This window comes from Sciurus carolinensis, chromosome 16, assembly GCF_902686445.1.
Source record: "Sciurus carolinensis chromosome 16, mSciCar1.2, whole genome shotgun sequence".
NCBI lineage: Eukaryota > Metazoa > Chordata > Mammalia > Rodentia > Sciuridae > Sciurus > Sciurus carolinensis.
Window position 1 is genome coordinate 13,652,245 of NC_062228.1, and position 72,089 is coordinate 13,724,333.

Genomic DNA, 72,089 nt, shown 5'->3' on the forward strand with positions numbered 1-72,089 from the left:
CTTCAAAGGAATCACACAAGCAAATATTGACAAATATCATGAACAATAGGAGAAAGATGCAGATTTTATTTATTTTTCCCTAAAAAAACTATTTTTATTAATTATGTTTTTCATTATAACCTAGCACAGGAGGATTTAAGAACCAGCATGGGCCTTCCATTCTCTGGGTCAATATTAAATTTATTTCTATAGTAAAATACTCCTTTCACATTCTGGGTGTTACCATATAAATCAAACAAAAGAGAACTGCATTCCAATTCTCTCCATTACTACAAAAGCATACAAGTTACTAAACAGAACATCCTTTCATTTTTAGTTTGAAGTGTTTTTCAACCTCATGTATGCTTAGAAACATTTTTAAGCCAAGGCTACTGCAATTATACTGTTAGACTTTTATTTTATATAAATTATATAAGCCAAATGGAGTCCAAAATACTGACCCTTAACTGCCAATTCAAATAGTCCCTAATCCACCATCATGTACTAAAAGAGACAAATGTGCTATATTTGAGTTCCGAAACTAACACCTCTGGATAAAAAGGGTGGGAAGCAAAGCTTAATTTGCACCTGGGAAAGACACAGTTAATATGAATGGTAGAGAAATGGAGAGTGCTATTAACTTGCTTATGTTCATTGCTTCCCAAGTTCGGACACCTGCATGAAAATACACAGACATTTATTGGCCGACACACATGGACTGAAGCAACTGAACATTTTAAAACCAGTGTGTGCTTAGTGCCTAGCATGGGAGAAGCTATAGTTTCTATCTTCAAGACTACCAGCAAACAAACAAAATTGGAAGACGCAAAATCCAAAGAACTCTCTCCACCTCCTACACAGTGCATACACACCCATTACCACCAACATAAGATCTAGAAGTACTTACACAATTTTGTAGGTATAAATTAATGGAACCTGCTTAAAACAGACACACAAAGACATACCATTCAAGGTACAAGCACTCGAGCAAGGCAGACACCTGATAAAAATACTCAGAAGTTTCCAAAGTGAAAAAATTGCATCCTGAACACCAAAGTAGATGATGAATTTAGAGGTAAACAGATTGGTATCCTATACCCAATGCAGATGTTGGGTTTAAGGAGCAAAGTGAAAGAGAATCATGTCTGTTCACCCTACCGCCTAAATTTCAACCCAACTTCCTAAAAATTAAAGCTGAATGATTCCAATCTTTCCTAAGGTTGTCCTTTCAATGGACAAAGCTTTGATCAACAGTCTCAGTCTTGCCAGATGGCTTCAGGTGCTCTGCCCACCAATAGTCCCCCAATAGCATCCTTTCTTTTTCCATTCTCTTGGGTGAGGAAGGTTCTGTTTACTTCATGGGTGTCTAAATTTATGAGGTGCTGAGAAATAGGAGTGGGAGGCCCTTCAAGTTGTTCTCCTAGATTTAATATAGCAAAGCAAGCCAAAGCAGGGTCTCGGTGCGGGTGAACACTTTTGCACCGCATAGCCTGTTTGTTACAGGATCCAAACTGATGCCCAGATAAAAGCAAAATCAAAGTAATCACTAAAAAGTCTTCCCTCTATACCCCCAAAATAATAACCCATTCCTTTCTGAGTCCAGGATCCTGAATGCATAAGAAACTGTATACCCTTGGCCAGAGAGGCACTCCCTCCACAGCTGGAGGCAGCATTCAGAAAGAATGGATTTTTTCCAGCTTCTGATAGTCTGAGACATTGTGCCTGTCACTCAGGGTGAGCAAAATAGGGTTCAAAACAGAGAACAGAGATGTGTAAAAGGTGTAAGAGAGCGAGAAGCGTACACAAAGTAGAGAGACGGAAGAGATTGATACCAAACCTAAACCTGGGATGGGCCATTCTCCTTGTGCCTATAAGAGGCTTCTCAGCTATTTTAATTATAAATATTTATATCCACGGAAGCAAATTCAGAAGGATTTATATCCCAGGGGAGCGCAGATCAATAGATCTGAGCAAACCTCATCTCTAGGCTGACCACTTAACACTGTTATCACCGATTAGGGCTGCCTGGCCCTCCGGGAGGGTGTCAGTTCCCCTCTTGTCCTCCATAGGTCCACCCCATTCTTGGCCCCAAGAGGAAATCAATATCAGGATGTGAGGATCGATGTGCAGGACATCTGCTTGGCTGCAGTGGCTCACCTTAGGATCGCAGTTTGGTTAGCCCCTTGTCAATCGGGCAACCCACCCTCCCCAACACATCCTCCTGGATCTGCGGGTTTCCCGATTTTGATCTTTAGTTCATTAACTGAAATCAGCCAAAATGCTGCCGACTCTTTTGCGTCAGAAAAAATAGACTTGGTTATTATTTGCTTCACTTTCCAAAAGTGAAGAAACTTACCAGACCTCAAGGGTTGGGTCAGAGTCGATTTCTTGCCTCGTGGCCAGGGCTCGCTTCCTGCTGCCGACCGGCAGCGACTGGAGCTGGCTGGGTTACTGTTCCAGGTTTGTCTGCGGCTCCCTACGCTTGGTCTGCAGTTGATAGATCCTCTGCTCCTGAAGCATCCAGCTATTGACCCGCCCAGAAAGAAAGAAAAAAATGGGAAAAAAAATCAATTAATACTAAACAGCTTAACAAAACCCTGCGTAGCACAGGCCTGAAGCTCACAGGGCAGGAGTTGGGGTGGTCTCAGTGGCAACAGTGGTTATGGGGACAGGCTCAGCCAGCTAGAAAAGCTGATGTTCCAGGGACAGGAAGCCAATATGGTAGGCGTGAACACTCTCTCTCTCTCTCTCTCTCTCTCTCTCTCTCTCTCTCTCTCTGTCTCTCTCACATAGCAGCTCTAGTCTGGGAGTAAAGAGGACAGTTTGCAGGTACATATTCATTGTGAACTGGTAGAGGATGACACACTCATCAAAACAGAAGGGCTGTGATCAAACTCATAGAGCAAATGGATGTTTTTCTGTTTTCTGGGTTTTTTTATTCCTCCTCTTTTTGGAGGGAGTGGAAGGGGAGGAGACACGGTTTTGTTCTGAAAAGGTACTACTGTTTTACGTGTTCCAGGAGAGTGACCCCCAGGCATTTCTTCGTGCGTCTCCCTAATCACACCACCACATGCAGGCACACATGAAGCATTTTTCAGGGGTGGGGGGCAAAGAAATGGGGGAGCACCATACCTCAGCTGCCAGGCCCTCTGTCTTCTGCAGGAGCTGGCTTTGAAGGCTTGGGATTTTTGCATCACGCTGTTCCAGCTGTAAAGAGTTTACATAGGGAGGGAGCAAGGAAGGATCATGAATGTCAACCAATGAGCAATTAGCATGACAAGACTAAAGTATTGATCCACTAAAGCTCACTGCTCTGCTGTAGCCCCAGAGCTAGGCAGCTCCCCTGTCACTAACTCGACAGTGCATTTCGGAAGCCTGTGCTATAGGGCTACTTTTTTGTAGCCCTGATTCCCTTCTTGGGGCAGGAGAAGGTGGAACCCTCACGCTGCCCGTCAGGGTCAACTCGATCCCTGGTACAAAACTGACAAGAAGAGAATAAAGAATGTAAGGATTTTGGCTGTCCTGCTTCATTCATTTTTTAAAAATGCAGCTCCCTCCTGATGGCACCAGGCATTTCTGTGTATTGATTGGAGAAAGGCTAGGGCGAAATCCTGGCCTGACAACTGGGGCTGGAACTTGGGTGGCTTTCCACTCTGCGTGGTCAGAGGCAAAGTGCCTTCTATAGAACCAACTTCTGTTCAATCCAAACACATACTTCATGTGCCTATTTCACTCACTGTAAACTCTGTGGGCCCAGATGGGAGGAGGGAAGGTGCTGTTTCGCTGAAGAGACCCCCTTATTTCGAGGTGTAAGGCTACAAGACATCAAAAGAAAAAAAGATGGCGTTTGCAACTCAGCAGACATGGTGTTCAGCTGATACTAGCCAGGCGAGGTGTTGCCCCTGTAATGGTCTCCAGTCTCACTACTGATTCCTTTCTTTGTCCCTTTCAACCACATGCATGCCAACTTTTCTTCTTCGTTTCTGCTACTTCCCCCCACCCCTCCCATGCATTCACAAATTCACTTCTTAAATTGTTTTTCCAATGTCTTTCCATACCCTTCAAGGGCCTAGTAGCATTCCATTTCTCCACAAAATCTCCCAAGTAGTGGTAACCATGCGTTCTGTGTGAGCTTCTACCTGTGCCCAAAGCTTCCCTTATAATAGGGACATAATGATGAACAATACAGATATGGCTTGTTCACTCAAAGAGCTTACAGGATAGCAGAATCAATAAGTCCCTCATTATGACAGAACTGTCCCTCCATCCATATACCCTCTCATCTATTTGTTGATTTCTTCATTGATGTTATCAAGAACTTTCTATTGTCAGGAATTACTCTTAGGTAAAATGATGTGGCAAAGATTGAATGCTTGCCTGGTAGTCATTTTTCTCCTCTTCTTTCCAGGTGTGCAGGTAGTATTTACTTCCCAGCTCTTGCAGATCTCCCAGATCAGAGCTGACCAAGGGAATGTGAGTGGAAGAGTGGTGTGCCTGGCCTGGGTTGTAAAAACTTCCCACACAATCCTTCGTTTCTTTCCCTTCCAATGTGACCTTGTTGGTAACATATTGGTGACAGGGATGCATTGCAACTCGGGTTTCTGAGACTCCAATTGGAGAAAAGTGGCCTGACTCACTTTAGATCATGGCAAGAATAATAAATTTGTATAGTGTTAAATGACTGAGATTTTAGGATTATTGGTGTTAATGTGAGCATAGCAGGTAGTGTTAATTTTACTGACTAACAAAAACAGTGAACAAAAACATCATGACCCACTGCCTTCACACAGTTTGCAACCTATTGGGTGAGAGACATACTAAAAAAAAACCACAACAATAAATATAAGTCATAGTTGTGAAAAGTACAATAAAGGAGAGGCGTCGGGGCAATACACACACGTGTCAGAGGATGACTGCTGCTGTGTAATTATTCTGAGATCTGGATGGTGAGTAAACTGGGGGTGTTCCAGGAAGAGAGAACAGAGTGTGGACAGTTGCTATGATAATGAAGAGTAAGGTACCATCTGGAAACTAAAAGAAACCTACTGCGAGTAGACCACAAGAATGTGAAGGGACAAACTGTAACATGAGGGTGGAGAAAGAAGCAAGGGCGAGTCCATCCAGGGCCTGAGAGGTTGTAGATTTAAGTATCTGTCTTAAGACCACTGGGAAGCTATTCAAGTGTTTTATGCAAGGTCAATAAAGAAATCACACTTGTATTTTGGAAAGGTCTCGCTGGCTGCAGCGTGATACAGTTTCATTTCCACCCATGTGGTAGACCAGATAACCTCAAAACCCTTATACCCAAAATGTTAAGATATTCTGAATAAAATAGAACACATATTCTTTTAAATAAAGGGCTAAATTTGCAAGTAGGGCACTCTCCAAGTACCAGATCCAGAGAGAGAACTGAAATGAGAGCAGGAAGCCCCAGGAACTTAACTGGCTTGAGGATCTTGGCCCAGTCTCAGTGACTACAGGAATTAGTTTTTAGCACCCATCTGGGGACAAGTCCCATGGAAGTTAACAGGTTGGAACTGAGACCTCCATGCAACACTGGGACTCTTAAAAGGATGGCCCAGGGAAAAATAACCCATCTGTGGTCACAACAGTGCTTGTCTTTTCTTGGCCTATAAGTCTCCCCTGAGAATTTGTGACTAAGACTTACAGAGTTTGGGGATTTATATTTACAATCCACCAAATTCAGAAACCTCTAAGCCGAAAAATTAAAATCAAACTTAGTCTCAGTCCAGTAATATCCCTGTGGCATTTGGCAGGAGAAAAACCTCAAAATACCCTGGAAAGTCACACTTTCGTGTGGGTCACTTATGATTCTTAATGATAAAGGACTGTGAAGATGGACCCAGATGCTCCAATATCAAAACAAGTGTGAGTGGTATACAAAGCAAACAGCAGGTTGATATTCTGAGAATTTCAGGTGATAGAATAATCTGGTAGAAACTGTCAAAAGTCGGCTTAACACTATCAAAGACATAAAGGAAGGTACCAAACCCATGCAAAAATAGCAATGTATTATGAAAAAAAGAATAAACTAAAGAAGTGAGAATAATGCAACCAGATCGAGAATGTATCTTACCAAACACAGGACTCTTGGTACATGTCAAGATTTAGGAAGATTTAGAAATCATGTTCTTTTTCCCTTTTCATTCTTTATGTTAAATATATGATTTTTATAGGACAAACCTCTTGGCTGCTCTGTGAGTGACATCAAATATATAAGGGCATAATGACTGCTCTAGAGGCAGGAAACATTTTCCATATTTAAAACTGATGGTCAGCTCATAAGACATTCTCTCTGTTATGATTGTTGAAATGTCTCATAAAGGAAAATATCATCTCAGTGTGATTTCTTTGCTTCTTTGCACTCTTCAGCTCAATGTTCTCTTTCCAGCTGGGCACAAATTGAGGACACTGGCCTTTTCAATGGTGGACAAAGAGCCATAATGGGAGCAAGGTGGCAAGCATCAAAGGAAAGCTCAAAATAAGGTAGGCTCATTATTTTATCAGAAACTTTTTTTTTTCTTGCTACTGTTTAAAAAATTATTCCTATGCTTCATAAAAGAACTAGGAATAAGTGAGGTACTGACATCAAGAGGTTACCTGGTCAGCCTGAGCTGGTGTTCTGGATGAACCAAATCCCAGACCTCGTTCACATTGAAGTGAGGGTCTTTTTTTTAATAGTGGAGAGACTTAGATAGAACTACATGATTCCAAGGTCAGAAGGAATCAAGGTATTTCACTCACCTCTGTCTTGTGAGACATTGATTATCATGGCCATCATTACTATCTTTTACTGAAGTTTAACTCTCTGCCAGACAGCATGTTATTTCACTGTCAGAAGAGTTCTATGGAATGGGCATTAATATCCTTATTTCTTGGATAAAAATACAGAAAAATAAAATAACTCCAATATTCCCACCTTATATGGCAGTCACACTACAGAAACACAATGTACCACCCTGAAGGAAAATCTTTTCTCTCTGAATCTCATTTGTCTTTTTCTCCCATATGATATAAAGGAAAATGTCCTCTTAATGTGGATCTTTGGGTCCAGGAGCAGGATAAATACCCTAGCTTTCTTTAGCAGATTTAAACAGAGCAAAGTATTCAGAGTCCTAAGAAGAGGAGGGACCAATAAGGAACTTATTTGTGTGGCTTCAAAGCAAGCTGAGTTCTGAGCAGCCAACGTGACACAACTGAGCTCAACTATGTTCATCTCTCTCCCAATGGTGAATGCAGATTTGTCCAAGTGAAAGAGAGATTTTAAATAGCAATGGTCTATTTAAATAGTCTGCTGCACAAAGTGGAGCTATTTGTGATGGTAGGTTATCTGAGGGCTAGTTTTTTTTTCTTATTTATGTGAACATCCCATGATAAATCTGATGACCCAAAGATCCACCTTAAGAGGACATTTTCCTTTATATCTTATGGGAGAAAAAGACAAATGGGATTCAGAGAGGAAAGAGTTTCCTTCAGGGTGGTACATTGTGTTTCTGTAGTGTGGCTGCCATATCAGTTTCCTAGGGCTTGAAACAGGAGGCTCATTCTCTTGCAGTTTAGGAGACTTGAAGACCAAAATCGAAGTGTTGACAGGGCCATGGTGTCTCTGAAGGCTCTAGAGGAGGGTCCTTCCTGGCCTCCGTCCATTGCCTGGTAGCTCCTGGCAATTCCTGGCAATCCCTGGCTTGTAGTGACAGGGATTTCTGATTTCTGCCTCTGTGTTCACAGGGCCTCCCACCTATTCTGTGTACCCTCTTCTCTCCTGTTAGGGTGCCAGTCTTCAGGCTTGAGGCCCAGCCAAATCCAACAACCAACTCTTAACTAATTATATGTGCAGAGACCAAATAAGGCCATATTCTGAGCTTCTGGGTGGATCTGAACTTTTGTCGGAACACTATTCAAACCACTACACATGGGCAGTATCAACTATGAATGCCTCTCCTTCCTGTTCATCTTGTTTCTGTACGCTCTTGTATACAGAACAGGATCTTGGATATTTTTTCCTCACATTTTGTTCTCTCCGCTGCCTGTGACTCATGTCCGCTGGTTCTTAGGCCTGTCCTTCCCTCCACCAGGAATACTTCTGTAACTGTCTATCTGGATGAATCCCATACACGCGCATGCATTATCAATCTGCATTGTCCAGTACAACTGGGTTTTCTAGGATATGGAGCTAAGGAACTACCAAGAATTAAATTCTGGCTAGAGGTATGAAGGTAATTAGGCCAAGGAGTAAATAGTCAATGATTCCAGGCTGTGGGAGAGGTAGACTGCAGGAGCATTCATCAGTAGCTGTAACAAATCACAGGGTTCCTGTGAAGAGTTATATAAGTAGGTAACGGTTAATTTGAATTGTCAACTTGATTGGATTAAAAGATGCCAATGATTAAGAGACCTCTGGGTGTGTCCATGAGGGTGTGTCTAGGAATGATTGAAATGTGGGATAGCCAATGGAGTGGAGCCCCTCCCTAAGCATGGGCAGCACCACCCAATAAGATGGAATAAAAGTTGGAAGAACAAGGAAGCAGATGCAGATGCAAGCTTGACTCTTCTTGAATGGGTTCTTGGTCACTGCTTCAATTGTCTGAGGATATGGGACTCTTGCTTCTTCACTCTTACAAAGTGAACTCTGCCAGTGATTCTCTAGGTAGTTTCCAGAAGCCCTGGTCTTGCACTAGGGTAGCACTGTTGATCCCTCTTGTTCTGGAGCTTCTGCATCTTTGCCTTTGACTGTGCAGCGGCTGGTTCTTCCAGTTCTCCAGTTGCAGACAACCGTCGTGGACTATCCAGCTTCTGAGGGTGTAAGCCAATTTAATAAATCCCCTTTTAATAATCACACTTCCTGTTGATTCTGTTCCTCTAGAGAACCCTGACTAATACAGTAGGATTGTTTCAGTATAGGACTTGAGGTTTACAATTTTCATGGTGTTCTTTCCCTACCAAAGTGTACTCAAAAGACAACGCAATGTCTTGCAAATGTCTTGGTACTGATCCATTTTAAGCTGCATTCCACAGTTCCACTTCAAATGAATATTCCTGTAGTTTTTGTAGCCCTGGTCTTTATATAACAGCATCTCATGTTCATAGATACTGTGGTCTTTGAAGATCTTTCCTGTCATCTAATTTTTATGATTAGGTTATAGAGGAGAACTTACATGTATAAAGAATCATTTGTGTTTTCTTTGTTTGTAATTTTATTGTGCTCACTGTCTCCCTGACTATGGTTATAAATGGTTCCTACTAATATAAAGAGATCCTATTGCTGAAAAAATAATTTTTTTTAATCTACTAGAGAAAGTTCTTGATCTCAGGACTTAATATCCTGTCTCCATTTCTTCTCCAGGATAAAATTATAAAGATTCCATTATGATATGCTTGTACATAGTAGGAATTCAATCAATATTGATTTCTTTTGGAAATTCAAAGCAGTATTTTGATTCAAGTTGTACTGGAGGAAGAAACACAAATGATATTTATTCATTGAAAGGAAAGTGGTATTATTAGGACAACAGCCAATAATGCAACAAATGCACCAAAATAAATTCAGATGAATTAAAAAATGTACCAATGAAGTCATAAAAGTTTTATAAGAAATAATGAGAGAATTTTTAAGAATAATATTGAAGTGAGAGAAATCTTCCCTAAATATGACACAAAACCTAGAAGTCATAACATAAAAATTTGTAAATTCATTACAATAAAAATAAAACCAATTTCTATATGGCAAAAATCATTATAAGCAAAGTAAAATGAGGTGACAAATTGGGAAAATTTATAATTCATTTAACAGACAAAGGGCTAATTTGCATAGTATGTAAGAAACTCCTATATATCAATGTAGAAAGGTCTACTAATTTAATAGAAAACAAGTAAACAGTTCATAGGAAAAGAAATAAAATGACTTTTAAGCATATTAAACATATCACTCATAGTAAGAGAAATGCAAATTAACTCCCCACTGAGATACCATTTTATATTTAAAATATTGATGCAACTCCCAAATTATTGATAAAACAATGTACTTGTGAAGGTGTGGAAAAATGTATTCTTTCATACATTGCTGGTGGAAGTAAAAAAACTGGCCCACATTCTATGGGATGCAATTTTCCAAGACCCAATAAAATTGCAGGCAGATGCCCTTTGGTTCAACAAGTCCAGTCTGAGTTTATCATACCGATACACTTGCACACATGTGAAAAGGCACATGCAAGTGTCTGTATTGCAGCTTTTAATCTACCCAAATGTCCATCAGTAGGAGACTGGTAAAATAAACAATGGTTTGCCCACACAACAGGATACTATGAAGTATAGAAATACTGAGGACAGAATACATGGAAATTCTTTTTCTTTTGCAAAAAAATGGAATAGATAACAGGAAAGTTCCAGAAAAATCATCACATCCATGAACATGATCCATTACAAAATGAAAAAAACAAAAAGGCTCATGTGTACAACATACTATTTGTATGACGGATGGGGAGGGGAATGTATGCATATGTATGTATTTACTTATATATGCATAAAATATCTCTAAAAGGATACATGAAAACTGATAAAGGGGATTACCATTGGGAAAGGGATCTGGGTAGGTGGGAAACAGGATTTTCACCATGATCCTTTGTATTTTGCTTTTTGAATTCAAAGAATGTAGTCTCAAATAAATAGATAAATGAATAAAATTTAAAAATAGCTGTCACCCATAACCACATACACATAGCCTAAACTTACTTTGCTATCAGATCTTAGAGCTGGAGATATAAATAAATCCCTGGCATGCAGGAATCTTGGCTACCAGGCTCCAGGAGCTAATGAAACACATGCTATAATTAGGAAAGTGAAACTCACTAATCAAACATACTTGTCTTCTGAATTCCTGGCTTGTACTAGGTACATTTATTGAATGCAAAAAGGAAAAAATGAAGGATATGATCCAGGATCAACAGCAAACAGCCTCGGTAGAGAATCCCAAACTATTAATAAAGTCAAAATTATTATAGTTGTTATACCCATAACTGACTTCTACTATTGACTGTGAGTTCACTATCTCATTAAAGAGAAATGGAGACTAGTTCATGTCTAACACTATTTCCAGGTATCTTTCTCCTTAAAGTATTCAAATTACAGCATTCTTTACCAGAATGAATGACCGTTCTCTTTCCCTACAGGGTTATGTCTAGGTTTCCAGCATCTCAGGCCTAGGACTCAGAGTTCCAGGTCTCCAGCTTCTCAGTTCTGGGACCCAGAGAGTTCCCTGTCATCTCCTGGACCTTTCTTCTCTCTACCTTTAAATTCATACATCTTATATTATTTAAAAAAGAAAAAAAAGACTTCTCTTAAGTCAAGTGTCCATGTTGCTATCCTTCTATACCTCTCTTCCTTTTCTCTGCCCAATTTCTCAAAAATACAATGTAAACCTGTTTCTTTCATGGTTTGAAGTAACTGACACTTTTTTCTCTTCCTCTCTTATTGAAGTGACATAAAATCAACCATTTTAAAGTAACAATTTAGTGGTATTCAGTGTCACTAATGTTGTCCAATTATTACCTCTACCTAGTTTCAAAATATTTTCATCAGTCCCTAAAGGAGACATTGAACCCAGTAAGCAATTGCTCCCAAATTCCTCCTCCCCTCAACCCCTCATAACTACTAATCTGCTTTCCATTTCTATGGATTTGTTCTTTATGTATATTTCATATGAATGGAATCATACACATGACCTCCAGCATCTGGATCCTTTCACTTATAACATTTCTATGGTCCATCCGTGTTGAAGTATGTATCAGAACTTCTTTACTTTCCGTGGCTGAATTGTGTGGCTATACCACATTCTGTTCATTCATTCATGCATTGGTGAACATTTAGACCATCTCCACCTTTTGGTTACTATGAATAATGCTGTTATAAACATTCATGTACACATATTTGTTTGAATACCTGTTTTTAATTGTTTTTAGTAGGTACCAAGAGGTGGAATTGCTGGGTTATTGGTTAATTCTGTGTTTAACTTTCTGTGTTTCTTTTTGAAGCAGTTTGCTTAAGCTAAGGGTACAGATATTCATGACAGTCTCATTCTTTCAATATTTATTAAGTGCTTATTATTTAGGGACAGGCCCTTTGCTCAGACATGGGGGTCTGAGCATGACCTCCATGCTCAGAGGTGAGTGAAACAGTCTCTCCTTTGAAGGTCCTCACAGTCTGACAAAAAGAGGTAGATGGAGAAATAAGCAAAACAAACTGGATCACATCTTTCCAATAATAAAAACCCTGTGGGAGTGCACCATTAAAACTAGAAGAAGGGACTGGGTTGTAGCTCAGTGGTAGAGCGTTTGCCTCGCACATGTGAGGCACTGGGTTCCATCCTTAGCACCACATAAAATTAAATAATAGTGTCCACACACTACTAAAACAACAAAACAAAACAAAACAAAACACTAAAAGAAAACTCAGATTCCTTACTGGAGCCTTCAAGACTCTGCCTATACAGGGGACTTCCCATGATTCCACGTGGGATGAATGACGCTTTTTCACTTCCTCCCCCAGCACCTAGAAGAGCAGACCCTTAATAAAGAGTGGTAAGATAAATAAATAAAGACGGTGAGTGTTCCTCTGTTCTCCTTCTTGGTCTCCATGCTCCAGCCTTTGTGCCTTGAATGTGCTGACTCACTTGCCCTTCTCAGGGCCTTTGCACTTCCTGGTCCTTTAGCTGGGAACTCTCCTCCCTAGGTGTTCACGTGGCTCGTTCTCATCATCCAGACCCCACTGACGATACTCACTAACTCAGACTCACCCAACTCCACACATTTGCACATTCTCCCACCTTATTTTCTTGATTGAGTTTCCCCATTCCTGAAAAGTTCTTGTTTACATGTTTAGTAAACAAGATCTTCCACTTAGATCCTTGGTTGCTATATACTGCATTTGGTACACATTAGGTGATTGAGAGGTCCTTGTTCACCTGTGAATAATTGGACTTCAGTTGTGTCAAATACTTGAATTATTGTTTATACAAGGCAGAGCGTTAGCTCCAAGGAGGAAATGCTCTAGGACTAAGGGCATGTCTGAGGGCCTGGTTTCTCGTTTTCTACCTCTGTGCCCATGTTCACAGCTTGCACAAATAACTCCGTGCAACCTCTGTCTCAAGCATACGCTTGTATTTCTTACTACTTACTAGGCATTTCCAACTTATATTCCACAGCCCCAACTGAGCTTCTTCCTGAATATATTTTCCCTTCACACGTAGGATTTTAGGGTCTGTTTAGACTACTATGTCCTCTCAGCTGTGATCAGCTCATCAAAACATGCTTCTTCAATGCTTCTAGTCTTAGCTTCTATTTCCCAAGAGAACCAATTGATTTAGCCACATTCCAAACATGCCAGAATTGTTAGCATGCTGTGATTACCAACAACTATAGTATTTCCCTCACCACTGCTATCTAAATTTTTCTAACACCCACATGAGGTTTTTTATTGTTCATTCCAATTCATATTTATTGGGCCCTCCTCTGACCTTCTAAAGACCATAATATCTGTGGATATTATTGGATATTTAACAAATATTATCTTGCTTAAATGGAAATATTTCACTGATTTACTCCAAGTAACAGAAAATTCTTGAGGCGTAGGCCATTTAAATTCTCTTTGATAACATCCACAGCCTCTCACAAGGAACAACATGTGCATAGTACAAACATAAGTAATATCTTAATGAATAAACATGGATGTTGAGAAGAAATGAGAAAATTTCTTATGGGTCATCAAAGCGTTTCCAGTGAGGCTGTAAGTGGAGATGACTTGCATCTCTGCTTCCTATAAATCTTTCTTGCGGCAGTTGTCATTCCCGAGAATCACATAGAAAACTTTACCAATGCTGGGGCCCTATTTCTAGAAATTCTGATTTAGCTGGTCTAGTTTGGAATACCAGTGCATGTGAAAAAATCCCTATGTTATTCCAATGTATAGAACCACTGTATAAGACTTTCAGCATCTATCATGGTTTATAAATTTCTAATTATGTGTTTTCGTGGACGTTTTAATTTTTCTCTTGAGTATGTGGGTGTTATATGTGACAAATCAGTCATTCCATGGCTGTCACAGTCTGGCAGGGATCCCCTGAAATGGAAACTTCAAGTTTAGAATAACCTCAAAACAGAATATTTGGGGTCTGAATATTTGTATCACTCTAAAATTTATAAGTTGAAGTTTAATCACTAATGTGATGGTGTTGAGAGGTAGTGCTTTTGGGAAGGGAGTAGATCATGAGGACATGGTATTAGAGATTTAATAAAAACAAGTCCCAAATTGCTGCCCTGCCCCTCCACCATGAGAGAACATACTGAGAAAGTGTGATCTATGGACCAGGAAACAAGCCCTCACCAGACACTGAATCTGTTAGGTGCCTTGGTCTTGGAACTAACATCCGAAATTACAATAAATTTCTGTTGTTTATAAGTTACCCAGTATTCTGTTATCGCAGCCCAGATCGACTAAGATACAGAATAAGATACGTTGGTAATAATGAAACTAAACAAGAGAGAAGTGGAGGCAGGCCCTACCCATTGGCCACCCAGCATCCATTACTGCTCTTCCACCTTGCTAAAATGTCCAAGTGCTGCTCCAATGGCAATGTTTCCAGCCTCTAGGGATGGATCATGGTTGGCCTAAGCCCATTTGGCAATCTCATTTCCTTTTATTTGATACTCAACTTGAAGTGAAGGCAGTCATGTGACAGAGTCCCTGCCAATCATATTTAAGGCAAGGACTACTGGGAAAGAGTGTTTTCTAAAAGGAGTATTGGCTTGTGTTTATCTCACTTCCCTGAAAAAATACTTCCTCAGCCATTACCAGAAATAAAAAGCACTGGGACAAAAAGCCAACATACACAAGATGGAAGACAGAAGGATGAAAGGTTTTGAGTTTGCAATAATATGGTTCAGTCTCTGGAACAACCAACTTTCCAACATCCTCTTACTATGTGAGATTAAATGTGTTTATCATATACTCAACAAATAGAAGTTGAATTTTCTGTTATGTGTCACCAAAAGCATTCCCACCCGTCTTAGCCTGTGTTGCCATAACAACATCCACAGACTGGCTGGCTTAAGCAACAGCAATTCATTTTCTCACAGTTCTGCAGGCTGGAAGTCCAGGAGCTTCTGGTCTATGGCAACAGCCTTCTCCACTGTGTCCTCACATGGGCTTTCCTCAGTGTGTGCATCTGCAGCTGGAGAAAGCAAGCTCTTCGATGGCTCTTCTTACAAGGGTGCTAATCCCCTCCTGAAGACCATGACCTCATCTAGCCCTACTCACTTACCAAACGCCCCATCTTCAAATGCCATCACTTTGAAGGTTAGCAATTCAATATAAGAGTTTTGAAGGAATACAGATATTCAGTCCAAAATGCCTTCTGATATAAAATTGTTCTGCTCACATACAGGAATATATTGTATCTCCAAAGTAAAAGAGTTACTTCATCTGTTTCTAATTGTATTCTTTAAGGGTTAGTGAAAATCATGGAAATACACACAAAAATGTGGCAAAAATTCCCCCCAAAGGCAATTACAATAATAATGATAAAAGTAGGCATTGTCTATCTATTCATTCACTAATTCTCCTTGAAGACCTACTATGTACTCTATATACTATGGGGATTCAAAAGTGAAAGCTGCAGGTTTTTAGACCTCTACAATTTATTAGGAAAAATAAGATATAGATAAAGGGCAGATGAATAAAGAGCGAAACATTCACCTTAGGGAGACACAAAGTGCTGTGGAAATTCAGCGAGAACGTCATGAAGATGAGATTTGGCATGTCCCTGTGTCAGCAGGCAGGTGTCTAAGAAACCAGACAGGGACAGTGGAAGGGAGCCATATTCATTCATTATCGCATGTGTTTTGGGCTGCCTGCTTTCAGAACTGATTCTCCTGCTGAATCAGATGGCTGATGAAGATAGTCGTGAATCTGCGGCAAAGTTTTATGTCTGATCTTGCTGATGAAGAGGAATTCAACATTGCACTTTAATCCAGAGTGCTAACGTTTTTGGGCCAATATAATATTATTTAGGAACGTTGGCAAGGAAATTAAGAAGATGTTTGTGTTAATACACGTATAAAACTGTAAAACATGAAATCGTTTACATTTACTTTGTCATCAGATTCATCATTAGTACACTAAGATATCAGGGATATTCATTCTCAGTCTTTAACAGATTACTGGAGGAAACACTATAATTATGAAGGCCAATAAACTGTTTTCTGTTTAAAGAGAGATAAAAGACACTTATGTCAGCCTGGTTTGTATAATTTCCTCCAAAAATTTCATTCATTCCTACTGTGTACACCAATGCCACTTCAAGTGGCTTGCCATTAACATTTGCAGAACCTGGGGTGAGAACTCAAATGGAGATCTATATATCTTTTGTCTAAATATTTAAAACTTAAAAAAAATCAAATGGTCATATAAAACGTGTTCTAGCTTCCTACCCTGAAAAATATATACCTTCACAACACATATCCCTGGGAGCCATATTCCAGTTAACACACTTTTGGACCTTAGACCCTAGCTGTGTGGGGAATTTGTTAGGTCCCAGACCACAGTCCATTCCCCTTTCCTTCCCATCCCTTGTTTTGTCTTTTGCTCTGGATGATTTCATGTACTTGTGGGGAATACTGTGTGCATCCAAACTTCATTCCCCCCTTTTGTAAACAGTTGTCCTTTGGCTAGGGGTGTAGACCAAAATGATGGACCCAAGGAAGAAGAGTATACAGGTCTTGGAAGTCTGCTTGAAACTCTGGAAGCTGGGGGAGTGGAATGTGATCTAGAGATGGGAAACACTGGTAAGTGGTTAGTGGGTACACTGTCCCTTGACCGCCTGGACTTCTCATGCAGTGGGAAAAGATGGGATGCAGCCAGAGTCGGGCCAGAGCAGAACTCTCTAATATGGGGCCCAGAACTGGGGCCCCATTGCTGTACTTCAGGACTTTCTGCTCTGATGCTTGTCAGAGGCAAGAACTTGCACTAGTTCTTTATATGAGCCTCAGTTTCCTGATCTATTTTATATATATCCATTGATCAGGGTAATAAAGTAGTTGCTACTCCTACTATACCTTGTTGTGGAAAAGTCTAAATAAATTTAATAAAGTATATAAAGGGCTTTGTACAAGTGCTTTATACTAGTCATGTATTATTATGCCATTTTTTTTTTGTTTTCATTTCTCTGTGTACTAACTTAAAGGGCAAAGCAGCTTCCTGCTGCATACACACTTATGTTCTCATTAACATACAATCAAAAAAGCAAAAATAGAGGGCTGATGACAAAGAGGCAAAAGTTATTAAACATCTTTCAGATTTTATTCTTAAACATGATGATTCCTTCAGGTCAGACTGATTCTTCAAGACTCTGAGTTTGTGGACATATGCTAATCTGCATGGATGCTCTAGGCCCCCACACTGATGCTGGGTAAGGGATATTACTCTTCAACTGTAAGGCAGGGCGACTCCTGCATTAAACAGGGAGCCACTGAGATCTCATCGGTTCAGCCAGCAGAGGATCTGCAGTGTACCTTTGTGGCAGAGGCCGGCGGCTGAACGAGCGGGTGTGCCCGGGAATGAATTACACCGTGAGCTTCTGCATCCATAAAAATGAGGCTGCTCCAGGGTCAGGCGGGCGGGTGATGTGTCACAGAGGCAGGTTAAACTGACTCGACCCTCTGGCTCGCTGATTTGAAGCTGACAAAAGGGGCTGTGCTGTGGCTCTGGGCTCAGAATATCTTACTATTGTCTCTGGCCATTTTGAACAGGCGAGCCTCTGGATTTTTCTTTCTTAGGATTGTATTTTTTTCTTTCTTCTTTAATAAAAATCCATCTCATTCTTATTTGCTCAGAAATCCAAATTGGTTTCATTCTTGGGGTAGGGATTTGGGTATGTTTGGGGAAAAATCCCCATATCTTTATCCCCCTTTAGCGATCTTGCTAAATAGAACAAATTGTCCTATTTCTGTTTTTTGCTTTTCAAAAGCAATTACTTCCCTGTCATTTCTAGACATTCAGGCAGAAGAGTTTGCCTTGATTACCCATCCTTCCACTTCCCTCCTCCTTTCAAGTCCTCCAGCTTCTGCACTGCTAGGGAAGGATTCAATTAAATGAGGTGTCAATGGAGCTACAATGGTTTCAGGTCAGAGATGTCAGTAAAAAGCTGTGGAGCTGCGGCTGCCCCCGTGTATGTAAATGTATATATTTATACCGGGGATGTCAACTTGCAGGACTCTCCTCCTCTGCTCTTCCCTGATCAAAGATGATTGCTGAGGCAATTACTGCAAAAGGAAAGAAAATCAGGGCTGCTTCCTCATCCTTGTGCTGTTGGAATTTAATTGCTTGGAATAATGGAGCAGGAGTCTCTTTCCTTTGCACAAGGCACACATGAACTTTCACAAATGGCGGTGCTAGGGTACAAGCACACATAATGGCCACATAGGAAAATATTCACGTGCCCCTCAGTCCTTATGCATGTACACGGAGTTGTCTGGGACACCAGGAAAAATACTGCACTCTCTGGTTAATTTAGTAAAAGCAATGCGCAGTATCTGAACCACATATTCAAAGCTATTTTTTTTTATCTTTCTTTATAAAAGATCGAAAAATTTTTATTTTCATTTTGAGAGAGAGCTGAAGTTAGGGGGAAGAAAAGGAAAAGGATAACAGGGGAAAGTCACTGCCACAAAACATATAAATTCCTTAAATTGCTTTTGTTGTTGGCTTAATTCTGTACACACAGTCACAGAAGTCCTAGGTCTCTGCACAAACACTTCACATGTTAAAAGCTCTCACACCCTTTTTGCTTTGTGTAGGTGGTTACAACACGTGGAGTGGTACCCGCTCCTCACTGTGTTCCAGGCTATTCTGTTTCTGTTCTCATATGACATGGGCCACCAAGAGGGATTCTAACTTGCATCAACAAATATAAGGAGTGACATTAAGATGCAGAAAACTTGAACTCTCTCCATAATTTGTTCTGCTGTGTCCAAGCACCGGCACTGCACCAGTTTCAGGCGGGGTGAGACCTTGGTCAGGCACAGAGCACCCACGTGGCAGACTTAGATTTTCATTGCAGCCTGTTGAGGACAGTCAGATTTTAAATATTATTTGGCTTAATTCGGTCCTTCTTTGATGGCAAGAGAGTCAAGAGAGTAGGGAACCTCTCAGGAACCCCATCATCAACACAAAGATGCCCTGCAGTCACTTGGCTTTGTGTGGAGGACAGCTTTAGGCTTTTCTCTTCCTTGTGTGGATTATGGAGGTAGAGCTGGGGGGCGGGGCAAGTCCATCTTTCCTAGGACAGTTAAGAATGAAAACAGCTTTTCAGAAAAAGGAATTTAGAGCTATTTTTTTGACTATAGTGATTTTTGGAATTTTGAAAACATTTTCTCTGAATATCTCAGAAAATGGTGGTAGTAAAGTGGACCAAAAAAGATTTCAAAGTATCTTATTTTAGACATTTAGCGATATATGTGGCTATGAAGGTAGAAGGGCCCCCCAAACATGCCAGTGTTTCATCTGCACCCCAGATCACATCTGATGTTTGCTTTGCTTGTTTTGGTTCTTTTTTATATAAATATTTTTAGTTGTAGATGGACACAATGCCCTTATTTTGTTTATTTAGTTTTATGTGGTGCTGGGGATGGAACCCAGTGCCTCACAGTGCTAGGCAAGTCCTCCGCCACTGAGCCCCAGCCCCAGCCCCTTGTTCTGGTTCTTGACCCAATCCTGTGCTTGGGTTCTGTTATTTCTGGCCCTTCCTCTAATGCCTTTAGTGCCACTTTGCAGGATGTCTAACATCAGCTGCAGCCTCTACCTGTAACAGGGCCAGTGCACTGGGACTCTGCCCAGCTTGGAATGTTCAATCTAATGGAACAGGCAGAAAAATAAACAGATAATTGTGACACAGGGTAAATGTATGAGAAGGTAAGTACACCATAATGGGAAAGTACCCAGGAGGGGACTAACCTATATGTGGGGGAGGAAATAACCTGGGATCACTGTTTGAAGGAGGTGATTTCTAGGCCAGAATTAGCCAGCTGGGTACCAGGTACAACACCTCCAAAGCCCAAGTCACCTTACCTTTGAGATTTCTTTTTCAAGTGATTTGTTCTCTTTGACCCTCATTCAAAGGGAAGTTGGACATCCTCCTCGGATTTTTGCAAATCCCTGGGTAGGCGTGGCTGGAAGTCCTGCTCCTACTGTGCACTTGATGCCACTGGAATCAACCCTTCCCCTGGTCTGTACCAATCCATGGGAGGTCCTCAGTATTACAAAAGGTGCTTAGGGAACCGACCACACAGGGTACTTGTGTGAGCACCTAATCTTGGGGAGACAGGGATTTGACCATGTTGCGTTCTTGTCCCTTTCTTGCCTTTCCAGAAGGCTCTCTCTCTTTTCCACAACCCCCTCCCACAGGCCCCTCCCCCAGCCACTCAGCCATGCTGAGCGTGGAGCGCACTGGGGTTCCTGCCTCCTCTCCTGCTGACCCTGGCCACAGTCCCAGTGTGTTCAGCTGCCGTCCTTGAGAGACACTTCTGTGCATGCGCGCCCACACTGCGGAGGCCTTGGGCTTTGTGTTTTCTACTTGACACTGCAGTGACTGAGTTAGGGAACCTTCCTCATCACCTCCCCAACAAGGTAGGGCGCTTACGCAAATAGTTATTAAGCGCCAGCTGTACGTGGCTCTGGTTTTGGTTTTTGGTACTGGGATTGAACTCGTGTGTTTTACCCTGAGCTGCATCCCCAGTCCTTCTTTTCTACTTTTGTAGTGCTAGGTATTGAACCCAGGGTGTCGTGCATGCTAGGCAAGTACCGGACCACTGAGCTACATCCCCAGCCCTATGGCTCTGTTTTATAGGCACTGGGGACAGGGCAGGAAACATTACCACAGGGTCAGCTTTAGTTCCTAATGTCCTTTATTCCCCGTTTTTTTTTTTTTTTTTTTCTTCTTTTTCGGCAAGTGGAATGGAATACAGTTAGTCAATGTTTGCTGAGCGAGCATTTTTTTTTTTTTTTGGCGGTGCTGGGGATCGAACCCAGCCAGAGCCTTGTGCTTGCGAGGCGAGCATGCTACCAACTGAGCTATATCCCCAGCCCCTGAGCGAGTATTCTTCCCCTGTGTCTGCTGCCTTCTTTCTTACACCATTTCACCAACCCTATACTCCAGCTCGGTGGTGTCCCTGTCCAGGTCGGCTGCTAGGACTTTGCAGGAGGTATCTTCAAAGATAACATTTATTGTTCTCTTTTTGTGACCTTTGCAAAGTGCTTTATATTTATCCTGTCCTTTAATCCTCACAAAAAGTCAATGAGGTAAATAATATTATTTTCACTTTATGGGTGAATAAACAGGAACTTAATGCTGTTGTAGTTTCTTGCTCAATAACTAGGTCCACTTAATAGGTTTTTACCTAATTTACTATTTGGATTCAAGGTATTTTTCTGATTATGAGATGGTAGTCTTCTCAAGGGTAAGGGATGGACACAGCTCATTATTTTAGTTACGATGGTCAGGGGAGATGTCACTGAGACAATGATGAAATAGGAGACATTGTGTAGATAGTCAGGGGAGGAGTATCCCAGACACCGGGAAAGGTTCTGTTCCATAAACAGAAGGTCAAATGACTGGAAGGAGAAATCCATAGAGAGAAGAGATGAACTCACTGGGCCTCAAAAATTCTAAGTATTTTAGAATTGGGAGGGAAAACGGTTTGCAAGAAACAATCAGGATTAAAAACATCCAAGGTGATATTTTTTAAAAATCCCAGAAGATATTACAAAGAAGCATCAGAACAGAGATCTCTCCTAGTGCTCCTTTAAAGCATCATCTACTTCAAGTGCCTATCCCTCTGTCTCCTTTTTCTATCAGGGTAAGAAGAGAAAGCACAGCAGAGTATGGATAACTAGCAGATACTTCATATTAAAAAAAAAAAAAGGTTTCAATCAAAATAGAATACTTAATACCAAAAACTGAATAAAAAAAAAAGGACAGGATCAGACTGTTCAAAGAAAAATAAATATGTTGTTTTCTTTAATATTTGAAAAGATGCTCAGCCTCTCTAACAATAAAAGGAAGTGCTAGTTAAAGCTACATTGGGACAACATTTCTGTCTACAAGATTGGCAAAAAATCCAAAAATTTGACACTGAATACTCTTAGCAAGCTTGTGGGGGAAATAAGCACTGTTATGGTTAATTTTAGCTGCCAACCTGAACAGGCTATGGTGTCTGGTCACTCGGTCAGACACAAGTTTAGATGTTGCTGTGAAGGTATTTTTTTGGTTGTGACTAAAATTTAATCAGACTTAGTTTACTCTGGTTTCCTTCCATGATGTGAGTAGGCCTCACCTAATCAGGGAAGACCTAAAGAGAAAGACTGAGGTCCTGCAAAGAAAGAATTCTGCCTCCACACTCAAGATTGCAGTGTCATTCTTGAAAATGTTCCCAGCCTGCCCTGTGGATTTTGGACTTGTTGGCCCTCACAATCATGTGAGCCAGTTCCTTAAAATAAATCCTTCCCTTTCACCTTGTGTTTGTGTGTGTGTGTGTATATGTGTGTGCTTGTCTATCTACACACATACACACACAAACACACACACGCATACATAGCCTATTAGTTCTCTTTCTCTGGAGAACCCTGATACCTAATATAGGCATTCCCCTAGATTGTTGGTGGAAATGCCAAATGGTATAGCTCTCATGATGGGGAATCTGAAAATATCTATTAAGTGATAGATCCATTTTCACCAGGATAGAAATGAGATATCTCGATATCATGTCTTTTTTTTTTTTTTTTTTTTCTTTTCAGTGCTAGAAATCGAACTCAGGACCTTTCTCATGCTAGGCAAATGCTTTAAGGCTGAGCTATATATGTCTTTTTTTAAAAAAATATTTTTTAGTTGTTGATAGACCTTTATTTACATGTCTTCTAATTATTTTATTTTTGTGCCATGTAAATGTACTCCATTTTAATGTTTAAAATTCAGATTAAATAGTGTATTCAAAAACCACTCATGAAAAACAAATACACAATAGGAAGCTCTAAGTATGAGATCTCAACTGGCACAAAATTAAGAACTACCACTTGACATCACTGAGGAAACCTCTCAACTCTGGTATTTTGGTGAATCACCATTGTTACTAGTAGACTAGAAGCCAGGGCAGCCCGGGAAATGGAGTGAATGCCCCAGTGAGAACTAGGTATGTGCCACTTGGTTAGACAGGACAGACACACCAACTCGGGCAGTGTTTACTCACATTCACTGACTTCAGTTTTCTCCCATATCTTCTTCTGACTAAACTGTTCCATTCTGGCATTCATGACTGGAAATAGGTCACTATCTAGATGACCAGTACCAGCAGTACCTCCATAATTTTTATATAAACGAACACTCTTTCTCAGCTTTCGTTTTCCTCTTACTTCTTCTCACACTTTTTCAGGTTCCTTGCCAGCTCCCCTCTTCCCAAACGGTCATTAAACACCCCCGAGGTTCAGTCAGTCGTCTTTCTCTTCTTAGGCCAGGCTTTCTCCAAGATGCTCATTCACATTCACAGTTTCAGAGACCACCTTTATCAAGTGAGCGTCAAGCTTTTATCTCCCTTCCAAACCTCTCCTCCAGGCACCTGTGTATGCATTCAGGTAACTAATGGGCACCTCCATTGAGATGCCAAAAAAGGAACCTTAAACTCACTAGGTAGAAAACAAAACTCAAGGACTTTACCACCTCCTGTCCCTGCCACTGGATACACCCCATACGTTCCTTGTCCAGATTAAGGCAGACCCTGAATCACTTAGCTTCTCTCTCCTTCATTTTCCATCTCCACACCTGTCCAATGTATCATGAGCCTTATTTAACTTCCTAAACAGATCTAGAATTTTTCTACTTCTCTCTTCCACTGCTACTATCCTAGTCCCAAGTACCCTCCTCTTGAAATAGCTCTCAGGCTCTGACTCTTGGCTTCACTCAATCTGTTCTCCATTCTTGAGTCAGGGTGGTATTTTTCATATAAAACCTTAGCATGTCACCTTCTGCCTAAAACACTTCAGTTCTCTCTTGTGGTTCTGAACTCATCCCAGTGAGTCTTCCTCAGTGACTTTAAGACGTTATTTTCTTCAGTTTTCTTTATCTCACAACCACTAGGGGTCCTACAGGAACAGATAGACCCTCTGTGTGGAAGCATCGCCCCCATCTCTCTCCCTCCCCTTCTCAATTTCACAATATCTCCCCACACCCATCCCTCCCCCTGGTTAATTTCCAGTCTTCCTCAAAATGACTTTCCCTGATGTTTCTGATCAGGTCAGTTCTTCAAAGTACCAGAGGATAATGACATCATCGTTTTCTTCTCTTTTCCTCTTCCTCCTCCTTCTCCTTTATTCATTCACAAAGATTTGAGCACCCACAATGTCCCAGGCCTTGCTCTGACCTGGAGGCTGTTCTTTCTTTGGTGTTCTCAATGCCTTAGAAGGCTGTGCACAAGAGACACAAGTCCTCGCCTTCAGAGAGCTTACATTCCAGCAGAGGAGAAGGACCTGAGCAAATAAAGGAGTGAACAGACACTGTAATGCCAGGTAATGATAAAGGTTCTGAAGAAAAGGAAATAAAACAGGGTCAGGGAGAGAGCGCTGGGGTTATTTAAATCAGGGTAGTCAGGGAAAGCTTCTCTGAGGAAGTGACATTAGAGCAGAGACCTGTCTGAAGTTGAGTTGAGCGAAGGGAAAGTCTGGGGGAGGAACATTCTTGGCTAAAATAAGAGCAAATACAAAGTTCAAAGATGGAGCATGCCTGGCATAGTTCAGGAACAGCAAGGAGGCTGGTGTGGCTGACGTGCGACGAGGAAGGGCGGCACCAGAGAGGCTGCCGGGAGCCATACCATGCTGGGCGGGCAGGCCACGGAAGGCCTGGTCTTTCATTCTAAGAGTGATGAGGAATCATTGGAGGATTTTGAGCAGAGAATGACATTATCTGACCTACATTATAAAAGACGAATTCTGACTACTGTACGGGGAAAAGAGCACAGGGAGGTGCAAGTGGGAACAGAAATGGAAGCTACCAGGGTCTGTCAGGTGAGAAACGATGCTGGCTTGAACTAGGGGGCAGCGGGGAGGTGGCAGGAAAAATCAGGATCCGGATATGGTTTTTGGTGAATTTTCTTGGTGAATCAGGACCTACCGATAGGCTAGGTGTGGATATGAAAGAAAGAGCTGCCAGAAATGACTCTTAGGACTTTCGACCCAATTGATTAATGCCATTTGCTAAATCAAATATACTCGTAATCTGACAATAATCTGTATGATTCTCTGATTCAGTGGTTCTCAACTGGGGGTGATTTTGACCCCCAGAGAACATCTAGCAATGTCTTAAGACATGTTTGGTTGTCATAATGGGGTGGGGAAGTACTTTGCTGACATCTAGTAGGCTGAGGTCAGGGATGCTATAAATATTCTGCAGTGAACAGGGTAGCCCCCTACAATAAAAAGTTATCCAGCCCCAAATGTTAATAGGGCCAGTGTTGAGAAATCTGTTCTGATAGTCAATGTTATATGGTTTCAATTGTTGTAGGGACCCCGGAAAGCATGGCAGTACCTAGCATTGTACTCCAAGTGCCTGATACGTAGGGGGAATTCAAGAAAATATTTGTTATTCTGATATTTACACAAATAAACACAATAAATAAGGTCTGAGAAAAAGAAGCATCAGAGAAAAATTTTAAAAATCAAAAATCAAAAGAAATGGACCCAAATGGATTCAAGATTACAGTATCAATCATCAGACTTTTGACAGCAGTCTTCTACACCAGAGGAAAAGAGAGTAATATATTTAAGATAGTCAAGAAAAGAACGTGTGAACCAGGGATTTTATATCCTGCAAAACTGACCTTCAATATAAAACTGACCTTCAATATGTAAGATCTCAGAGAAATTGTTTCCACAAATTATACCTCAAGACTCTACTTAGACAAAACTTTAGATGAATAAAATGATTAGAGAGAGACAATGAACATTAAATATATAATTACTTGAAGAACTAAGTAGAGATTAAAAAGAGATCATGGTATATAGTAGCTATATGATCTAAAAATGTAAATATAGTACAACTGTTAAAAAATAATGGAGGGGCTGGAGTTGTAGCTCAGTGGTAGAGTTCTTGCCTAGCATATCTGAGGCACTGGGTTCGATCCTCAGCACCACATAAAAATAAATAAATAAAATAAAGGTATTAAAAAAATAATGGAGGGGGCACAAGGAAATGTATACCATAAGTTCCAGAAGGAGAAAATAAAATTGAAGCAAATAATCATAAAAATAATAGACTTTAATATACAATTTCCCTGAGTGATTAAGAAAATGCATACACCTTTGTAGTGAAAGGGACTCCTGAATACCAAAGAGAACCGGTGAATCAAGGGCTCACACCTGGACAAACCCTTGTAAAAATTCAGAACTTTAAGAGTTAAAAGAAAATCCACTTTTAGTGAAGTGCAGGTGTGTGTGGAGTTACCCATAACAAAGTGAAAAGCAGACTAATATCACATTTCTTGTTAGCAACATTGGGTGTTAACAGACCCTGAAGCAATGCCTTCAAAGATCTTAGGGAAAAGAAAAATATCTGTATTTAGCCTGACTACTAATTAAAGTGCAGAGGTAACACTTTTTTTGACATGTAAGTACTCACTACTTGTGTAAAAAATATGTTTATCACCCAGATAGTCTATATTAAAAAATTACTTATTTTGATTGTTTTGAATAAATGACAAAGAAGCTAAAGAAGAGAATTACGTAGAATAAAAAAAAAAAAAAATCAACCAAACAAACAAAAACAGTGGTGGCCAAGGAAAGGAAGATGTAATTAAAGATCTTTAAAGAGAATTGGTAGAGATCTTAGTGTCTAGGACATTCTTCAAAGAGCAACCTTCCAATGGTCTAGCTTTACACTTCCTTCTCTATTGGCTCAATCATTCTACATGGTTCTATTGTGACTGGACAATCATAAGGTAAAAATTGCATTTTATCTTGAGTCTTTAAATCATAGTATGGATAATGAGTATAAGACAATAATAGTTATAGAAAATATTATAAATATTGTAAACTTTGGAAAAATAAAAACAATACAACTACCAAAAATTTGGTGGCAGATGGAGTGAAGTGACGGAAGGAGGGAAAGATATAGTATTTTCATCATCTTTTTTATAATTTCTGATGATGATCATTCAAGAAATAGGCTTTTAAGAATATTTCAAATCATGAAGACAACCACTAGAAGAATTTTAAAATTCCACAACTAATGAAAATTATGGGGAAGAAAGGAAGAGGACAAAAAGAATGGGAAGTAATGTAAGTATACAATGAACCACAGCCTTTAGCAGCTTGGATTCTATCAGGCACCACCTGAGGTTGAAGCATCAAGACAGAAGTGTAAGAATATTACTAATCATGACAATGGTTAATTGGTCAAATCTACCTGGAAGAGACTTGGGGTTTCCTATAAGACATAAGGAAAGAAATGCCTCAGTTACCAGAAGTTACCAATACTTAGGTATTGGATGGTTAAAAAATAAAATAAATGTTAAATGAAATCAACACTACTCATAATCATGCTCTCAAGGCCCTGTTCAAATATCTACTCCTCACTCACCTCCAGGTACAGTGAATTTTTTCACTCCTAGGAAGGAATGGGAACTACCCAATTTAGCACCTACTCTATGCCTTTACTAGGTGCATCATTTGCATTTTCTCATTTAACTTTCACAATAACTTCACAAGGCAGATATAGCTATTCCCATTTTATAGGTAAGGAAAACAAAGCTCCAAGCAATTTGCTCATAGTTGTTTAGCTGGTAGGCATTCTGGTCTATTAAAAACCAAGGCTATTAAAAACTGACTTTGCGGTCTGTGCTTTTCCCACTTCTCCATGTTACATCTCTGTATTTCTGTTCATGGTGTTGATTTCACACATTTTTGTGCCATGTATGTTTTATCTTCTCAACCAAACCATCGGCATCTCAATGAAGGGCTCTCTGTTTTTAATAGTTCTTGTGTCTCTTACAACACATAGTGCAGTACCTTTTGTATAGAATGAGATTAATATCTATTATATAATTCTGGAATCTACATCAATGAAAAGGAAGGTTATATTTTTTAGGAAAATTAGTTATGATAAAGAATCTGTGTTACGAACTCTACATCCTCAAAGCACATCAAAATGTGCTTCACGAATTTATATCTTTGTCTTTTCCATCGTTTTCCTAATTAGGCCATTTTCTCAGGATTACAAGCAAAAAAGATAAATATGTTTGTTATCTAATGATTTTTTTCCTGTTTAAATGTCTAGTCTTCCTTCAGCATTATTTTCTTATTTAAGAAATGTTTTTACTACTGCATTGCAACTATATGTAGTAGTGTAGTTCATTTTGACATATTCATACACGAATGGAATATATCCTTCAGCATTATTTTCAATTCATTGGCTCTATGTTTGTATTACCCTTTAGGCATATTATGTGTTAAAAAGAACTTCGAGGGCTAGCTTATGATGTTCACCACGATGCGTGACAATATTTCAAAGGAAAACTGACTTAACACGTCTTAAAGAGGGAATTCGGGATATTACGTCTTTGTAAACAATAAGCTGTACATAGTAATTTCATAGCGCCTGGCTCATTGCAAATGTGAACGCTGGTTGAATCGAATGTAAAATAAGGAGTAAATCTTTATGGACACATTTCTTAGTAAAGGTGCATGTGAAATATGTCTGTTCCTAAATCATTTACCTGATCAGCAGGATACACACACACACACACACACACACACACACACACACACACACACACGGCGCCCTTCCTTCTTCCTGTCATTCACAGCTCACCCTGCTCAGAGGAGCACACTGCAGTCTCACCACCCTGCGAGTGTAGATGGATTTCGGTTTGTTTTGTTTCACTATGGCAGTATCTTGTTTCAATAAATGCTGGCTCTAAGGCTTCTTGGGCTTTTTATTCCAAGCTAAGGATGCACGTTTACAGGCAGCCTGTTTCTCTGCGTTTAGCTGGAAGTGTGCACGGCCCCTCCCCCAGCCACCTTCCCACTGCTTCTGCTACTACTTTTATTCAATTCAACACTTGAGGGAACTGCAGATGAAATGCCTCTGAATCTAAATTGCCAGCAATGGAAATAACAACCTATTTTCTGACCTCCCCTTCCTCCACCCACTCTTTTCGAATCTGAGTCTAGGAGCACAAAGCTGCTCTCTCTCTCTCTGTCTCTCTCTCTCTCTCTGTCTCTTGGGTTTAGTGGCATGGTGGCTTTCAGGGCTAGAAAGAAGAAAGTACAGTTTCCAACAAAAATCTATTAGGAAAAATATTTGCAAAGAGGAATAGAGAAGGGCGTATGAATATGCTTATTAGATGTTTACAAATTTGGGGGAATATACTTGTGTAGAATAAGAAATCAGAATTTACACAGTGCGCGGTGAAGTTGTCACCTCAGGAGATTATACACTAGATCCGGCAGCACTAATCACCGCTAAAGCATTTTTGATATTTCTCTTACAGAATTGCTCTCAGCGTCAGTACACAAGATGTATGAGAAAACAAGCCTCTTAACACCTCATTTTTAAAAATCCTAGACAGTATTACTCAGTTTAATCACTCACCATGTCACAAGACTTCTCGATGAATGGATTTTATCAATTAAAAAAAATCAAATCTCCCCTCAAAAAAGAAAAAAATTACCATTGTGAGATTTTAATGTGATATAGGTGCTAATAAAAAAACCTACTATGTTCTGGTGGGAAGTAGCCATTTGGAGTTAAGGAAACAGGTTCTTGAGAGAAATTAAGTTAATGGTCCAAGGCCACACAGCCAATGAGTAGAGACCTGAACTCAAGGCTGGCCTAAGTCTGCATCTGCTTCGAGGGAAGTTCTAAGCAATGTGACACTGCTGTGTGAACCCAGGACAGCCAGGAATACAAGAAAAATGGCGAACGCAGAAGTGGACAAAATGTAAACAGAATTAATCACTGGCCATTTAAAATTTTGGTGTGTTTTAGAAAAGTAAAACTTGAAATGAGCAGGAGAAGAGGAGTATAAATTGACACTTCCTCAAACCATCTGCGGAGTAGACTTTTTGGATATATGTAGAACGTTATTTTTTCATGGTTAATGATGGGCATGCGTATGTTCAGCTTTTGTAAGTATTGCCAAACAGTTTTTCAAAGGGGTTGAATGAGTTCATCTTCCCATTAGCAGTTGCTGACCTTTGCCTCTACTTTGTGTGTATGGGGGTTTGTTTTCCATTTTAATGGGTATATAGTGGTATTTTAAGTCTTTGTCCAAGTTGGTTTTAAAATTAGTATCATTTAGAATTAATTTATGTTCTGATTAAATTTTTATTTGTTTTTCTTAGCACAGATTTTGGTTTTGAGTATTTGTTTGCAGGGTCTTTTAAGGGGGGAGGTTTTTAAAAACTTCTTTCTTTCTTCTTTCTTACCTCACTTTCCCTCTTACCTAATGGTTTATAGTTGACTTTAGGCAAATGGCCCCTCAGAGCTCCAAGTTCAAAACCAAGACTTAAATTTGGGTTGAGGATCCCTGTGCTAAGTGACATCAGGGACACCACCACATTAGTAACTGAACTAGTGGGAGGATCAGTTTGTTTTCTGAAACAGATTGTCTGCTCCCTCCTGAAACCCCAGGAAGGAAGGTTCTTCCCTCAGTCACTCTTGGGGGCTGGAGGAGTCCCCACCTCAGTGGGAAACCGAGTCTGGCTCCCATTCGCATCTCTATCCTCACAAGGAAGGGTGCTTTTCGTCCCCTTCATTCTTAGGGGACAGCCTCCCAGGCCCTGTCATTTCCATACCCACAGGTGTCCAGATCCATGGACTTGGCTCTTCTCACAACATGCTACCTTCAGTTTTGTTTTAGTTTTTGGCTTCAGGGCGATCTATCTTGTTTATGAATGCAAGCACACCTCTTATTTTAAAAAATACAAGTTGTTGCTTGTGTGTGTGTTTCTATAAGCAGGGGTGTGGGGCCTGGAGAGGGTTAGAGTGCTCAGAATATGAACCTGTAGAGCCATCTTGACCAGAATCCCCCTCTTTGAACTTCAGTGATTTCCTTCAGACAAATTGATCATGTGTATAACTAGGTTCATTATCTTCCTTCACTACAACCTCCTCCTCTGTATCTCCTTGACCTTGATAAATGGTATAACAATTGAGTTGGCCTCCAAAATCAGAAGTGTCAACTCCATCCCCAATTCTTCCTTTCCCCTCTATCATCATTTTAAATCTATGACCAAATTCTATAGACTTTATTCCAGCAGCAACTCCTGAATCTGGCGTGGTGCTCTCTCCCCTCCAACCCCACTTCAGTGTAAGACTGTGTGTCAACTACATTCACCCAGCACCATGTCTTCCCACTTGACTTCATCTTTCACTGTTTCCAGATTTATTTTCCCAAGCAAACAACGCAACACAACCTTAACTCTCTTTAAAGACTTCAACTATCTATTACTTAGAGAGTGAAATTCAAAATTATTAGTAGGAATGAAGATAGAAAGGTAGGTTGGGGCCATAATACGTGATGTCGGATGTACTGTGGGGCTGAGGTGTAGTGTTTGCAATGAATGAGAAATGAAATGTATGTTTATTATATTCTTATATGATATTATCAATAATCTCTGATATGATCTAAAAAGAGTGTATGGATGGATGGCCATCACTGGCAGAGGATAGTGTAGTGGCTCTTCTGCTTAGTCCTAGACATTCTTTGTCCTATTCTACCTCTGTGTCTGGGGGGCTGATTTCTGCTGTCTCATCATGTGGATTCTTCATGCACTAAACACATCAGCAGGAGACAGAAGTGCAGGAGGAAATTTGGGTGTTCACACGTTATCCCTGTTGGGCCACTGTTCTGCTGCTGTGGCAAGAGCCAGGTGGTTCATGGCTGAGGCTCTCATCCAACAGTCCCTCTATGGCTCTGCTCTCAAGGAGCTCTCTTCTCTGTCTTCTCTTGGCCCCGTCAGGTTCAGGGTAGGTAATAATGGCTTCTTCTATTACTAGGTTCTGGGTACCTTACCAGCCCCTCTTGCTTCCTTTAACTCTTTAACTCTGCTCAGACATCTATATCTAATCTACACATTGTTTTTAGCAAAAACATTGCTAAAACATTACATCGTTTTTAGCAAAAGCCATTTCCTCATATACTCTGATAAAGATGGTGCAAAATATATTAAAATGAGAAACGAGCAAATGTGAGTTTGATTTCACTCAGGCAAAATTTTAGAAACCCTCAAAAACATGATATCCTACATTTTTAAGAGTAAAGATGATTTCCTATTTTAATGAACAATTGGATCTTAAAGTCCAAGAGAACAGATATGGATTTATTCCTTTAAAATCAGTTCTGAAAAAAGAACTAGTGGATTTATTATTGAAATCCTCTGACATCTCTTATGTTCTCATTGCATTTCTATCTGGTTGTTATAAAATTTGGGGAGCTATTTGAAAACAGTCAATTCTAGAAGCAAAATAATTGATCTAGCTTAATTGATTATTTTTGGGTATTTTTGATTGACAAAATGCTGATCCATGAGTCGTAATTAAAGCTCACAGTGCTGAGACTATGACACAGCATGCCAGCCTGCCGGAAAAACCAGCTTGTGCTTACTTTTTATCAGGGTGTGGAGTCCTTCTGACACATGCTCTTTCTTCTTTGACCTCCTTTCCAAACTCAGAAGCACATTTGGTTTCTCCCATAGTGGTTAAAAATGACACATTCAGATGTATCTACAGGCTGAAGTATGAGCCAATTTCTAAGAACTGAAAACCAATGCAAAAAAAAAAAAAAATAGAAATACTCAGAGAGCAAATTCAAATAGTCTCTAGATATCATCACCGAAAAATAATGACTTGCACTCTGTGCAGCAACAGGAAGCAATGTCCTGTGACTTCCCTGTTCAGCCCCCATCTCCCATGCCTGCTTAGACCAATGACCCATATTTCATTCATATCCAGTGCTGGGTCAAGCATGTGGCGAAGAGATGAGGGGGAGTACGTTTTGGAATTATGTTCTTGGTTGGGGAAAACTGCAAGCTCTGACCGTTTCCATTTGAATGGCGTTTTGTTTTGTCCAGTTCAGTGTTTACTGATTGCTCATGCTCTCTAGAAAAGCTTTGATTAAACCTTCTAATTTCACCTCTGCCTTTTCTCTTCTACAGGGCAAGCCCTGGTCCTGGAAGTATAGAAACGTGGTCAAGAGGAAAACAGCGAAGTAGAAGTGAAGATTGGGAGGAGTCAAACTCAAAGGAATTGTAAATTTGATGAACTTACCTAGGACAGTGTTATATTAACCAGTTATCTCTTTTGATACCTGTTTATACTCTATGATTCTAATATGAAAAAGATCCCAAATCTTTACCTATAAAACCCATTTTCCATTTCATGTATATTTTTTAATAGAGATGATAAAAAGACATTCTGAGTTTGTTGAAAATGTGAATCCTCTTGCTTTTAGAGTATTTTTTATTTTATTGATGTGAGAGAAAAACAAAGTTAGCTTATTTCCTTGGTTTTACAATTTCTGACTTTGCTTTAAATGTAGTTCTTGTTCAGCCAGATCCTCCCACTTCAATAACTATTCTTCAATCATTGTGGGAAATCAACAATTCTCACAAAAGGTCAACTACAAAAAAAGAAGTGTGTATTATGCATACACATATACACTCAGTTATGTGTACACAGTTGTATGTACACAATCTGTACACATAATATATAGATATCTGTAAAGAATGATTCCCCAAAACGCACTGTCTTGAACTTCAAACTCAAGAGTATCTGGGGAGCAGTTGGTGCAAGGAAGGGTATTCTCTGAAGTTCCCTTATCCACCTAAAAGCTGAATCCATCAAAGAGGAACACAGTGGCCTTTCAATCTTCTTACTTAAAGTTCATTAATAAAGGAAGATTAAACTTATACCACGGAGGAAGAAACTAAAACTCAAACACCACACCTAGAGCCCAGAGGAACTCTGACCCAGGCCATTGTCTGTTCTCCAGACTCATTCTCCCTAAAAATCATTTCCCATTCTTCTAACATTGCCTATGGTCCCCTACCTCCCTCTCTCCTATGAAGACAGTATGTAAGCCTCAACCATCTTGCCCTTCATGTTTTGTATGACACATGCTTACATGCGCACTGACAAATTTCATGTTTTGTATGACACATGCATACACATGCACACTGATAAACTTGTATGGCTTTCTACTGTTATCTGTTGTTAGTTTGTTTCAGCAGATTTTATTACTGAACTGAGGGTAAGTGGGAACTTCCCTATGTACACATACTTATAAGTGACTCTTTAAAGTATTTTTGTTTATTTAAAATATAAAAATAATATAACAAACATCGTTGTACTTACTGTTGAAATTTGGAAGATAGATTATATCCTTCTCTCTAACCAAATTCTGGCTCAGTGGAAAGAGAGAGAGAGAGGGAAAGAAGAAGAAAAAGAAGGAGGAGGAGGAGGAAGGGGTGAGGGGAGAAGGAGGAGGAAAAGGAGGAGTCAGGCAGATAGAAATGAACTCTGCTGTGTAACCAATGAGGTCTATACTGGACAACATGGCTTAAGTGTGTGCAGCAGCATACAATGTACCTTCCCTTGTCAACATCTGCTGACCTGTACAACTGGACCCTTCCACCAAATTACCCAGAGATTGAGACAATATCCAATCCCTTTCTTACAAAATACTTTAACTTCTTCCAGGACCAATCATAATTTCAGACTAAAAAATGATGTAATTTCCAGCTTCCTCGTGGTTTCAAGAATAAATATAACTGCTATTTTATAAAGCCTCTGAATACATTTTAAAGACTGCTTGAATCTGTGTTTACCCAAATTTGCAATCCTAATTAGTCCCAAATAAATGTAATTTTCTTTGTTTGTGATGAGGTTAATTTTATGCTCAGTTGACATTACAAATACATTTAAAGCTATATATTTATGTTTGAGTACCATGTAGTTACAGTTCATGAATTTTAATAGTGCTTTAATTTTCTTTCATATTTAAATATTTTAAATTTTCTTGGTGGTTTTGCTTTTAACCATAAAATTATTAAGGAATAAACTTTTAGGTTTCCAAACATACATGCCTTTTATTATTTGTAATGGTTGAGTTCTAATTTAATTTCAATGTAGGCTGAGAAAAAAATGCATGGACCGTTTTGAGGTTTACTTTGTCACTTAATATAAGCTCATGTTTTATATTTTTCTATGTATGGGGATATATATTTTGTCTCTGTGTAGTACTAGTTTGTGACAGAGGTGTGTTAAAATCCCCCACTACTATTACTTCAGTTTTGCCCACAAATTTCCCTGATATCTATAGTTTTTCTCTATTTCAAGTTCATGATTGTCTTTATTTCTGAGTATTGTATTTTTGTATTACTGTGCTTTGTCCTTCTTAAGGCCTTTAACCTTAAATACTACAAAAAATATTTTAGCATTTTTCTGGTAAATCTTTATTCACCCCTCAACATTTTATTTTCAACATTTCTTGCATTTTTGCTTTAGACATGTATTTTGTGATCTGAAAATGGCAGAACTTTGTTATTTTCTTTCTTCTTTGAGATATGAATGAATTAATTACATCACAGTAAGCTATTAACTGAAAGGATTCTTGTCTCAACTGTAGCCGGGGTAGGAGGTGAAAAACCCCTATAATAAGGAAGGAGCTAGACTTTCGGTGCCTTGCTTAGGGAGGACAACACTAGTTCTGCTCATGCGCATGTACACACAGCCTTACAGAAAAACTGGTCCTGCAACCGCTACCCCATTATTTATATCCAAATTTACAAAAGAGCTTGAGAAAAGAAAAGAGAAGAAGAAAAAGTGAGAGGTGGATCATGGGGGGCAGCAGGTAGAGGGAGGGAGGGAAAGAGGGGGAGGGGAAGGGGAGACAGAAAGAAGAGAAGGGAAAGGAGGGGAGGGGAAGGGAAGGGAAGGGAAGGAGAAGGAAGAGAATGCATTAAGAGAGTAATTAGCCTGGCAGGAGTGCTGTACCCTCCCTTACCCATCCCGGTCAGCCAAGCGAAAACAGGAGTGAGGTGCTTGCCAGAGGGAAGATGGAAAGCTCACTGTGTGCGTGCGCAATGAAGACACCGCAGACTTAATGCTGCCTTGGGATAGGGCCAAATGAGGAGAGGAAGTATTTAGAAGACCTGACCTAAGACTCCTGCAATTGATAGGGCTGGAGAGCACGTGCCTGAAAGCTGGCCAGACAAGTGTCAGCACTGGGGCTAACTCGTGTTTGGGATGGCAATGTGAGGAAAAGGTTTTCAGATCCAGCTACTCTTCCACTGAGGAGGAGCAAGGGAATGCTGCAGAAGCCAGGTGGATGCCAGAGGTTATGCAGGCTAAATCCATTAAGGGTGGTTCCTAAGAGAACTGCCTTCCTGACTGAGAGAGGTGACCCCATAAGAAAATAGCTATCTACCACCAGAGCAAGAGCCGCTGGGAAGAGTGACCATCAGAAGTCCCCAGAGAGGACATCTTGGGCTTCAGAGGCCTTTATGGTACAGAGAGTCCTACCACAAATTTGTTCAGGGCCCAGGGTCAGCAGGATGTGGGAATGATAGGATCATGGTCCAAAGGACCTGCCAAAGTAGTCCACGACAAGGAGCCAGCCTTTGTTCATCTCTCCCATGACAACAGGCACAAGACAGCAATGACAGAATTTCGTTACTTTCCCCCATCCCCCCTGGAGGAGGTAAGGCAACACAGAAAACAGGAAACAGGAGCAAGGGCAGGGAGGAGCCACAGAATCACAAACTTTGAGGCTATTTGGCTATTTTTCTTCTGTAAGTTCCTATGTCTTGGTTGGGACTGAGCTTCAGGAGGGATAGTGAAAGGCAGAAGCCTTCAAGTGGATGAGAGATTGAAATTTGGATTTAGAATGGATTAGACTTTTTACTACCTGAAAATGATCTTGCTTATTAATACCTGAAAGTGACAAAAAGCAATGGCGTCTGTCTGGGAGAAAGTATGTCAGACAGAAGTGTGAAGAGGGTTAGTGGGAGGAAAACAGGGCTATTTCTCAATTACATTCCACTGAACCTGACATTCAATAAGTCCATTATATATTGATTGTGATTATTCATATATCTGGACTCATTCTAAATTATAATTTTGTATTTTCTATTTACTTTCTTTTTGTGCACCTGGGGATTGAGTCCAGGGCCTAGTACCACTGAGCCACATCCTCAGGTCTACTTCTTTTTTTATTCCTCTTTATCTGCATACTATACGGAATAAATATTTCCATCTCAGGATTGAAAACCATAAATTACTTGTTAATTTTTAACAAACTTTCTAAAGTCTGAATTTTAAGTTATCAGATATATTTCTCTTCCTTTTACATACAACATGGATCTTTTGTGTTTTCATTACCCACGAAATAACACCACCTACTGTCTTGTTATATATATATTTCTTTTCTTTATTTCTGGATTAATCTTTTTTACAACAAAAAAGTTACCAAGCTTCTCTGCAATTGGTGATTAACAATGTATTTATCAGCTTTTATGCTTGTGGTTCTTTTTAATATCCCACTTCTCCCTCTGGGTTAACTTTGTTTCTTATTTCCTTTAATCCTTTCCTGGTTGTAGTGTTTTGCTCTCCTTAAATGATAGTACAGCTGAGTATAAAATTCTAAATTGACAACTATTTCTCCTAAACCCCACAATATTCTGATATTTACTACTTCTGTTGAGAAGTTTGATGGAAGTACAAATAATCTTCCCTTTCTAGGTAATCTGTATTTTTCTCTGTGATAGCTTTATAATGTGACTTGATATGACTGTCCATTTATTGTCTTGCTCACTATTCAAAATGCAATTTAAAAGAGAAACTTGTTGACTTTTGAATTCTGAAAATTTTCAGTTAACCACTTTTAAAATGTAGTTTTTCCCTCCATTCCATCTATTGGCTTCCTGTGTATCTGCTTTTATATGTGGCTTAGAGCCTCACAATATATCCTAACTGCTTTTACTTTTGTATTCTTTGCTTTCCTGTGAATTTCTCACTATTGCTCTGCATGTCATTAATTTTTTCTTTGCCTGATGTAACCTAGATTTTATTCCATTTACTGAGTTTTTAAGTTTTTCTACCTATAGATATTAAGATGGCATTCTGACTCCAATACTGAATAGAGTTTTAAAACATCATCATTCTCCGGTTACTATTCTGAGTTTAAGAAATGTACACTCCAGTATGTATGAAAAGGGACCCTTCCTCATCATGTATTAATTATGTTATAGAACAACTGGATAGAAAGGGAATGTCTTACCTAATAAAGTACTTTATTGTTTATTCTTATGATACATTCTAAGAATGATATATTTACCATGCTAATAACTTTGGTGATTCTTTTTCTTTAATGGTCTGAGTTCATAGCTCTCTAAGGAGATGAGGTCTTTTGTGATTATTTAAAAAGAATGCAACAAAGCAATTGTATTTTCAAAAATAATGTATGCAAGGATGTTTGGAGTCAGTTTTCATAATTCAATACATTAAAGATGACTGGATAATGAGTACATTTTAAATATTTCAAATGCAAATAGAAGAGAGCTAAATAGGCACTCTCCCAAATTTCTCCCAAACAAATGTCCTCAGGACCCATCCAAAATATGTAATGCTTTTGTCTAAGGGGAAGGTGAACAGGAAATGCTGAAAGATTAGAAACAGAAATCTTCAGAGAAAAATATCACTGAAGGTATTTCAGCTAGCACAAAAGTTACAATGGTAAATTTCAAATAAGTTTGTTACTTTTTATTCCACAATGGGTGATTAAATGAGGGTGGCTTGAAGTGAGATAGCTCGTGATTAGCTCATTTTAATGTATTAATTTTTTTCATCAAAACTGGTTAGTTATGGAAATATTTTCTTTTCCCTTGAGGATACATACATTTATTAAAACAAACAAAAGTCTAATGCCTAATAAATGTCCTAATTAATAAAGCATCTGTACCTCTTCAAATATACAGTTATAAAACAAGTAATAAAACCCCTGAATTTCTTCTGAATTCTTGGAGAGTGTCAGAAATTCCCTTAATATTCAGCATTTGACGTGACTGATCAGCCATTTCTTTTAATAAAGAATCTCTTTTTTTAAAAAAAATATATATACTTTTTAGTTGTAGGTGGACACAATACCTTTATTTTATTTTTATATGGTGCTGAGGCTCGAACCCTCATGTGTGCTAAGTGAGCATTCTACCACTGAGTCACAGCCCCAGACCGATCTCTTTTTTGACCCCTTTCTTCCTCATGCCCCCTATTCTTTTCTTTAACCCTCAGTTCTACTCACTTTTCTCTTTCATACTCTCATTCAAAATATTAGCCTGTTCTCAGGGTTTCAAATATCATTTCTTTCTGATAATCAAATCTACTGTACCAACCTGGTGGCAGTCTAAAATGTCCATTGCAAAGTTTCAACTTCTTAAGATCAGTGAGCACTTCTGTATTAATACGTTTAAAATTTACTCCAAAGGAATGTTTATGGAAGATGTAACTATGTCTGAAACACTCTTCTGGCAGCTGGGCATGTCTAAACCATGAGGCATGGGAGCTTAGAAGTAATGGGGGACAGAGATTCATAAAGAGTCAGTAACAGACAGAGTGTCATGAGAGCTGAGAACAGAGAGTGCACAGTGCACTTCGAGTGCCCAGCCAGTGGCTAATCTAAGACCACCCCTCTGCACGTCATCATTCTGCAGTTATCTCTGATACACTCTTTCTATATCCTTTATCATCAAATTCATTATCAGGTCCTATTCTTGATCTTCCTTCCAAAAATCTCATGGAAACCTTGCCCTTTGCTCTCTGCACTCCTACTATCTCCATTGCCACGGTTCTGGTCCAGTCTCTGGCAATGGTCTGTGGATTGTTTCACTATTCCATTAACTGGACTCCCTGTTTGACTTTCTGATCCAATCTTTCCAGTATTGAGATGCACTTTCTTCATTCCAAAGGCTTGTCAAACCCAGGTCTACCCCTAATAACTATAAACCTTGCCCAAGCAATTTAACTTCTCCAGGCCTCTTTTCTTCAACTGAACAATGTATTATATCTCAAAGTCATGTTTTAAAAATATATGTAAGTATAAAAATAGTGCTTAGCACATAATAAGTAAATGCAGCTTGCTAAATGTAGCTGCTATAAATAACAGTTAATATCACCTGCTCTAACTCCCATGATGCATTATTGCCTCTTATTAAGTTTATAACATTTTAATTTTATAGCTTACTGTGCACTTTTTCCCCTCATTATTAAACCATATGCTCCTTGAAGGCAGGGATTAAATCTTATTTGTCTTTAGGCATAACTTGTGAGCCAATTTTTCCTTGGCTTATGATTTATTACCCTATAGGGTTTGATAGACTCCTGTTTGATTCACCATTGATGGGGACAAAAAGCTCCAAAGCTCAATTAAAATGATACTTGAAAGATACCTGATATCACTAAAATCTATAGAATTATGTATTAAATGGTCCCCGAAGAATCAGCTATTTCAAAAATAAAAATTATTACAAAGAGCTTAATACATCATGTTATATCATATATCACACACTATAAAAACGTCAGAAGTAGCTTTATTTCACATTACTATATTTCTTGATGGTGATCTAGTTAGACAAGTAAGCTTGCTGAATTTGAACGTGGATAATAAAGCTCACATTCTAAGAAAATGTTTAAAATATAAAATAATACCAGGGAGGGTGGTGGAGAATTCCTTGGGAGATTGCAGTTAGGGGATATTTGAGTCTCAACAGTTTGCAATTCCTTTCACAGCACATAAATGATTTAACAGTAACACAGAGTAGCCAGAGTAAATTATTTCCATTTCAATCACTGCACAACCTATAATAAGTAACCAGATAAGATGCTGAATGATTATATTGTTATGATGTATGCTGATCTGATCTGAGTACTTTCCTCTTTTTTGTTTTGTTTTGATTTCCGATGCCTTGGATCCTTGCCAAATCACTAAACAAGTCAGACCAAGCAGAAGCTGGCTTGAACAATCTCAATGTAACTTGCAAAAGCCAGTTCATCAAAAACCCTCAGGATCACACAAACAAGGAAAAAAATACCAAGGGGCCTCCCCTATTTGTCTTCCTGGCTAGTTGTGTTTCATGGTAAGGAAAGAAAATAACATGAACAGGATTTAAATGCTCTGTTTTGACAGGTTATTAAGATTGCCCTCGTGACCTGCCTATTCCCCCTGATCCAGTCGAGTCAGAAAGGTGGTAGAACGTCTCTAAAGCACCTGCACACATATATAAAACACAAAATGCCAACAAAGAAGAAAGAGTAGGAAAACCAGGCCAACATGAATAATTTGGTAGCACTGTGGGGGTTTTAAAACCAAGATGCATGCTGGCATGGCGGGGTCTACCAGTGAGTTGACTGGCACAAAATTCTCTGCACAGAAGTTAGATACTGGGGGCTCAAGTGCTGTCAATCTCATCTTGCTCTACCATGTAATCAATAGTTCCAACTGAGACCTTCACGGGAGGCCAGATTTTTATCCTGTGCAATTAGAGCCCACCTCCGTATGAGATCGCCTGTCACAGGGTCATCTCTGATACACACAGCCGGGCACCAACTCTGACTTTTCCAAGACCCTTTGTAAATATTCTTCTAATGACACCAATTTCACCATCATGGGCACAAGCTTGGGTCCTTGCCTTACACCCTCTTTATAAGGCTGAGTTTTAATAAAATACAGGGGCTTCCATGGTAAGCGACACTGGGAAATCACCATTGGATATAGAACTAGGAAGATTTTGAGAATTACTGGGAGAGAAAGTTCTGAAACTAAATTGACTAAAATATGTCCAAAATTACTATTTTGGTATGGTGCAAGGACTGGCCAAACTATAACCCATGGGTCATACTAAGTATGGCTACTTGTCTGTCTTTGTCAATAAAGTTTTAGTAGGACGTAACCATGCTCATCCATGCATTTACATATTGTCTGTATCTATCAGAGTCGAGTGGATGCAACAGAGACTTGTCCACTATTCCTTTTCAAAAAAGTTTGCTCATTCCTGATACAGTATAACTGAGCAAAATCACCTAGGCTCTTTTTTATTTTTTAAATGCATGGTGCCTAGGCTCAATTCTTTGGGTGTGACCTAACATGTACATAGAAGGAACACTGTAAGGTCTAAGGAAATAGCTTCATTAAACAACATAGAGCAACAATATTTTCCAAGAAGACACTAAGGTACCTGACACAAGGGGCAGTATACATGGTAGAAAGAATATCTGTACACTTTGAACCTAGATGTGATCTATATATCTGCAGTTTATTGGGTATAACAAGCTTCCTCATAGTTATTATCAGGATTAATGGTTGAATACTTTTTCATACATTTATTAATTGCCTGTATATCTTCTTCTATAAAGTATCTGTCCAGTTTCTTGGCCCATTTATTGATTGGGTTCCTTTTATTTTAGGCATAAAGTTTTATATATGAAAAAGTGTTCAACATCTCTAGAAATTAGAGAAAGGCAAATTAAAACAACTCTAAGATTTCATTTTATTCCAATTAGAATGGCTGTTATCAAGAACACAAACAATAATATATGTTGGTGTGCATGTGGGGAAAAAGGTACATTTTTACATTGCTGATGAAGTTGCAAATTGGTACAGCCACTCTGGAAAGCAGTATGGAGATTCCTCAGAAAACTTGTAATGGACCCACCTTTTGACCCAGTTATCCCACTCCTCAGTTTATACCCAAGGACTTAAAATCAGCATACTACAGTGATACAGCCACATCAATGTTTATAGCAGCTCAATTCACAATAGCTAGATCGTGGAACCAACCTAGATGCCCTTCAACAGATGAATGGATAAAGAAACTGTGGTGTATATACACAATGGAATATTATTCAGCCTTAAAGAAGAACAATATTATGGCATTTACAGATAAATGGATGGAATTGGAGAATATCATGCTAAGTGAAATAAGTTAATCCCAAAAAACCAAAGGCTGAATGTTTTCCCTGATAAGTGGATAATGATTCATAATGGAGGTGGGGAGAGTGGGGGCGGGGGTGAGAGAAGAATGGAGGAATAAATGAGAGGGAGAAGGGGGTGGGGGTATGAAAGATGGTGGAATGAGACAGATATCGTCACCCTATGTACACATATGATTACATGAATGGTATGAATCTACATCGTGCACGACCACAGAAACAAAAAGTTGTACCCCATTTGTGTACAATGAATCAAAATGCAGTCTGTAAAAATAAAAGAAAGGATTAACTGTTGAGATCCACGTGACATGTAGAACTCACCAAACTGCTGTTTCTTCCTTCCAGTCTCCATCTTTATGGTTGCTGGCATGACCTGAATATATCAGACACACATGGCTTTGACACATTGTGAAGGAGTGGCACCATCTGGAATTGTACCCTGACTCTCGCTGGTGCTTTTCCCTTGGTTGATGTCGTTCTTTGGGGAGACGCCATTGGGAATGTGAACCATAGTCTTTGGCTTCAAAAATCTTAGGCTTCGGGGGTGATCCAAGATGGCGGCCTAGAGGGAGACTGCACCCCCATTCGCTCCAGAACCCAGGAGTTAAGAAGGGGAGGCATTGAGAGACTCGGACTGAAGTGGAGCCACGGGTGAGTCTGCCCACTGGGTAAAGCTCGGCCCGGGTGGCAGGCCCAGATAGAGGTGGCTTATCGGAGCCGGGCAGGGCAGCTAGAGTCATCCACAGGCAGTCCTGCGCACTCCGGCGGTGGGCCCCGCCCACACAGTCAGCTTCTCCAGGTTCTCGGAACGGAACTGGCCCGCTAGTGAGAGCCTTTCTGACCAGAGCAGGCTCCGAGTCCCGGAGCCGCTGCAGCGCAGTGTACTCCTGCAAAGAACCAGCGGAGAGCCTCGATCTGCAAGCAGCCTCAGGGATCAGGGCAGGGCAGCCGGAGACCTCTTCAGGCGGCTCTGCCCACTCCGGCTGCGGGCTCTCTTCACGGGGAGATCCAAGATGGCGGCCTAGAGGGAGACTGCACCCCCGGTCGCTCCAGAACCCAGGAGCTAAGAGGGGGAGGCATAGAGAGACTCGGACTGAAATAGAGCCACGGGTGAGTCTGCCCACTGGGTAAAGCTCAGCCTGGGTGGCAGGCCCAGATAGAGGTGGCTTAGCGGAGCCGGGCAGGGCAGCTAGAGTCTTCCCAAGGTAGTCTTCCACACTCCGGCAGTGGGCTCTTCCCACACGGCCAGCTGCACGGTGCAGGCCCACAGTGAGAGCATTTCCGCACAGAGCCAGTTCCAAAACGTGGAACCAGTAGGGGGCTAGGGGCAGTTTTCTTCGAATGAGCTGCTTTATCAGATTCCTCCAAGACATCAGGCTACTGAAGGCTGGGAGGTGATACACTGGAAATCTACTGGGACACTATAAGCCAATAGTGGAAAACTGCAATATCTCAGGGTCCCACTGACAACTGACCATTATGAGAAAACAAGGGAAGAAAATGTCCCAAACAAACCTAGATACTACACCAATAAAACCCAATGACAGCAGAGCAGAAGAAATGTCAGAAAGGGAGTTCAGAATGTACGTAATTAAAACGATCAGGGAAGCTAATGAGGAGATGAAAGAGCAAATGCAGGCATTGAAGGAGGAGATGAAAGAGCAAATGCAGGCATTAAATGATCGCACCAATCAACAGTTAAAAGACCAAATACGGGAAGCAAGAGATCATTTCAATAAAGAGTTAGAGATACTGAAAAAAAAAACCAAACTGAAATCCTTGAAATGAAGGAAACAATAAACCAAGTTAAAAACTCCATAGAAAGCATAACCAATAGGATAGAACACCTGGAAGACAGAACCTCAGACACTGAAGACAAAATATTTAACCTTGAAAACAAAGTTGAACAGAGAAGATGGTAAGAAATCATGAACAGAATCTCCAAGAACTATGGGATATCATGAAAAGGCCAAATTTGAGAATTATTGGGATTGAGGAAGGCTTAGAGAAACAAACCAAAGGAATGAACAATCTATTCAATGAAATAATAACAGAAAATTTCCCAAATCTGAAGAATGAAATGGAAAACCAAGTACAAGAGGCTTATAGAACTCCAAACATACAAAATTACAACAGACCCACACCAAGGCACATTATTATGAAAATACCTAACATACAAAATAAAGACAGAATTTTAAAGGCCGCGAGAGAAAAGAACCAAATTACATTCAGGGGGAAACCAATAAGAATATCAGCAGATTTTTCAATCCAGACCCTAAAAGCTAGAAGGGCCTGGAACAACATATACCAAGCCCTGAAAGAAAATGGATGCCAACCAAGAATCTTATACCCAGCAAAACTTACCTTCAAATTTGACGATGAAATAAGATCCTTCCATGATAAACAAAAGCTAAAGGAATTTACAAAAAGAAAGCCAGCATTACAGAACATTCTCAGCAAAATATTCCATGAGGAAGAGATGAAAAACAACAATGCAAATCAGCAACAGGAGGCGCTAGCCTAAAGGAATAGCCAAATAAAGGAGAAACCAAATCATGTCAAAAACAAATATGAGTCAATTGACTGGGAATACAAATCATATCACAATAATAACCCTGAATGTTAATGGCCTGAATTCATCAATCAAAAGACACAGACTGGCAGATTGGATTAAAAAGAAAAATCCAACAATATGCTGCCTGCAAGAGACTCATCTCATAGAAAGAGACACCCATAGACTAAAGGTGAAAGGATGGGGAAAAACATACCATGCACACGGACACAGCAAAAAAGCTGGAGTATCCATCCTCATCTCAGATAATGTGGACTTCAAACCAAAACTAGTCAAAAGGGATAAAGAAGGACATTACATGCTGCTTAAGGGAAGCATAAATCAGCAAGACATAACAATCATAAATATCTATGCCCCGAACATTGGCTCATCCACGTACGTCAAACAAATCCTTCTCAATTCCAGAAATCAAATAGACCACAACACAATAATACTAGGCGATTTTAACACACCTCTCTCACCACTGGATAGATCGTCCAAACAAAAATTGAATAAAGAAACTATAGATCTCAACAACACAATCAGCAATTTAGACTTAACGGACATATATAGAATATACCATCTAACAAAGAACGAATACACTTTCTTCTCAGCAGCACATGGATCCTTCTCTAAAATAGACCATATTTTATGCCACAAAGCTACTGTTAGTAAATACAAGAAGATAGAGATACTACCTTGTACTCTATCAGATCATAATGGATTGAAATTAGAAATAAATGACAGAATAAAAAACAGAAACTTCTCCAATACCTGGAGACTAAATAATACACTATTATATGATGAATGGATAACAGAAGACATCAGGAGGGAAATAAAAAAATTCTTAGAAGTAAACGAGAACAAAGACACATCATATCAAAATCTCTGGGACACTATGAAAGCAGTACTTAGAGGAAGATTTATTTCATGGGGTGCATTCAAAAAAAGAAGTAGAAATCAACAAATAAACGACTTAACACTACAGCTCAAAGCACTAGAAAAAGAAGAGCAGACCAATACCAAAAGTAGTAGAAGACAGGAAATAGTTAAAATCAGAGCCGAAATCAACGAAATCGAAACAAAAGAAACAATCGGAAAAATTAACAATATAAATAGTTGGTTCTTTGAAAAAATAAATAAAATTGATAAACCCTTAGCCACACTAACAAAGAGAAAGAGGGAGAAAACTCAAATTACTAAAATTCGGAATGAACAAGGAAACATCACAACAGACACGAGTGAAATACAAAACATAATTAGAAGCTATTTCGAAAATCTATACTCCAACAAAACAGAAAACCTCGAAGACATCAACAAATTTCTAGAGACATATGAACTACCTAAACTGAACGAGGAGGACATACACAACTTAAATAAACCAATTTCAAGCAATGAAATAGAAGAGGTCATCAAAAGCCTACCAACAAAGAAAAGTCCAGGACCAGATGGGTTCTCAGCCGAGTTCTACAAAACCTTTAAAGAAGAGCTCATTCCAATACTCCTCAAACTATTCCATGAAATAGAAGAGGAGGGAACCCTACCAAACTCGTTCTATGAAGCCAATATCACCCTGATACCTAAACCAGACAGAGACACATCGAGGAAAGAAAATTTCAGACCAATATCCTTAATGAACATCGATGCAAAAATTCTCAACAAAATTTTAGCAAATCGCATACAAATATATATTAAAAAGATAGTGCACCACGATCAAGTGGGTTTTATCCCAGGGATGCAAGGTTGGTTCAACATTCGGAAATCAATAAATGTCATTCACCATATCAACAGACTTAAAGTTAAGAATCACATGATTATTTCAATAGATGCAGAAAAAGCATTTGATAAAATACAGCATCCCTTCATGCTCAAAACACTAGAAAAAATTGGGGTAGTGGGAACATTCCTAAACATTATAAAGGCCATCTACGCTAAGCCCATGGCTAATATCTAAATGGTGAAAAACTGAAAGCGTTCCCCCTAAAAACTGGAACAAGGCAGGGATGCCCTCTTTCACCGCTTCTATTCAACATCGTCCTTGAGACTCTAGCCAGAGCAATCAGACAAACCAAAGAAATTAAAGGGATACGAATAGGAAAAGAAGAACTCAAACTATCCCTGTTCGCTGATGACATGATTATATATTTAGAGGAACCTGGAAATTCCACCAGAAAACTTTTAGAACTCATAAGTGAATTCAGTAAAGTAGCAGGTTACAAGATCAATGCTCATAAATCCAATGCATTTTTATACATAAGTGATGAATCTTCAGAAAGAGAAATTAGGAAAACTACCCCATTCACAATAGCATCGAAAAAAATAAAATACTTGGGAATCAATCTCACAAAAGAGGTGAAAGACCTCTACAATGAGAACTACAGAACACTAAAGAAAGAAATTCAAGAAAACCTTAGAAGATGGAAAGATCTCCCATGTTCCTGGATAGGCAGAATTAATATCGTCAAAATGGCTATACTACCTAATGTGCTATACAGATTCAATGCAATTCCAATTAAAATCCCAATGATGTACCTTGCAGAAATAGAGCAAGCAATTATGAAATTCATCTGGAAGAATAAAAAACCTAGAATAGCTAAAGCAATCCTCAGTAGCAAGAGCGAAGCAGGGGGTATTGCAATACCAGATCTTCAACTCTACTACAAAGCAATAGTAACAAAAACGGCATGGTATTGGTACCAAAATAGACAGGTAGATCAATGGTACAGAATAGAGGACACGGACACAAACCCAAATAAATACAATTTTCTCATACTAGACAAAGGTTCCAACAATATGCAATGAAGAAAAGATAGCCTCTTCAACAAATGGTGCTGGGAAAACTGGAAAACTATATGCAATAGAATGAAATTAAACCCCTATTTCTCACCCTACACAAAACTCAACTCAAAATGGATCAAGGACCTCGGAATCAGACCAGAGACCCTGCATCTTATAGAAGAAAAAGTAGGTCCAAATCTTCAACTTGTTGGCTTAGGATCAGACTTCCTTAACAGGACTCCCATAGCACAAGAAATAAAAGCAAGAATCAACAACTGGGATAGATTCAAACTAAAAAGCTTTCTCTCAGCAAAGGAAACTATCAGAAATGTGAAGAGAGAGCCTACAGAGTGGGAGAATATCTTTGCCAACCATACCTCAGATAGAGCGCTAATTTCCAGAATCTATAAAGAACTCAAAAAACTCTACACGAAGAATACAAATAATCCAATCAACAAATGGGCTAAGGAAATGAACAGACACTTCACAGAAGAAGATGTACAAGTAATCACCAGATACATGAAAAAATGTTCAACATCCCTAGTAATAAGGGAAATGCAAATCAAAACTACCCTAAGATTTCATCTCACCCCAATTAGAATGGCGATTATCAAGAATACAAGCAACAATAGGTGTTGGCGAGGATGTGGTGAAAAAGGAACACTCATACATTGCTGGTGGGGTTGCAAATTAGTGCAGCCACTCTGGAAAGCAGTGTGGAGATTCCTCAGAAAGCTTGGAATGGAAACACCATTTGACCCAGCTATCCCACTCCTTGGCCTATACCCAAAGGACTTAAAATCAGCATACTACAGAGATACAGCCACATCAATGTTCATTGCTGCTCAATTCACCATAGCCAGATTGTGGAACCAACCTAGATGCCCTTCAGTTGATGAATGGATAAAGAAACTGTGGCATATTTATACAATGGAATATTACTCCGCAATGAAGAATGATAAAATTATGGCATTTGTAGGCAAATGGTCGAAATTGGAGAATATCATGCTAAGTGAGATAAGCCAATCTCAAAAAACTAAAGGACAAATGATCTCGCTGATAAGCGGATGAGGACATATAATGGGGGTGGGAGGGGTTAGCATTAGGTTTAGGGTTAGGTTTAGAGTTAGGCTAAGGAGAGCGGTAAGAATGAAGGAAAGAAGGACTGTGTAGAGGGAAAAGAGGGGTGGGAGGGGTGGGAGGGGTGGGGGGGAGGGGAAAAATAAAATAAACATCATTACCCTATGTAAACGTAAAAAAAAAAAAAAAAAAAAAAAATCTTAGGCTTCTCCATAGAACCTAGAAAGCACAGAGAATAGGCACATACAAACAAAAGGGAAAAAATCATTTGTCCATAATTAAGTACAGGTTAAAATCATCCATTCACTACTCATAATGATAGGTTATTATTAGTGTTGATCATTTGCTTAGATCAATACCTAACACCAAAAACCTGGCATTACTACTTTGGTGTCAACATCATCCATAATGATTGAATTTTAGTAATCAATATTAATAACTACAAATGAACTCAGATAACAATTACAGCATTGTCCAATGCAACTGGACATAAATTCAAAATATTTTTGCTTGTTGAAAATATTAAAATGTACTTTTATATTGAAAATCAGACTAATGTTAATATTATATTATTATTAAGCAATAATAATGCCTAATAATCATCAAGTCCCTTCTGAACATTAGTAAGATTAACAGGTAACATGTATTATTTTATTTATTCCTTACAACAATCTTATGAGAAGGGTAAAAATCATTATTCCCATTTTATGATAAACTAAGATTTTAAGTTAAAATGACCATAAAACATACTAATAGTATTTCACTGACAAATTACATAATTTTAAATTCATAACAAGAGATGTTCAAAAATATTTGTCATAACAGAAAAATATCCTGAGTATGTCAGTTGCTTCAATTATCTCCACATTACTCATTGGTGTGCTGGGTCCTTTGTACTTGATCTTCAGTTAACTTGATTACATATAATTTCCTATGATGATTAGGTACCAATAGTCAATTGCTTTTTCAGGTTCAATGTGATTTTTTTTTTTTTTGCAGTGCTGGGGGTTGAACCCAGGGCCTTGTCTTATGAGGCAAGCACTCTGCCAACTGAGCTATATCTCCAGCCAGGTTCAATGTGATTTTGATGACCTATTTACTTAAATTTTGTTCTTAAGATTTTTAAATAGATGTGTTTGGAAAGTCAAAATATCATATAAATTATCATGGAAAACTGCAACTCCCTGCTCCATTCTCTAGAGTCAATGATTTTAAAATATTTAAGACATTTCTTCTGTAATTGTTCTCAATATTTCCGAAGAACATGTTGGTATTGCAACGTCTTTGTTCTTTCTTCTACTTCAGGCATGCCATCCTGACTTCATGGAGTGGAGTGTAAGATAAGGCTTTAGCTCTCTTATGTCACCCCCCATCTTGTGCATGTCTTTACACACTCATACATCCCCCCAGTCAGCTTCTCAATGTGGTCTTAGAACAAATTCTTATTAAGACATTATTCAGTGCTTACACTATCATCACCATGGGGATACCACTGACAACTGAGTCATAGAGTGTACTATCGTTGCATTTCTTTGTTCTACAACTTTTTATTTTCCCTGGAGTAATTACATGATTTTTCATCTGCTTAATTTTCAATAACTTCTTCTCTCAAATTGACAGCATTGCAATCCTCCTTCTGTATGGGTCAAATATGTCAATTCACCAACCTGCTTCTTTTTCCAGGGGGTATCTCTTCTGGAGCCCTCTGGCATTGTGTGCTTATATGGACAAATTTCCACAAAGTTCTCACCTTTAAAATTCTATTTGTGTCAAGCTTATTCAAACTTCTGTTTTTTTTTGTTTTTTGTTTTTTGTTTTTTTGGTGGTGCTGGGGATTGAACCCAGGGCCTTGTGCTTGTAAGGCAGGCACTCTACCAACTGAGCTGAATCCCCAGCCCCCAAACTTCTGTATTTTTATTTGTATATGATATCTGTAGATTTCTGAGAGAAGGATTAAAAAACTCTCACTCATAAGAATTTATCAGGCAAGAAACAAATTATACTTATGGTCGAATCTGAATAATATTTTGCTCACACAAGTATCTGGTACTTCATATCTTCCTTATTCTTATATTCATTTTGGTCTGCTACTATATAGCCTTAAATAATTATTTCATAGAGAGGTCTTTGGGTAATAAAATTTCTGTTATTCTCAATGTCTAAAAAAAAAATCCTTATTTTGATCACTTGTGTTAATTTTTGTTTTCTTGATTATGACTCGACTCAAAATTATTTTCTTTCACATTATTTTGTGCATTTCAATTTTTTAAATAACTGACAGGGCTCTTTCTGCTTCCTGGCTGCCATGAGTCGAGCCCCTTTCCTCCATCACACTCTCTGCCATGTTCTGCCTTTTCTTGGGCCCAGAACAATGTAGTTGGCTGACCGTGGCCTGAGAGACCTTTGAAAGCGTCAGGCTTGGTCTCTTCTGTATTCTTCCCACCTAGAACAGTGCTGGGCACATAATATATTTTTGATGAATGAGTAAATGGAAGAACAACAAAAGAATGGATGGTTCTTTAACAAATTAGAAAAATAACATTTTTAAAAAAGAGAATCTCTTAGGCATTTCCATCATCTGATCAGAACGATAATCTCAGGATAGAGGAAGTGAAAGCGAACCAAGTAACTCTAAAGGTGGATCCCAACTGGCAGCGAAGATCTCCTGGTCTTCTAGAAGGGACAAGACCCTCCTGGTAAAGGCAAAGATTTTTCAGGCATTGAATATCTTCACTGGAGCAGAAGCAAGATACTTCCAGCTAAGTGGGTGTTTGAAATAGATAATACATAAGGCTTCCTCCTTGCCAAGCAGAAGAGAAATAAAATGAACATTTATATTCTAAGGAAGTGCCAGGCACTGCATTAGAATCATCCACATAAATTACATTCTCAACAAACCTGTGATGGTAGAATTTAGTCCACCTTACAACAATCAAAACCGAGGTCTGTGAGTTTCCTAAATATTTATATGTATGCTTGTTGACTGAGATGCAAACCACATTTTAAAATAGCATTCCATTATAACAACCCTCATATCCAGTTTAAAGAGGAGATGCTTTAGACTAGAATAATATAATGAAGGCAATTTTATAAGAAGTTATATACTAACATCAGAAATTAACGTGTCAAAATTTTCTGTCATCTTATTCAAATTTCAAGAAGCATTTGGCAAAACAAAAGGAAAAAAACAAAGCTTTTCTTAATTTACTCTTCATAACTATATCTCAAATGACCAATTCCTTTATTCATCTGACACTGGCAAGAAACTATATAGTCACAGTCTCCATTAAAACTAATATCAATTGAAGCAGTGACTTAGTTACTCCTTTGTAATTTAGGAGCAGAAAGAATTGTTGAATGAACTAAATACTCCCCAATTTCCTTAGTATTGAATATGCCAGTTGTATGGCATTTTTACCTGAATACTCCACCTTTACAAATGGAAGTATCTGACGTGGAATGTCTGATTGCATAACTGGTCTTTCCTTAAGCATATGTTTACTTATGACTTATGTTTTCAAAGAATTCTAAAATAAACAGTAGTAGATGGATATCTATAAAATATGGAACCATACATTTTTTCTGATCTAGTTACTAACTATGAACTTGGAAAGAATTTCCAAGTACGTGATAGATTTGGGCTGTTGCATCTTGATCCTCCTGCTGAGCTTGTCACTGTGGTGAAGAACCAACATGAATTTGTGAGGAATTTCTTGGAAGTGAGGGCTGCAACCTATAGTCATGAAGTAGAGCAAATGTAATGGTCTTGGTTAATCACTAGGCAGACCAAGAGAGAGTCAATGAATTAATAAAAGTGGATTACAATTACCAGAAAAGTAAGTAAGTGAATAAATGAAGCAGGTCCCCCACTTGGTTATTTTTTATTGATTTTTCTTAGTTACATACAACATTAGGATATGTTTTGACATAATCACAAAAGCATGGAATATAATTGGCTCTAATTCAGTCCTCAGCATTTTCCCTGTCTTCCCTTCTCCTCCACCCCACTCCCCTTATTTTTCTGAAATTTATAGTTTTGTAAAATCAGTGTTTTGTGGTTTATAAATAGTAGATTATAAATTAATTTTCATATGCAAGAGCAACAAACAGTATATTAATCTTTTTTAAAAACCCTGATACTAGCACATAATAATTTTACAGGATGACGGATGCCATTGTAACATATTTGAACATGCGTACAACATTCTGATCATTTACATCCCATTACCCACCTTTGCCCTCCCCTCCTGCTCCCCCAAACCCCTTTCTTTTCATTAAGTCTCTCTTCGACATTCATGTCGTCTTTTCTTTTTCTAGATTCTACCTATGAGAGAAAACATGTGATACTTGTCTTTCTGAATGGCATGTTTATTTCGAGTTAATGTTCAGGCATTTAACTCTTCCTCTACATGTCGCTAAAAGCCCCACAGCACCTGGTGTCCAGTGTTAACTCATAATAGCACTTAACAAACAATTACGGAATCGCCTCACTATCTCTGCACTTTTACTGGGTTACAAGCTTACTGAGGGCAGGTATACACTATTTTGAACACATTGTGTATTAAAATCACAGTTAAAGTCTGTGTGTAGGAGTGTGATTTACCTGTGCTACTTATTCATTGAACAAATATTCATTGGATGCCTGCTTTGTTCCAGGTCCTCTGCTAAATGTTGATAAAACAGTAGAGAACCAAGTCAATGTGTTCTTCGCCTTCATAGATCTTATTTAAAAATAAAGGAATAAATCAAAATGCTTAAAAAACTTATGAGCAAACACTACAAAATATAAATTGCATCATAAAAGTTACAAAGGAATGATAAGTATTATATTTTTGAAAAGTTCAGCAGACTTTCTGTAAATGGTCAAAGAATTTGTATTTGTTTATATAGATTATAAATTATACAACAGGATGATTAAACTGAAACTAACATGTTTGGGGGGGTTGTCAATAGAAGATTTATTGAATAAATGTTGTGAAGTTATAATTCAAACTAACTTGAAGATGAAATTCTGAGAATTAAATTTATAGGATTTGAGTTAACTGAGAATTTTAAGAATCAAGTTCATTGAGTAGTGAGGTATACACTTTCTGTTCAAAATTTGGCCATTCTGACACTTATTTTGCCCACATCACTTTTAAGATTTTTATATGGATTGAAAATTTTTCAGGTAAAGTATCTTTTCTGATTTATCCAAGCAATGCTTTATAAAAATAATTGCTGAAATATGAAGTGAAAATAAGGAAGGTTGAAGAGATTGATTTATGTGAACAACTTCGTAGTACATATGTATGAGTCTTTAAGTTATTCTCACACAAAAATTGGTCTTGTCAAGGTTTAGAAATAGCAATCAGGAAAGAAAACATGGGTTACTACTTAGCACTTGCTCTATTCTTCATACTGTGTTGATATTTCATATGCAAGAAGTCAATAGGTCTTAAATTCTTGGGGCAGGAAACTTTGAAGTAGGTATTATTGTCCCTAATTTATAGACAAGGAAATAGAGTCAGGAAGTTATATATCTTGCTCTATGTTACATTCGAAACTGTTCTTACTCCAAGTCTCTCTGAATCAGATATCCTAACATGCTTCCTTTTCCTGAAGACACTGTCCTTCCTGTCCTGACTCTTCCCATGGAGAAAATTTTGATGAGAAAACAGGATGGTCATTACATGGGCCCACTTGGTTCTACCACACTCTGTTCAAAGTAGCTACACCCACCAAAATTTGTAACCCCCAAATTATAAATATATTAGGATGAAAATCCAGGACTTTTGACCACTAGCCAACTAGATTATGGTTTTCTTCCCTCTTAAGTTAGCTCTTATCCAACCCTCATTACCTCAAATACAATATGGTAAGGCTTCCTATGAAGTTTCATAACTTCTCCAAAGTTCTAAACTACTTCCATACCACTTCATGTACTAGTGACAATCTTCCCAAAATACAGTTCTAATCTGTTATTCCTATTTAAATCTTCTGTGGATATACACATGGCTCCAAATTAAATATAAGGATTCACATCCTTTACCCAATGCCTAAACCTATTACTCTTTAGAACCCCTTTTCCAAATGGTCATGTTTCCTGTTTCCCAAATATTTCCACTTGCCTTCTGTCAATGATTTTGTTCTTCCTCCATTATTTCTGCTTTTAGAAGTCCCCCAACTCCTGATTTGAATTTCACTTTCCCTGCTTTCCCAAGTAGAGATTTTGTATTACTTTTCTGGGAACTTCCTTAGTTTGTGCTCCTGAGAGGGCACTAAAATACAAATGGTCAGAATTTAATGTTTTACTTCCCCAGTGACTGGTAAGTTTTACAAAGGTAGGGATTCTAATGTGGTCAATTAATACCTCCTAAAGTGCTTAGTAAAGTACCTTGAACAAAAATTCAATAAATGTGTACTGAATTAATGAAGAAATCTGGGTTTGGGCTACAAATCAGACATAGTTTTGGGCAAAACCAAACACAAAGAGTATGATTTGGAAAGTTTATCCAGAGATCTCAAAAAGCCTTTAGAATCCTTTAAAATGACTATTCATGTGCATGTTTGAGTTTAACTTACTTCTTCATAAGTTTCCTGTAAAGTACACTAAGATTATAAGGAGAAAAAGAAGATAGAGTAGATTCAAGAATGGTCTACTCTCTCTCTTTTGGTTAGTTTGGCTAAAGGTTTATCAGTCTTGTTTATCTTTACAATCAACTCTTGTATTAATCTTTTGTATTTTTTTATTCTTAATTTCACTAATTTTGACTCTAATCTTAATTATTTTCTGTTTTCTACTGGTTTTGGAATTAGTTTGTTTTGGAATTAGTTTGTTCTTGCTTTTCTAGGACCTTGAGATGTAACATTAGATTGTTTATTTGCGATTTTTAAAATGTAGGCATTTAATGCGATGAACTTTCCTCTTAGAACTGACTTTATTGTGTACCAGAGATTTTGATTTTGGTATGTTGTATCCCTGTTCTTATTTGTTTCTAAAAAATTTTCCATTTCTCCATTGATTTCTTCTCTGATCCATTCCTCATTCCCTTAGCCAAACTAATCAAAAGAAGAGGAAGAATCACCTCAACAAAATTAGAGATGAAAAAGGAGATATCACCACAGACACTGCTGAAATTCAAAGGATCATTAGGAAATATTTTGAAAATCTATATTTGAATAAAGTGTACAATCTGGAAGATATTTAAAAATTTCTAGACACATATGACTTAACCCAAATTGAACCAAGAGGATAGAGAAAATTTAAGCAGACAAATATCAAGCAACAAGATGGAAGCAGTAATAAAAAAACATCTCAACAAAGAAAACCTGGGATCAGATGGATTTTCAGTTGAGTTCTACCAGATCTTTAAGGTAGAACTAATGACAATCCTCCTCAAATTATTCCGTGAAATTGAAAGTGAGGGGAGAATTCCTAAATTCATTTTATAAAGCCAGTATCACCCTAACACCAAGCCAGATAAAGACACATCAAGAAAACTACAGACCAATATCCATATTGGTCTTAATAAAAATTATTAATAAAATTCTTATTTCTTAACAAAATATTAGCAATCTGCTTTTAAAGACACATGAAAAATATTGTACACCATGATCCAGTCGGTTTCATTCCAGGGATGCAAAGTTGGTTCAACATATGCAAATCAATAAGTGTAATTCATCACATAAATAGAATGAAGGACAAAAATCAGATGATCGTCTCAATAGATGCAAGAAAAGTCTTTGACAAATAACCTGATCAATAGGTGGCAATGGAACTCAAAAGAAGAAATGCAAATATATGCCAACAAATACATGACAAAATGTTCAACATCTGTATCAATCTGGGGAATGCAAATCAAAACTACCCTGAGATTGCATCTCACTCCAGTTAGAATGGCGACCATAAAAAATACAAATAATAATAAATGCTGGTAAGGATGTAGGTAAAGTGTACACTTATACACTGTTGGTGGGACTGCAAATTAGTATGAACACTTTGGAAAGCAGTATGGAGATTCCACAAAAGGCTAGGAATGGACCTACCATATGGTAAGAAGTTCGTGAAGACTAAAAAGAAAGAGAGGTCATCCCAAAGATTCCTAAACAGGAGAGTGATCTGAGGGTGACCCACTGCCTGGGAGCTGCCAGGAGACGCCAAAGAAGAATCCCAATCCTACCGTGGTTCAGAACGGATGCCCAGAACTCCCTAAAACAGAATCATGTCATCAGTTTTTCCAGTCTTTGACTTGAACTTGCAAACTGGCCACCTAGGCACCTTGGGAGTGGGCCTAATGCCCCCCTGTGCTATATAGTCTCTGCCTGCCCCGACTTGCCTACTCCACACAGGCAGCTCCCCACAGTAGCCACCAGCTTACTTTGGATATCTAGAAGGGCAATGGAAAAAAATCCTTGGGCTAAAATATCAGAAATGGTCATACTCATTGAATGAGTTTGTTTCGTTAAAATAGCAAATGACTAGGGAATAAAAAATAGAATAGGGGGCTAGGGTTGTGGTTCAGTGGTAGAGAGCTTGCCTAGCATGTGTGAGGCACTGGGTTCAATTTTCAGCACTACATATAAATAAATGAATAAAATAAAGATCTATCAACATTTAAAAATATTAAAAACATAGAATAGAATCAAATAGATCAACGAATCAGTATAAAGAGCCCAGAAACAGATACAAGTACGTATAAGAAGTTGGTAATTGAAAGACTTTACTTCAAAAATCTTTGAGTGAAAGAATAGATTATTCAACAAAGTGGTTTTGAACAACTGCCTTCACATATGGAAAAAAATGTATTCTTTACCTCAGTGTTCACACAAAATATTTTCCAGTTGGATTAAAGACCTAAAGGGAAAAACAAACTCAAACTATGAGAGTTGCTTCAAGATAAAAAGTTTTTCTTACATAGGATAAAACCTTAAAATTTGAAAATTAAATACAACAACATAAATGTTGGCCAAGAGAAAGGAGCAACAACTCAGAAAAAAATCTGTTTGGCCAAAAGGCACAGTCAAAAAAAATGTTTTCACTAGGGAAACAATAATAGGATACTTTTTTTTTTTTTCCAACCAGACCATCGGACGTTTAAATGTCAGACAATACCAAATGTTGGTAAGAAAGTGGGGACTTCATGCACCTCTGGTGGTAGTGCAAATTGGTTCAACTTTAAAATGTATGTGGCAATACCTAATAAAGTTTGTGAACACTCATCCGTGTAACAGGCCATTCCATTTTAGCATATATGTCCTATTCTGAACTCTCAGACTATGTTCAGAAAGAGATGTATATATGTGTGTTGACTGCAGCATTAATTAGAAAATAATCAAAAAATCCTTGCAGACCAATTTGCCTTTATGGATCCTTTGACCCCTAATAATCTTTGACTCCCTAATAATCCATACGGGGAAAAAAAAATCACATGATAGAATTTTACACTTCAATGAAAAAGAACAACTGTCAGACAGGTAGATTCAAAAAACCTGATACTGGGCAGTAGGAGCAAAAAGCAAAATAATAGAAGATAGTCTAAGTACTGTTTGTGGATATATATACATAAAACTATATGTTGAGATGAAAAACGAATTTGAAGCATGGATTTAAAACAAAATCTAGTAGTTGCTTCTGGAGACTAAGAAGAAGAGAACTGGACAAGAGGGATATGGTTACAGGGGTTTTAGCTTTATCTGCAATATTTTGTTTTATAAATGTAGAATATAAAAAATCCTTCTATTACTATTTGTAATTATATTATTACATTAATTATAGTAAATATATTGTAATAATCATAGTATTCTTTGTAATATTATATGAATTATATTAAATGTTATGTTATTCTTTGTAATTTTCCATATTTTAATATTTCTTTCCCTAAAACTTCTGAGATGTTCCCTTCTGACTTTCCAATGTGTTGATGTAGATCTGTACAGAAATAAGAAATATGCAGTGAAAAGTATAGATAAGATGCTCTGCTATTTAAACTGCTTTATGGCCAAAGTTTTAAAGTTTACTTCTGAGAACCGTTTTACTCTTGCCATTTTTCTGTGTGAATAGGATAATACAATTAGAGAGACTGTTCTGAAGGCAGATCTTGAGAGATCATTATAGAAAAACTCTTTCATTTTACAGAAGAGAAAACGAAAGCCCAGAGACCAGCTGAAGGTCACGCAGCTCGTTAGTAATCCAGTCAGGATGAGAACTCGAAGACCACACCAGAATGTTGTATAAACTACCTTTTCCTGGCTGTCATCTTTATTCATCCTTTCTTTTCCTTCCCCCACACTCTGACAGAATTCTGCTTCTCTATTATTATTCTTGTTACACTAGGCTTGGTGTTATTTATGTATGTCTGTTTCCCTCCCAGAACATAAACTTTTACTCCTGGAACTCTGAGACCATATCTGATTTATCTTTGTAGTTTTGCACATAGTAGGTGATCGATAAAAATTTGTTAAATATTCTACCTCGGTTATTATCTTTATTATGTTGCCAGTTTGGTAGGGAGGACAATATATTCAAAGGAATGTAGCACTTAGATTTGTTATAACTCTGATAATAGAGCAAGAAAACTATTTAATATCTAATCTTCACTTTAGAGATGACTCGATTCAGGAGGTTGAGCCACAACATCTCTGTTGTGCTTTCTGATATACACATCATAGGAAGACGTGTGTTCAGCCGCTGAGCTCGCCTTATCACCAGGACGGTGTGTGTCAGTGGAGTGCAGGCAAGCTTTTCTTAGAGGGGTAGCATGAATGCGCCCTCCTCCTCCCCAGCCTCATCTTAGTCTTGTACTTCTCAACATTCAGCCCCTGCGGTTGATAAATGTTTAAAAGATTTTCACTCACACTGTTTTGCCAATGTGATAGATTTTATTCACCAGCTGAGATTTTCATGTGTTCTCTAGCTTCCTACGGCTCTTCATTGGGTTTGGGTTTCTTTCTCCTTCCCTCATATTAGTAATGATTCTAGAATAATGGAAAAGGGCTCAATTCAAGTTTCATAGCAATTTAAATATCACTTTTATAGTTTCCCCCTCACATTTCTACAGCATCTTCTCTACTAATATTAACACCACAGCTTGAGGCAGGTGCAGACCAATTTGCCTTTATGGATTCTTTGACCCCTAAGAATCCTTGCTCTGTTTCTGAGCCCTTCTGACAGGAGTCTGATGTTACCCCACAGCATACATCTCCTTGTCCCCTGCAAAGGCAAGTGAGAAGAACTAAAGCAACCTTTCTTCTTCCTCATAGCAAATGGACTATATAAATTATATTTGTATACAAATCTCTGCTTGCTTTTAGTAATTCAAATAGGAAATCTGCATATTTAGAGGACATGCGAAGTAGCCGATTTTTTTTTTTGATGACAACATCAGGATCATGGAATGAACTTAATATGAACTTAGTGAAATATCAAAATCATCGTGGCTGATACAAATGAAAAAACTTGGGTTCCTAGTGAGATTTTTATGGAATTAAAGTTATGCTTTTAGCATTGTATAAATATTAATTTTGTTGAGGGGACAGTCAACAATACTGTTTATTTCCTACCGAATTCAAAAAAGTATTTTGAACAATATTTTATATAAATACCTTCCTCTATGTTCTGAGCACCAAATGAATGACTAATTAAATCTGTTATATGAAAACATCATAGCAGATGGTCCTTCCCATTAATGAGTATGTAATGAAATAATAAACATGCTGAAGAGAAAGACATGAGAGATTGCAGATCAGTTGTGCAATGAGTCATTTATCTCAGGACCCAGAGGTCAACCAATAGAAAAGCTGTTGTGAGAGTCAGCATTGAGTCTCCTCTTCTTTTCCCATTCTGCTGGTCACCTATTAAAGCTATAAATGATACATTTAAATTACTGCGCCTTCAGTGTAAAGTGTCCCAGAAAAATGCTCCACAATTCACATAGACAAAGTGTTAAAAATGGTAATCTCATTTATGAATATATAAGCAAAAGTTATAATGTAATAATAAATAGAATTCAGTAACATATCACAATGTTAATATAATATGACTAAGAAGGGTTTATTCCAAGACAAAGAGAGTATTTAATGTCTGGAAATCTATCAACATAATTCATTATACCATGAAATCTAAAAGGAAAAACAAAATGATTATATCAGTAGATGCTGAAAAAGCATTTAACACAATTCAGAAGTCATTCCCAATAAATAATAAGTATAGAAGGAATCTACTTAGCTACAATGAAGGCAATTTTCCAGAAACCAACAGAAAATGTCATCCTAAATAAGGAAACTCTCATACCATTTCAATTCAAATCAGGAACTATTTAGGAAGGGTCACTGATAGTAATTATCATTTTAACATTGCCTTGGAGATTCTAGTGACTACAGGGAGGCAAGAGAATTAAGTAAGATGCATAGGCACTGGAAAAGAAACCATAAGAGAGTTGTGCTGGATTGTTAAAAGGTTAAGGAGGTTATAATGGGAACTACATTTTTCAGAAGTCCTCACATTTGTGATTTTGTGCAAGAGTTGGTCAAAATCAGAAGTCACATGAGACTTAAGGCAGAAGTCACTATCTCTGAAGATCATCTGGATCAGAGATTATTGATGGATAGGTGTAGAAGAGCCAGTGAATTCTAGTTTGTCACCATTCTTTCCTACTCCTGTCTAACTCTACTTCCCACCAGACCTGACCAGAAGTAGCTCAGGTCTCTCAGCAGATACCTGACCTGCAACTTCACAAGTGGGAGCTGTGCCAGCTACCCATAAAACTTTCCAGTCAGTTCTTCGTGCCTTCTCTCTGGCACATGTATGTATGTAGCTTTCCAGACTTCCATGTGTATACTTTTAAGAGGGTTGGCTCATTAGTGACTTTTCTCTGTTCCTCCAATTCCCATTTGGATCTTTTCTTCCAAATATTTGTGGAAGGATACTTCTGGATCCTTTCTTCCAAACATTTCGGAACACTCATGTAAGGTCTTTTCCTGTAATTAAAACTACTCTATGGTACTAGTTGTTCTGCTTCTCTGAATAAACCCTGATGAATAGAATTAGTAAAATAATTTCTTAAGGGGGCTGATATAAGATAAATGTTAAAAATAAAGGTTTCCTATATTTTAGCAATATGGACCTAGAAATAAAAATGGAAAAACTAATATTTTGTCCATGATAGTAACAAAAACTATCAAATATTAGTAATAAGAGTACAAAGAAAGGCACAGGATTATATGAAAAAAAATTCAACTGAATCACATAAAATAAGATGTAAACAATTGGAAACTAGTTTCATGTTCTTGAACATGGAGATGAAAGATGATACAGTGGTAATCCTTTCACATTAATATAAAACAAAGTACATTTACAATTAGTATCTTAACAGAATTTTAAAAAATAGGTTGTATACGAATAAATGCCTTAGATTCATATACAAAAGAACAGTGTATGTGTGTGTGGGTCCTTAATATGTAAAAACCTAATATTATGGCTTTTGTAATCAAATCACTATGTATCACCATGAGAACAGATAGATCAATTGACAATACAGAAAATTCAGAAATAGATTATATGAGAATTTAACATGTGAAAAATTGGGAGTTCACCTTGGTAGGGAAATTATAGTTTACTTAAGCAATAATGCTTGAAGTTCACATATGAGCATGAAGAAAAATTCAGAAGCATACATAAATTTGTTAATGCTAATTGTCTACAGGGTGGGTGTGGGACATAAGGTAGGACTTAGGAGAAGAAAGCAAAATGATAAATCATTATGCAAACTTAGAATGCATGATATATACCATTTCTAGAAACTTACATTTTAGTGTGATTGTGTATAAATGTACATGGAGAAATAGATGGGGAAAGGGCGGGATCTAGTGACTTGTAAGAATCTCCATGATTATCAGTGAAGAAAGAAAGTTGTATAATATGATTCTGTCTAGATGAAAAGAAACCAAAGCACTGTATCAGTCAGGGTTTGATGAGAACAGAACTTCTAGGAGTCATACAGAATAGGAATATATTATAAGAGTTTAGCCTTACGCAATTGTGGGAGCTGGTAACACAGTTTATGTATGGCTGAAGCTTCTGTATCCACTGTGGGGCTTAAAATCTCCAAGGAAGGCAGTTGGAAAGGAAAGACAGTTATAAAGTGTCATGCTTCAAAACCAAAATGGAACCTCGGAGGACAAACTAGAATCCAGATGGTTCTTTTATTTCCTCCAAGCCTCCCACTTTTGTGATGTGGGTGACCTGCAGGGGAAGCTTTGGTCATAAAGCAGAATATATGTAAAAGTAGGAGAAGTTGAAGGAGGAAATCTTGTGGGAACTGGAGAACCTTTGGGCCTATGTGTTATCTGATACTAACAAGGTGAGCCAGTACATCTACAATAATGTGTATAAGCCGCTATAACACCTGATCCCATAGTAACTTTTCAATCAAACTATACCTATGTTTTATTTTTCCTTTCAAATCCAAGGCAAACTTATCCTATGGCCAATTCTAATCCAGAACCATAGAAGGAAGGGTATTCTGGAGAATGTAGCTCCCATATACACATGCACACAAATAATCAAGACCTCTGTGTAAGTGTATGTATGTCTTTCTTTTGGAATAAGTACAAAGAAAGGCATGTTAAGAGATGTGAACAGGGTTATGAAAGGGAAGATGGATGATCAGTTTTACTTGGATACAATGTTTTATCTTATTGTTTTCCCTTATCACAAGCAGGTATTATTTTTAGTAATTTTAAACTATCGAATGAATTAGAAATATTAAAAACCAAAACGAATTCACACAAATCTTCAATTCTTTCTGATTTGGATCATTATTAAACTTGTTTCTGTGCTCATATCCCATTTCTGGCATTTACTAGCTGTGTGACATTTGAGCAAGTTATTTAATCTCTCTACATCTTATTTTCCTCATTTGTTAAATGGACATAGAAATGATAATGATAGTACCTGGCTTGTAGAGTTGTCATGAAGATTAAATGAGACCCATAAAATGCCTAGAATAGTGCTCAGCAAATAGCAAGTACTCAGTAACATTAGTCATCATTATTGTTATTTTGGTATTGCTGTTATTGTTAACAAATCTAGATGGAAATCACTCTCCTCATTCTCATACCCTATCAACCCGATTTGGTCCTGTCACATCAAGAAGAAAGAAGGAGAGAAGGGAATCTGATTTAAACAGAGCTGCCCCAAAAGGTTGTTGCAAGCCCATGGGTCAGTGAGTTGTAACCCTGGGTAGTCATTAAAAGGATGTCGATGGTGAATAGATGCAAGGTCAAACAATGCTTATCCAGAAAAAGTCTGGGATTGAGACAGGCAGTTCTGGCTCAATATGTGTGTGTATGTGTGTGTGTGTGTGTGTGTGTGTGTGTGTGTGTGTGTGTGTGTTTTCCCAAATATTAGCACAAACATGTTTGTGTATAAATTAGAAAGAACAGTACAATAACTAAGAATAAATGTACATAGTAAAGGTTTATAAATCTCTGGAAAGGTGAGGTCAGTACACCACATATTATCTTTTATTTTCTGATCCACACATAAGAGCTAAAAGATGGGACTGCCAGTGTACTCATTTATGCACCCTGAATCCTGCAATTTATTTCACTGTATTTGATGTTAGCGGGGAAGCATTTATTTATTTAAAATTGCTCAGAATATAGCACAAAGAGCTATTCTATAGGCAGGAAATGTGTCTACACTGCAAAATATCCCCCTCCTGCACTTTTGACATATTGTGACCACAGGAGAGGCAACACGAGGCTTCTTTTGTTTTTAGATGCTGCAGGAGGAAATGAAACAATGGGGCATGAACATGGCTCTCAACCTTTTTTTCTACGGGCACACGTGGCTTGACTAATGTTCCCTAGCACAATGCTCTTCGAAAGGCAATTCCCAGCTCACTGGCCATTACTTCATCTCATTCACTGCCACCCAAGAGAGCATTTCAGGATATAAATGAGTGAGACTGACATTGCAGAGGATAACCTTGGAGACATTCTATTTTTTAATTAAAAATGTAATGCATGAATATATTCTTATTGTAAGAGACAAAATGGAAATACATTGAATACACTCCTATATCAGCTCTCTCTCACTCAAACTCCTGCTTCCCACACAGAAGTTAAAAAATAGTAACAATTTGGTGTATGTCTTTGATACCTTAAATTCTTTTACATATAGTTGTGTATATGTGTGTGCATGCATATAGACATGTATCATTTGTTCCATAAATAAGATTTTATTTTATTTTTTTATTTTTTGCAGTGCTAGGGATTGAACCAGGACCTTGTGCTTGCGAGGCAAGTGCTCTACCAACTGACCTATCTCCCCAGTCCCAAGATTATATTTTAGATATTTTTTGGGTGATTTGCTTTTTTCCACTCAAGGTTATAACACCAGAATATCTGTCCATGAATAAATATAGCCCATTTTGTTTTTTTTAAATAACATTGGTGTAATCTTATGTTACTTAAATATACCATATTTTATTTAACCTCTCATTTGGTGGATCTTTAATTTTTAAAAATATGTTGTGAAGAACATGTTTGGTTATCTCGGTACTTATCTCCTTGTGGACAAATATATTTATTACGAACAGATACCTAGAACTGGAATTGATGAGTCAAAGAGTGCCTACATTTTATCTATGTTAGCATTTAACTAGAAGCAGAATGTCCTGAAATTTATACCAATTTACATTCTTATCAGTGGCATTTTTTTTTTCATTCACTCAGAAAAGGTTAATTCAGTGGCTACCTACCTACCTACCTACCTACCTACCTACCTAATGTGGTGGAGGAAAAATAAAACAGGTCATGGGGTTTCAGGATTGACAGGTGGGTTGCATCAATGGCTGAGAGAAGCTTGAAAGGAGTATGAGAACAAGTCACCCAGCTATCTGAGGGGAGAGGATCCAAGGCAGAGGCGTCAGCAAAATATCCCGGGTGGCACGTACTAGGAAAAGCAAGATGGCCAGTGCGGCAGGACGAAGTGAGGAGAGTCAGTTAGTGGGTGTATGAAAATCTGTTTCTGTGAGCTCTTGCTAGTACCAAGAATTAGTAATCTTCAAAGTATTGTCCTATCTACTGGCTGCCTCACTCCTTTTCCTTCAACTTGTATTCTGCCTGTTTACTAACGAGATGGAAAATCTTTTTACATGTGTTTTGGTCATTTTAGGTTCATATTCTGTTATTACTGTATTTGTCTTTTTATATCTTAAATTTTTGAGTGGAGTTTTTCATATTGTTTTTCAGGGTCTCTTTATACATTCTGATTGTTAGTCTTTTCTTAATTACATAGGTTGCAAATATTTTCTCCCGGTATGTCTCAACATTTATGATATTCAACCTGTAAGTCTCTTCATTTGTGACTTATGTGTATTGTTTCAGTTTAAGAAGGCCCTCCTCACCATAAACAGGGAAATGTCTGTTCTATGTTTTTTTCTGATAGTATTATAAATTTATTGTTAATTATGTTCACCTTTTTAATCTATTTGGGATTTATATATGTAAATGTTAAATAGAGGATAACAGTGTGTGTGATATGTGTGTGTGTTTTTCTCTACTTAACTGATTTGAAATATAAGCCTTATTTTACTAAATTTCATAAGTATTAATTTGTTTCTGGACTCTATATTCTGGTCCATTTTTTATATTTTCTTGTCAATACCACACTGTTTCAATAATTAAGACTTCATAATATATTTAGATATCTGATATGAATGCTCTCTAATAATTTTATTTTAAAAAACATTACTGGAGAGTCTACTTCAGATGAATCAAGAATGAATTTCTCAGGTTTGAGTTTTTGGCATTTCATTAAAATGTATAGATTAAGGTGGGAGTAGAGAGAATATCTTTCCATTTATTTAGGTTTCCTTTTATAATTTTCAGTAAAATTTTACAGTTGTGTGCCATGCAAGTCACTTGTCTTGCATATCTCATTAGGTTTGTTCTTAGGCATGGTATGCTTTTTGTTGTTGTTTATGAATGTGCTTTTATATTTTTTACTGTCTTGGTTCACCTCTATTAGCAAAAATTCCTCCAGTAAATAAAGGTATAACGGTAGTTTTACTCTGATGATAGTTGTTTAGTAATCTATTGCTAGTAATAGAGTATCTGAATTGGTTCCTTCATCAGAACACTCTCCTTGATATGACAAATCAAAGTGACTACCTTTAGCCTTTGCTTTAGGACATTTACTTACTTGGGAAGGAGGCAATTAGGCCAAGCCCTGAGGCTCATATATGTTCAGCCATCCTGGAATCTGAGAACAAAGCAACTGGGAGGCCTCTTTGCTCTTAGTTACATTCATCTCTGATGCTTTATTTTGCCTTCCTTTTGTTTCAAGCCCTTATTTTATATAATGGAAGATTTTTAAATTATGCAAAATATTATACACATAGAAAAGCACATAAAAATAATTTGACCTTCTTTAATAGCTGGATCAGTTATTGTGACTCAAATTTAATAGCTGTTGATTATTTGCCATATTTGATTCAGAACTCTGAATTGTTTCTGTTAGTCTTTAAGGAAACAAAATGTTCTAAATATAGCAAAAGCACCAACCCTTCCCTTTTCATTCCTGCTGAAATCGGTGTTTCATTTTCATGCATATTTTCCTATCTTTATGATTTTTATGTGTACCTCTAAAATATTTATTGACTTATATGCTTTTAACATTTACACAGCTGGCATCACAATGTACCTTGAAATTGTGGGCTTTTGAAATTTGTGATTGTTTGTTGACAAGGGCAGTTCCTTGAATTGCTCTTGGTGTCCTGGTTTACACCCCTTTGGTCAGACTATTCACATGGTTATATCTGGTGGCCAGAAAAATTGAAAAACGTAGTTTTTATTCCATGTAAGCAAACATGAGCCTGGTTTAAAAAACAAGGTTTATCTTACTAAGGAAGAAGTAACAAACAGTAGGGTTACAGTTAGACATCTCTGCCAAAAATCTTGAAATATAATGTTTATTGAAGATTTCTAATATACACCTTTATTGGATTAAGGAGTTTGTTTTTTTCCTTTTCCCAGCTTACTAAAGGATTTTTAAAATTGGATTTAGTTAGAATTAAGGGTTATTGAACTGTTCTTTAGCATCTTTTAAGATGACTATATGGGTTTATACTCTAATCCAGTAACATAAGAGATCAAACTAATAGATTTTCTATTGTTAAACTATCCTTGCATTCCAGAAATAAATTTTAATCAAGCAATAACTTGAGTCTTATATTAGTTATAAACATGCCCTTTTCTTTTACACTAGTGCAGAATTTTATTTGCTAATAATTTATTTCAGATTTAAATACATGTTCATAAATTAAATTGACTTATTCTATTCTTATTTGCTATTATTTGTATGGCTTTGTAAGCAATTTATTATCTAGCTAATAAAAGTTAATGGGGAAGCTTCCCATCTTTTTTGTGTTCTGGAAAATTTATGTTACCTAGGAATTCTCCCTAAGTTTAATGTAATAAATCTATAATACCATCTGGGTAGGGGTTATTTTAAGTATCTTTGACTACTGTCTATTTTGTTTCTTGAGTCACTTTTTTGAGATATATATATATATATATATATATATATATATATACACATTTATTTATTTTACCAGAAGAAAAACCAACCTTTTAGTTTCAATTTCCAAACTTTTGACAGTAATTTGCACTGAGCTTTCTTTCACACTTGAAGAAAATCTTTGTGTTGGTATTTCTGCTTCCTGCTTTATGTTGTTTATTTATGTCTCTTTTATATTTTCTTCATCATGATTGTCAGAGCTTTCATGATTGTGTTGAATTTATAAAGTACTACCTAATGGCTACTAAGTAGACCTTTGGAGTCTTTTGTTACTTCATTATTTTCTGCTTTTAACTTCTTATCCCCTCCAAATTGGGCTTATTGTATTAATTATCTTCTAACGTCTTGCATCCTGTGATTAGGTCATTGTTGCCGGTACTGTTTATCAATTACTCATTCCTAACCTCCTTTTTTTTTTTTTTTTTGCCCATTTGTAACTACAGTGGCTAAAATAGCTAGATAATAATTTCCCAGATATTCTTGGAGCTAGGTACATAGGTACAGTCATGTGTTCCAGATATAAGAAGTTTCCTAGGGACATACCAGGAAAGATACTTCTACTGCTCACTAAAGCAGAGAAATACATAAGAGCACTGTTTCTTTTCAACTAGAAGAAGGAATAAGTGTAGGGAGAAGGCCCACCTTTCTGAAGACAGCCTCGAAGTGCTTCACATCATGCCCACTCACATACCACCGTGGAGAACTTACTCATTTGGTCATAACTTACCGGAAGTGGGTCTGGGAAATGTGACTAGTCATGTCAATGTTGAAACTCTATTACTGCAGAAAGAAAGAACAGATTTGTAAGGCAGACTTTTTAAAATTTGTATTTCTTCCAATATTCAATAACAAAACAATTAAGAAACTAAGTTACTTATGGAAGCACAAGCTTAGAAGTTGTTCTATCATCCTTGGGGGCCTATATAGAAAAAAAGTGATCTTTGAAAATATTCATCTAAATATTGGGTGATACCACTAGCACTCTTACCTGACAAAAATACCAAACTTTGTGCTACCAAAATTGACTTAGGTAAGCAGTAACAAAGCCTGAGCCAACAAGCTAAAGCAATGCTATCTGTATTCCTTTCTATAAGGGATGCTACAGGGACACACACTGGCATGTAATGGAGAGGCTTTTCGATCACTAAAGAAATCAGATGTGGGGGACTGGGGGAGATAGCTCAGTAGGTAGAGTGCTTGCCTTGCAAGCACAAAGCCCTGGGTTCGATCCCCAGCATCAAAAAAAAAAAAAAAAAAAAAAAAAAAAAAATCAGATGTAATGCAGACCAAGTTAATATACTCACAGGTGGCATTAGTTGGTAGTATTCTAAAAACAATTAACATTGATTTATACCAACGATAGCCACACAAATTAGTAGAGTTAATGACAAGTGTGTATACAAGTAGCAATATTCTGCTATGCATTCAGAAATATTAAAATAGATAAAAACCACTCTTTAATTTGATGTGTCAACATCGTTTTCTTCATTAAAACATTTTTTAATCTATCAGGTGTTATAAGATGTATTACAGGAATAAACAGAAGGCATTGTCTTTGCTCTCATGGGGTTTTCAGATTCTCATTATGTTCTATTGTTCCAATTATGGGATGCCTAAAGAACATAAACTGAGTAACAGGTATACCATTTATGGTAGCTTCAAAATAAATGTTTTAAGAGTTCTGTTCTTTTGAGAGAAGTAATTGGTGAATGATTAGTGATAATATTAGTAACATTATTAGTGATATACTATTAATATTATTAATGAGAATTAATATTATTAATATTATTAGTGAGAATAAATTATATATTAAGATCTAGATTATGATTTCCCCAGCTTATTTCAATGTGTCTGTGTCAATTACATTGAAGTATTGACAGAACTAAAAATTTGGGACTTAATGGGTTAAGAGAGAATAAGCATGGACATATTTACAGCAAACAAAATATGGACTATGATATCTAGTAGGTCCTTACGTATTTGTCCCTGCCTTGTTTTATTACGATTAGCTGTGAGTAGGTTAAGTGGAAGAAATGACTGGATTCAGAAGAGTGAAACAAATATGAAGGAGCAGAAGTGCCTGAAGGGGACAGGCAGCAATTTGAGTAGAATGGCCTTATGAGAAAGGTATGTCATCGTATGTTTTATCTGAAAGGATCCTTGCATAGTGAAGTTGTCATTTTTTTAGATGGGAGAGCTGCAATGACATGCTCAGTGTCCACCAGAAAGTTTGTGGCAGAGCCAGGTCTAGAACTAGTTCTCCTAACTCTGCTCTGACATTTATTGTCTACATGGCGTATCCTAAATGCCTCCAGGAAGCGAAGGCACACTTACTCACACTTGCTTTGTAAGACTCCTGGAACCCGACTCTAGCTTTACAAAAAATATGCATTAGCCATCATCTGCGGACAAAACCCACTGCTTTGGATGTTCTGCCCTGTCTTTCTCAGAGAATTCATCTCTGCCTTTCTTACCTAAAACTCCCTTGGCAAAGTCTAGGTCCCCTTGTTTGCTGGAGGCTTTGATATTAACTCACTGTAGGCTGGCTTGAACACTGACTCTCTTGATATCATTTCTATGGAAGAAAATCCCCCATATTCCTCCTTTTAAATAATCACATTTACCTTTTAATAAAAAGTCAAACACTGGAGAACTTCCTATAAAATTACTCAGTACATAGTTTTTTTTCTGTTCTGAAGAGAAATTATATATTCTGATTAAATCTGAAACTATGACCTAATATATTCAGAATCAAATATAATATAAACAAATCTCCATAGGTTCTGGTAAAAATTGAATTTATCCTTTATATTTCCACTCCAAATTAAGGAGGACAGAACAGTTTCTCATTATCTGAAAAATGTGCAGAATGGATGAAGAAAGGAGGAGGCTTTGGTGACAGAATCCTGGAACTATAGTTATTTGCTGAAATGCAATTTTTTTTTTCAGATGACTGTTTTAAAAGAAAATGGCTACCAAACCCAAGCCCATAAGGGAAATTCAAATCAGCATTACACCCGATGTAGTACTTTAAAACATCATCTCTA